The sequence below is a fragment of the Zingiber officinale genome, chromosome 6A, assembly GCF_018446385.1.
Source record: "Zingiber officinale cultivar Zhangliang chromosome 6A, Zo_v1.1, whole genome shotgun sequence".
Lineage (NCBI taxonomy): Eukaryota > Viridiplantae > Streptophyta > Magnoliopsida > Zingiberales > Zingiberaceae > Zingiber > Zingiber officinale.
This window is the reverse complement of record NC_055997.1, coordinates 118,148,349-118,220,437: the sequence shown is the minus strand read 5'-3', so window position 1 is coordinate 118,220,437 and position 72,089 is coordinate 118,148,349. Positions and strand designations below refer to the sequence as shown.

At 41.8% G+C, this 72,089-nt stretch overlaps 1 protein-coding gene and 1 long non-coding RNA gene across 2 annotated transcripts; both read left to right on the top strand.

The window, feature by feature from the left end:
• The first annotated feature begins 34,961 nt into the window (after window positions 1–34,961).
• On the top strand, window positions 34,962–36,810 carry LOC121997692. The gene is made up of 2 exons (XR_006116341.1): window positions 34,962–36,358; window positions 36,460–36,810. It is a non-coding gene; the product is annotated as an uncharacterized LOC121997692 (long non-coding RNA).
• Window positions 36,811–50,810: 14,000 nt separating this feature from the next.
• LOC121997691 (deoxymugineic acid synthase 1-B-like) lies at window positions 50,811–53,303 on the top strand. The gene is made up of 4 exons (XM_042552246.1): window positions 50,811–51,218; window positions 52,325–52,568; window positions 52,655–52,834; window positions 52,941–53,303. Exons 1-4 carry the CDS (start codon window positions 50,902–50,904, stop codon window positions 53,163–53,165), a joined length of 966 nt encoding a protein of 321 aa, XP_042408180.1. The 5' UTR covers window positions 50,811–50,901; the 3' UTR covers window positions 53,166–53,303.
• Window positions 53,304–72,089: the final 18,786 nt, after the last annotated feature.

Here is a 72,089-nt window from a genome sequence, read left to right as displayed (position 1 = left end):
TGCTTTGACAAGTTCAAAGAATACAAGGCTGATGTGGAGAAACGATTAGGTAAAAGTATCAAGACACTACGATCTGATCGCGGTGGCGAATACCTCTTAGGAGAGTTTAGGAATTACTTATCAGAGGCTGGGATTCAATCCCAATTGTCTGCACCTGGAACACCCCAACAGAATGGTGTAGCAGAACGAAGGAATAAGACTCTTATGGAGATGGTTAGATCGATGATGAGTTATTCAGAATTACCAAATTCGTTTTGGGGATATGCTCTGGAAACAGCAGTGTATGTTCTGAACTTAGTACCTTCTAAATCAGTTTCTTCTACTCCAATAGAATTGTGGAATGGGCGAAACCCAGCCTAAGACATATTCGGATTTGGGGTAGTCCAGCACATGTGCTGAAACCAGATCTTGATAAGTTAGAATCTCGTACAGAAGTTCGCGTGTTTGTAGGATATCCCAAGGAACGAAAGGTGGTTTATTTTATAGTCCTAAGACCAGAAAGGTCATTGTTAGCACCAATGCCCGCTTTTAGAAGAAGACTATATAATGGATCACAAGCCCGAGTAAAGTTGTTTTAGAAGAACTTAGAGAGGACATGTCTACTTCAGTCAACAGGACAAGATGAAGTACCACAAGAGACCGCAACACATGTCACACATGATACACAACCACAGACGATACCTCGTCGTAGTGGGAGGGTTGTGAGGCACTGAAGATTCATGTTTTGGGAGAGTCTTGGACTTGATCCGGTAAACATGAACCCGATCCCGTTCATATGACTAAGCACTCCAAGATATAGATGCAGATCTTGGCAAAAGGCGATGAATTCAAATAGAGTCTATGTACTCTAATAAGGTCCGGAGCTTGTAGAACCACCGATGGTGTAAAAGCCGTTGGATGTAAGTGGATCTACAAAAGGAAAAGAGGGATGACGGAAGGTAGAAACCTTCAAAGCTAGGCTTGTTGCGAAAGGGTACACTCAGAAAGAGGGAATCGATTATGAGGAAACATTTTCACCAGTAGCCATGCTTAAGTCTATCCGGATACTCTTATCCATTGCTGCTCATATGGATTATGAGATTTGGCAAATGGATGTCAAGACAGCTTTCCTTAATGGAAGTCTTGAAGAGAACATCCATATGAAGCAACCAGAAGGGTTCATTGAAAAGGGCAAAGAGCATCTAGTGTGTAAGCTCAATCGGTCCATTTATGGACTGAAGCAAGTTTCAAGATCTTGGAACATCCAGTTTAATGAAGTAATCCAGTCGTATGGATTTATTCAGTGTCCGGATGAGTCTTGTGTATACAAAAAGTGTAACGAAAACGTGGTGGTATTTCTTGTACTATACGTAGATAATATTTTGTTAATTGGCAACAATGTCAAGGTATTATCAGACGTAAGGGTATGGTTGTCCAAACAATTTGATATGAAGGACTTAGGAGAGTGTGCACACATTCTTGGGATCAAAGTGATAAGGGATCGCAAGAAAAGAATGTTGTGTCTGTCCCAAGCTTCATATATAGATACAATCCTTGCTCGTTTTAGTGTGCAGGATTCCAAGAAAGGTTTCTTACCTTTTAGGCATGGAATAGCTCTATCTAAAGAGATGTCTCCGAAGACATCAAAGGAGATAGAAGACATGAAAGCAGTTCCTTATGCTTCGGCTGTAGGAAGCCTTATGTATGCAATGCTATGTACGAGACCTGATATTTGTTTTGCCGTGGGCATGGTCAGCAGATATCAGAGTAACCCTGGACAAGGACATTGGACTGCAGTAAAGCATATATTAAAGTACCTGAGAAGGACTAGAGATTATATGCTAATTTACCAAGTAGACGATTTGATCCCTATGGGTTACACGGATTCAGATTTCCAATCAGATAGGGATAATAGTAAGTCTACATCAGGCTATGTGTTTACTTTAGGAGGTGGAGCCATTTCATGGAGGAGTGTTAAGCAGAAATGCGTATCAGACTCAACCATGGAAGTTGAGTATGTAGCAGCCTCTGAGGCAGCTAAAGAAGCAGTATGGCTCAGGAACTTTCTAATGGACTTAGATGTGATTCCTGGTTTGCCCAAAATTATCACAATTTATTGTGATAATAGCGGTGCAGTTGCAAACTCGAAGGAACCACGAGCTCATAAGGCAAGTAAACAGATAGAGCGCAAGTACCACCTGATACGAGATATCATGAAGCGAGGAGAAGTTGTCATCGCCAAGATTGCATCAACGGATAACCTGGCAGATCCTTTCACTAAGGCCCTTCCGGCGAAAGCTTTTGATCGGCATGTGGAGGGAATGGGAATCAGATGTATGGTAGAAGATATGGCAGCTTAGTCATTAGTATAAGTGGGAGATTGTTGGAGTGTATACTGAAAGCCTAAGCTTTTGTAAACATTTGTCTTGAATAAAGAATCACATTTGGTCAAATTATCTACATTTATTTGTAGTTGTTCAATTAATTTATATTGTAGATAACATAGCATGTGGTGTCATATGCAGAAGATAATGTTATCAGTACCTTATAAATTATAAACAGTAGCTCACGACCAAAATGGAAAGGAACAAACCATTAGAAGGTCGTAGTGTAATTAGGTATCAGTTTATCTTGACTGTATAATTACACTAGTACACTTAGAGTGTATTGAGTAGGATCATTTGAGGTCGTTTCTTTTATACTGATTTTATAAAGAAACAAAGACCTCGGTTATTATGGAAGTGTGTGCTCTTAATCCTAATATAATAACAAGCACATATATTTGATATTTATTTCTTTAATTTATCAATGGGTGAGATTTAGTTCGATGAATCAATAAGTCCGATAAGTTGGGAAATGGTATCACTTATAGTGTGTGTTGTTGATTATAGAAGGAAACTGTGTCCTAGAGATACTAGGTTAAGAATGTCCCCAAGAGGAGCTCATAAGGATTGTCATGTTAAACCCTGCAGGTGGATTTAGTCCGACATGACGATAAGGTTGAGTGGTACTACTCTTGGACTAAGATATTAATTAAATGAGTTGTCAGTAACTCACTTAATTAGTGGACATTCGATATCTTAAACACAGGGAGACTAACACACTCATAATAAGAAGGAGCCCAAAAATGTAATTTGGGATTGGTGCGGTAGTTCAATAATAGTTCTCTAGTGGAATGAATTATTATTGATAAAATTAAGTTGTGTGTTCGGGGCGAACACAGGATGCTTAATTTTATCGGGAGACCAAAACCAATTCCTCCTCTCGGTCCCTATCGTAGCCTCTTATTTATAGAGTTCTATACCCACCTATACCCACCTTATATACCCACCCAATAGGGGCCGGCCAAGCTAGCTTGGGAACAAGCTAGGGCGGGCCGGCCTAGGTATAAGATTGGGTGGCCGGCCCTAGCTTGAACCCAAGCTAGTAGGGCCGGCCAAATTAAATTAAAAAAGAAATTTAATTTTAATTTTTATTATGTGGAAGATATAATTTATTAAAGAGAATTAAAATTAAAATATCTCTCTTGTAAAAGATCTACAAAAGATTAAAGAAAGATATTAGATCTCTTTCCTTATTTGTAGATTGGAGAGATGTTTTATTTTCTCTTTAAAAATTATTCACATGTTGATAAAATTAAAATTATAGAAATTTCCTTTTATCAACCATGAAGAGATTTTAAAGAGAAATTTTTTTTTTTTAAATTTCCGGAAACAAATTAGGAAGTTTTAATTGTTGATTAAAACTTGTTCAATTTGTTCTCCAATGATGTGGCCGGCCATTGAAGATTGATTTGGAAAATTTATTTTATTTTTCTAAATTAAATCATGTCAAGGAAATTGAGGAAATTTTATTGTAATTAAATTTCCTAATTTGCCTAGGCCAAGGAATATAAAAGAAGGGGTGAGGGTGCCTTCATGAGACACAACCTCTATTATTTTCTCTCCCTCTTTTGTTCCTTGGTGTGGCCGGCCATCCTCTCCCTCTCTTCCTCTTGTGGTGGTCGAACCTCTCTCCCTTCCTTGGAGCTCTTGTGGTGGCCGGATACTACTTGGAGAAGAAGAAGAAGAAGGAGAGAAAGCTAGCATCTCTTGGAGCTTGGTTAGTATTTTGATTTTCTTCCTTGGTGAAGCTTCCTCTTTGTTGGCCGAACCTAGCTAGGAGGAGAAGAAGGTGATTGGTGGTTTCTCGTCTCGGAAGATAGTTGCCCACACAACGTCCGAGGTTAGAAGAGGAATACGGTAGAAGATCAAGAGGTTTTTCTACAAGGTATAACTAGTAATTTTTATTTCCGCATCATGCTAGTTATTTATGGAAATAATACCAAATACAAGAGGCTTACGTTCTAGTATTTCGAATATGTTTTCGATGTTGTGTTCTTTTGTTTTCTTTCTTTTCCTTGTGATTTGATTGTTCTCTTTGGTTAACCTAAAGTTATTTTAGGAAATTAAATATTAGCTTTCTATTAAAGGTTTTGTCTAGTCGGTGGTGGTTGCTCCCATATCCAAGAAGGTCATGTGCCTCGCCACGTCAGTACTGGGAACCTTTTATGGAAATTAATATTTAATGGAATTAATAACTTAAGGAGACTTGGGTCGAACGTGTTAAGTTCCGCAGGAGATCCAAGTCAAAACCTAAAAGAACAAATAGATTAAGTTTTGGATCAAACGTGTTAAGTTCCGCAGGCGATCCAAAATTTAATTTAAAAGAACACATGGTAGCTAGGAAAAGGTTCAGACCTTTGTACAAAATTTTTGTACAGTGGAACCTATAGGTTTTCCGAGTAGCAACCAACAGCACATAGTATCATTTTATTTGTAATTCAGTTCAGCTCAATTTCATTTTGCTTGTTTTTATGTCAGTTTTTACTTTGAATGTAGTTTTTCTTTAGTTATTTTGATTGTCGCTTAGACTATCTTTCTAGTTGATTTTGTGGCATATTGAGAACATCAATCTTCAACTTACTACTGGCTTGTCCAATAGTAAAATTGTTAGCACGTTTATATCTAGATTCATGTTATTATTTGAGATAGTGCTAGTATGTTTGGTGAACTTCTTTTCTTTATCTCTAGTAGCACAAAGTGAACATTGTATTGTAATGAGATAAATTTGAGTGTTGGCCTGATTTTAAGGATCTTATTTTCACTTTACTTAATCTTGAATAGCATCCAATTTATTTAGTACTTAGGTTTCTGTGGTGATTTCTTAGACTATATTTTGGATGATGCTCGTATCATGTAAGTTTGTTTGGAAAAATCTAAATATCTCTATAGTTGTTAGTGATATATTTAAAGCACCAAAAAGGAAAAGAGAGAGAGAAAAAAAAATCAAGTGTTGCATAATGCAATCACTTTGAGAAAAAAAAATAGGAGAATAGGAGATATAAAAAATAGTTTCGCAAGTGGAAACTAATAAGTTACCCCTTTGAGACCTAGTTAGGTTACTGGGTAAATAAATGCTATGTTTCTCTTAATGTCGAGCACGCCTTTAAGACTTTGGGTAGACTAAGAAATATGAATCAAGCATATGGAAGGTAAGTGTCTATCGTTGAGAACATGAGGAATTCATTTAGATGATGACTTGACTATGATTAGGGATTAAAACTTGAAAAGCTTAAGTCACTTATTACACTTTATGCATGTTTTAATGCACATTCACTTGCTTTCTTTGTGTATGTTCTATGCATTTTTACTCCTCTTTGTCATATTTTTAGTATAATTACTCCTTTGTCAGAGATCTACTATTATAGTTTTATTTGGTTTTCTGTTGACAGGATGTATTTTTGGAGCAAAAACGGTATTAAAATGTGCTTCAGAGAGAGAAAAAAAAGGCCAGAGCTTTGGCCATGTGGTTTCACACGGTCGTGGCCCTTCATCCATGGCCAAGCAGCACACGGTCATGCCAAAGAACACAACCATGCCATCCATCTAGAGAAGAGTAAACCTCTGGCCGTTTGGTTTCACACGGCCATGCCTGCTCACTAGAACTCAATCAAGCTAGGGTCGTGACAAAAGTCACTACCATGCTAAGCAACCAGAACTAGATCAAGCCCTAGTCGTGCTATAAGGCATGACCATGCCATTTCCAACCGAGCGAAATCAAGCCATGGTCGTGCCAAAAGGCACGACAATGTCACTCAGGCAGTGCGGCTTTAAGGTCATATCGTGCCAAAGGGCACGACCATGACACGGGTCGAGTTCTTCCTCTTCTTCAAGGGAGAAAGGTTCTCCCCTTTGAGAGATCCATCTTAGTTCAGATCTACACCCTCCATACTCCGATTGAAGATCCGGAGCCATTTTCATCATCTTCTTCTACTCCAGAAGAGTGGGATTGGATCTGAAGATCACTCAACGTCTTGGATAAGCTTCTTCTCCCTTCTTCTCTTTAGATCGGGTTTTGAGCTTATGATTTCATTGTCTTTCGATTCATTCTTTCATGTTATGGAGTAGATCATATTTGTTCTAGGATTAAGCGAGTAATTATGATGTGTGATTGATGTATACTCTTGGATTTGCCAATTTCCTTTTCATATGACATTGTTTATACCTTGTATTCATTCGATCTTATGTGTGTGATGTGTTTGTGATTAAATCTTATGTATGGTTGAATGGTTATATGATTTTGTTCACCCGGTAGAGGAGATGCCCTAGATCGTATGACCGAGGACATTAGTGACAAGGGTAACTCTTTAACAGGACATTTAGAGCATCGCCTTGAAGGGGGAGTAATTCCCTATAAGGAAGTGTATAATTAGACTTATTGGGTTATTTCTATGTTCATATTATCAAGTGGGTTGTGTATTTTTGTGGATGTATGACCGGGGGATTCTAGTGACAAGGATATCCCTTGAACTGAACTTCATATAAACCACTTCCATTAAATAGCATTGGATGTTAATAAAGATGACCCTCTAACATGACCACCGCCGGGAAGTGTCCGTAATGAATTAAATTTCTTATATGTGAATGGGGATAGAGAATGGGTGATTGGTAATCCTTAGTACATTGATTAGTATCACAATGAAATCGAACTCCTAGAACGTTTCCTTCAATCAAAATCCTCAACTCTCTCTTAATATCTCTTTCTCTTTATTCCTCTGTCTCTTAATTTTACTTCTCTTTACTTTAGTGCATAGATTTTTAATCATCGATTGTTTAGTTAATTTGCTGCGATAAATCTCTAGTGCTTATATCCCGTCTTTATAAGTTTAATATCTTTTATTATTTAATGGCAACGGTATGTTGTACATATCAATGAGGGAGTTAGAATTATCATTGGGGATTTAACTTCCCCTATGAGCTATCAAATTTTTGTGAGATTTAAAAAAAAAAAAAAAATCTTCCATCTGCTTTTGGTTATACACTTTTAAAATCTTTTTATTCCTCATAAATGACTTCAATGATAGTAGAGTTGCTACAATTGGTAAACAAATATTACCACTGGGTTTGACGGCAATTGGGTTACAGTAAGTCTGGCCCAGAGCTGGGTCGTGATCATGCCGACCAGTTAACTAGGGCTCGACTAGGTGTAGCTAGATACCAGCCCATTGAGCCTGTCGTGCATCGGTTGCACAGGTGTTGCATGAACCAAGCCTTGCCGGGCTAGGCCAACTTGATGTTAGTGAAACATGACTCTTTATGTTCATAAAGAGAAATGAATAGGAAACAAACTATACTCAAATCTTTGTATTTATAGGTACCACAAACTGGTTTTTTAATCTAAAGGGAATTTAGAAAATAGAGAACTCATGACTTCTAGTTAATAATTAGATATACACATGAAAGTTATCTAGCAAGAGAAGGAATGAAATTAAAAAAAAAAAAAACCAATTCTTGGTGACCAAAAAAATTTCGAGTTTTTTATATGGTTAGATACTATTATTACCCTGAGAAAAATTCCAAGAAGATTATAACCTACTTAAGTCAAATTTCATGTTCTGTAGGAAAAAAATTTGACCCTTATTTCTAAGGATGATCAGAGAGTGAGTTTAAATCGAGTTTGATTAATCCTAAAATTTGTTCTATCAGAAAATTATGGACCTGAATCTGGATATGTCCCGTCTAATTTTTCAAGTCATCCCGCTCGACTCCATTCAAAATCAGATGGATTCATAGTAGATTGGACCCGTCAGCCCGCTAAACTTAAAGAAAATATAAGTCGACAATAAATTATTATTATTATTATATATTTTATATTATATAATATAAATATATATAGGCGGATTCATTGAAACTCGTAATCTGTCCCAAACCTATTTCTAAATCCGGTCAACGAATTTAGACCCGTCTCATAACCTGTTTGATTGGGTTTAAACCCGCTCCGAACGGGGCAGGTTTAATACGTGCCCGAGTTTAAACCCGACTTATTGTCATCCCAACTTACTTCCGTATTATTCCATAGAAATGTGGCAAAAGGTAATTCACTTACCTCCAACGTCCTCATTAATTCGTTCTTAGATTAACACAGAACAGGTAAATCACGGATGACTACTAGCTATTAGTGCAAGTGATCAAGACAGGGAGAAAGGTACAATCGAATGTGCTATATTTTAACCTTAAAATTTTATGTAATAACACCTTATACTTCAATTGTCATATCATCCTGAGAGGAGGACTTATCATTCCTAGAAAGAAATTTCATGAGGCTGTGAATTAGTAAAAGTGGGGTTTTTATTAAAAAATTGAATTCCTAAAAGTTCTCTGTTATATGAACCCTTATAATTGGACTTTATTTCAATTTATTCATCACTTTTCAAATAAGATTTTGTATTATGTCATGCTGTGCAAAGAAGGTTCATTTCCTCCCCATTGTTAAATTTTACTACAAGTCTTCAGTTGGAGTATCTTGACCTCTATCTCAGTCACTTCCCCATTTATGCCAACCAAAAAGTTTTCCTGCACCTACTTCATCAGTTTCAAAGGATGAACTAATGTCCATAGATATAAGCCATGGAGGGTCAGAGGATGGGCTCAGCTCACCAAATCCATTGGAGTCAGCAACATCTCCATCAAAAAGATTGAGAAAATGCTCTCTACTGCAATAATTCCATTCCACTGGTAGTCAACTAGGTTTACATACAAAACCTACAAATTTATATTTTAGACTCACTTTACTATGTTAGATTTAATTAATATTTTAATAAATAATGCATAAGGTGGAGATGAACCCTCTTTGCCAACAAAAGAAGCAGAGGGAGTTTTGCATAGCTAAAGGCATTCGGCTTTGTGTTTACTCATCGTTGGGAGCGAGAGGAACAGTCTGGGTATGAGATTCTGTATCTGATCCCATCCGGAAGCTGAGTCGGACGAAGGCCGGTCGCGGTGGACTGGACGTTGACGGAAAGTCGCGGGCGGTGCAGGCTCCCCACGGGTGGCTGATGCGGCTGCAGAACCCTGCACACACTCAGACGATCTCCCCCTTCCACGTTAGAGACCGAAACTCAGGGAAAAAGTCCCCGGATCAGGCCCTCCGACGCTCAAGTCAGGTCCTTTTTCCCCAGAAAGAACAGAAAGAAGCAGAAAGAAAAAACAGTTGTGGAAAAAAGTGACGAGAGAGTGTGTGCGCGTACCTGCGTACGAGGGATTTCTCCCCTTTTATGCGTCCTCCTGCTAGAACCTGCCCTCCTGTCAGAAAACGTTGGACGCCCGGCTTTGTCCTCTAGTCCTGGACACCTGTCGCGCTGCTATTTGTTGTGAAAGCATCTTTCTGTTTAGGAACCTCCGCCTTCGCACTTGGGTTTTGTCCTGTAGTGAGAGACAGCTGGCAGGCTACTACTGGCTACGAGGGCATCTTTTCGTTTCAGGAACCTTCGCCTTCGCTCGCATTGTTGGTATGTAATGATTACCCCTGACGGACCGTTGAGATTCTCCGCTCCCGTATTACTTAGCTCCTCCGATTCATTGTGCCCCCGCACCAGCCTGCACCTGTGGTTCGCATTTCCAGGCCTCCCACTCGCAGACCTGCAGCCCTAACTGTCTAGACATAGCTACGCTGATCTTCAACCTGCATCCTGCGCTTTGTACTTCCTGGCCCTCAACCGCAGGTCTGTAGCTCGGGCTGACTCCGCTCAGCTCTGCCGACCCATTGGCCTATACTTCCAGTTCTTGGCCTCTGCTTAGCTCTGCCGATACCGACTTGCATCCTGTACTTTGTACTTCCTGGCCCTCAACCGCAGGTCTGTAGCTCGGGCTGCTTCTGATCAGCTCTGCCGCTTCCGACCCATTGGCCTATACTTCCAGTTCTCGGCCTCTGCTTAGCTCTGCCGATACCGACTTGCATCCTGCACTTTGTACTTCCTGGCCCTCAACCGCAGGTCTGTGGTTCGGGCTGCTTCTGATCAGCTCTGCCGCTTCCGACCCATTGGCCTATACTTCCAGTTCTTGGCCTCTGCTTAGCTCTGCCGATACCGACTTGCATCCTGCACTTTGTACTTCCTGGCCCTCAACCGCAGGTCTGTGGTTCGGGCTGCTTCTGATCAGCACTGCCGCTTCCGACCCATTGGCCTATACTTACAGTTCTCGGCCTCTGCTTAGCTCTGCCGATACCGCCTTGCATCCTGCACTTTGTACTTCCTGGCCCTCAACCGCAGGTCTGTGGTTCGGGCTGACTCCGCTCAGCTCTGCCGACCCTGACCGGCCTATGTGCTCTGTGTTTCCGGGCCCTCTAATGCAGGCCTGTGGATCGAGCTGACTCCTCTCAGCTCTGCCGCTCCCAACCCGCTTCTGCCTATGCTTAGCCCTGACTGCCCGGTCAGCCTGCCTTTTTGACCGCCAAGTCGCCATGACTATTGACCGCTACCTCCTCGTGACTTTTGACCGCCACATAGCCTGGACTTTTCTAATCCTTTTCTCTTGGGCCCCTCCATCACTAACTGTATCACAAGCCTCCCCCACAAGTCTAGTCGAAGGAGGACGACAGTCTGACTGACTAGACCTCTGCACATTTCTGTGACTTCGGCCTATCTTTGTGACTTCAGCAGATCTCTGTGTATCTACCTCAGCGTATCTCTATGATCTCAGCATATCTCTGCGCACCTTGCTTCCTGCGTCACGCATCAGCTTTTGTGTCATGTTGCTTAGGATATCATGCCTCCTTTACTGTGTCGCCAGCCGCTTGGGGCGCTGCGCCCACTTAGTTGCTTGGATTCAGCTGCCATTCCTCTTTATAAGGAGCCTTAAGGTTGCTTCTCCGTGCTATCGCTTCTTTTTTACGCTGTCTTTCCTGCGTTCCGCCAACTGCTTCTCCACACGATGCATTCTCCTCCTTCTTCTCAGGAAGTTGACCAACCACCCTCCCGAGTGATGGTAAACGAACTCACCACGCTACTTGTCTCAAAAGAGCGTGAGCTAAATCGCGTGTCTCAGGATCGAGATCGCCAGGTAGCTGCTCTGCGTTCCATGGAAGACCAGTACCGCCTTGCGAAGTACTGCGTGGATGTGGAGAGGACGAGGAAGGAGCAGTGCCAGGCTAGCCTGCAGCGTCAACTCGGTATCCAGGAACAGTTGCGTCAAGAGCATGAACAAGCACTCTCCCTCCTCCGCGCAGGCCTTGAGGATAAGCAACGTACTATCACTCAGCAGCAAGCGGTCATCAGATCTTTGCGCGCGGAGCTGGCTCAAGCTGTGAACGCTCCCGAATCCCCCGACAGGTCTTCCCGCAGAAGTGTTCATTCCCCCGGGCCAATTCTTTCCACGAGTAAAAGCTAGCCTGGGGAATAGTTGTCTCAGTGGCTCCTTTGCCAAACGGCGCTTCTGCTTGTGGCCTAGGCTGTATCCCTCCCTTGCTGAACGGCATTGCTACGCTCGTCGATCTGTCCCCTTTTGGCCCAGTTTCTCCTGCTCAATTTTCATCTAGCAAACACATTTTTAGAAATTGGCCCTTGGGTAAGAGCCTAGAGTCGCTTCATGATTTCTTTTCATGCATGTATTTCGGATAATAAAGTCAATGTAGTGCTTGAAAACTGCAACTGAGATGAACGTGTAAAACCTGATTTTGTAGTTAATTTGGCGCTGTAGGAGTAGGGTAGATGGCCTTTCACACCCCTTGCCCTGCGTATTTGCTGCATATTTGCAATTTGCATAAAATAAATCCAAATATAGCTGACCTGATTATGGAAAACGCTCTGCTCAAGGTGAGGCACATCTCTCGGAAAGGTAGTTAGGCATATGCACCGAGTTCGCTTATGATTTTCGCAGAGGGGCTGATTTTTGATTCCCGCATGGGGCCGACCTGAAAGGTCGTTGGTCGTGAGGACAGAGCTCACTTTTGATTCTCGCATGGGAGCCGACCTAAGAAGGTCGTTGGGCGTGAGGGCAGAGCTCACTTATAACTCGCACTGGGGCGAGAGTCTGGGACTACCGACCTAAAAGGTCGTTGGGCGTGAGCGCGGGGCTCACTTTTAATTCTCGCATGGGAGCCGACCTAAGAAGGTCGTTGGGCGTGAGGACAGAGCTCACTTATAACTCGCCCTGGGCGAGAGTTTGGGACTACCGACCTAAAAGGTCGTTGGGCGTGAGCGCGGGGCTCACTTTTAATTCTCGCATGGGAGCCGACCTAAAAAGGTCGTTGGGCGTGAGGACAGAGCTCACTTATAACTCGCACTGGGGCGAGAGTCTGGGACTACCGACCTAAAAGGTCGTTGGGCGTGAGCACAGGGCTCACTTTTAATTCTCGCATGGGAGCCGACCTAAAAAGGTCGTTGGGCGTGAGGACAGAGCTCACTTATAACTCACACTGGGACTACCGACCTAAAAGGTCGTTGGGCGTGAGCGCGGGACTCACTTTTAATTCTCGCATGGAAGCCGACCTAAGAAGGTCGTTGGGCGTGAGGACAGAGCTCACTTATAACTCGCACTGGGGCGAGAGTCTGGGACTACCGACCTAAAAGATCGTTGGGCGTGAGCGCGGGGCTCACTTTTAATTCTCGCATGGGAGCCGACCTAAGAAGGTCGTTGGGCGTGAGGACAGAGCTCACTTATAACTCGCACTGGGGAGAGAGTCTGGGACTACCGACCTAAAAGGTCGTTGGGCGTGAGCGCGAGGCTCACTTTTAATTCTCGCATGGGAGCCGACCTAAGAAGGTCGTTGGGCGTGTGGACAGAGCTCACTTATAACTCGCACTGGGGCGAGAGTCTGGGACTACCGACCTAAAAGGCCGTTGGGCGTGAGCGCTGGGCTCACTTTTAATTCTCGCATGAGAGCCGACCTAATAAGGTTGTTGGGCGTGAGGACAGAGCTCACTTATAACTCGCACTGGGCGAGAATCTGGGACTACCGACCTAAAAGGTCGTTGGGCGTGAGCGCGGGGCTCACTTTTAATTCTCGCATGGGAGCCGACCTAAGAAGGTCGTTGGGCGTGAGGACAGAGCTCACTTATAACTCGTGACCGGGAGTCTGGGACTACCGACCTAAAGGTCGTTGGGCGTGAGCTGGGGCTCACTTTTAATTCTCGCATGAGAGCCGACCTAAGAAGGTCGTTGGGCGTGAGGACGGAGCTCACTTATAACTCGCACTGGCGAGAGATTGACCTACAAAGGTCGTTGGGCGTGAGCTGAGGCTCACTTTTAATTCTCGCATGGGAGCCGACCTAAGAAGGTCGTTGGGCGTGAGGACAGAGCTCACTTATAACTCAGACCGGAGTCTGGGACTACCGACCTAAAAGGTCGTTGGGCGTGAGCGCGGGGCTCACTTTTAATTCTCGCATGGGAGCCGACCTAAGAAGGTCGTTGGGCGTGAGGACAGAGCTCACTTATAACTCGCACTGGGGCGAGAGTCTGGGACTACCGACCTAAAAGGTCGTTGGGCGTGAGCGCGGGGCTCACTTTTAATTCTCGCATGGGAGCCGACCTAAGAAGGTCGTTGGGCGTGAGGATAGAGCTCACTTATAACTCGCACTGGGGCGAGAGTCTGGGACTACCGACCTAAAAGGTCGTTGGGCGTGAGCGCGGGGCTCACTTTTAATTCTCGCATGGGAGCCGACCTAAGAAGGTCGTTGGGCGTGAGGACAGAGCTCACTTATAACTCGCACTGGGGCGAGAGTCTGGGACTACCGACCTAAAAGGTCGTTGGCCGTGAGCCCGGGGCTCACTTTTAATTCTCGCATGGGAGCCGACCTTAGAAGGTCGTTTGGCGTGAGGACAGAGCTCACTTAAAACTCGCACTGGGGCGAGAGTCTGGGACTACCGACCTAAAAGGTCGTTGGGCGTGAGCGCGGGGCTCCGTTGACTCCTGCTTGAGGGCAAAAAGACAGTGGTCGGTTTTTTGATACTTACGACTGCAGGCGAAACGGCGCAGGAATGCCGTTTTGAAGTCCCTGAAGCGGCTGATGGATTCTGGGGGCAATCCATCGAACCACTTTTGCGCCGATCCAGACAAAGTGTGCAGGAAGACTCGGCATTTGACGGCATCGCTATATTGATACAATATAGCCGCGTTCTTGAACTTTCTCAAGTGCTCTTCTGGGTCCTTGCTCCCATCATATTCTCCAATGTTTGGGGCTCGGTAACCTCGCGGCAGGCTTTCTTTCAAGATCTGGGCAGAGAAAGGTACCTTATCGTCAGGATCTTCGGGCAGATCTTCAGCCATGATCACGGCCTTCATCTTTCCTGAATCCCGAGGCGGGTGTAGAGAGCTTTCCGCCACTGAGGCTGGCGGCTCCTCCTTCTTTGGACTACGCCCGCGAGGTCCGGCCCGATGATAATCGCGGCGAGGCTCTCGGAATGAAGCACGCGGAAGTTCTTCCGGCTGCTTCCTCTTTGAGCTCCTGTCGGAAGCGGGAGCTAGTTCTTTGGATACCTCGAGGGCTGGGCGAGGTCTTGAAACTGTGCCTTGTCTTTCGGAGGCGGCCTGCTTCCTAACCTCCATGAAAAGCTCGTACTCCCCCGCAGTCATAGTTACATTGATCCAACGGCTAGAGCTTCGACCGGAGTCCTCCATCTTCACGCTCCGGAACAGGTTGTTGTGTTCCCACAGACGGCGCCAAATTTGATCCCGTCCGGAAGCTGAGTCGGACGAAGGCCGGTCGCGGTGGACTGGTCGTTGACGGAAAGTCGCGGGCGGTGCAGGCTCCCCACGGGTGGCTGATGCGGCTGCAGGACGCTGCACACACTCAGACGATCTCCCCCTTCCACGTTAGAGACCGAAACCCAGGGAAAATGTCCCCGGATCAGGCCCTCCGACGCTCAACTCAGATCCTTTTTCCCCAGAAAGAACAGAGAGAAGCAGAAAGAAAAAACAGTTGTGGAAAAAAGTGACGAGAGAGTGTGTGCGCGTACCTGCGTACGAGGGATTTCTCCCCTTTTATGCGTCCTCCTGCTAGAACCTGCCCTTCTGTCAAAAAACGTTAGACGTCCGACTTTGTCCTCTAGTCCTGGACACCTGTCGCGCTGCTATTTGTTGTGAAAGCATCTTTCTATTAGGAACCTCCGCCTTCGCACTTGGGTTTTGTCCTGTAATGAGGGACAGCTGGCAGGCTACTACTGGCTATGAGGGCATCTTTTCGTTTCAGGAACCTTCGCCTTCGCCCGCATCGTTGGTATGTAATGATTACCCCTGACGGACCGTTGAGATTCTCCGCTCCCGTATTACTTAGCTCCTCCGATTCATTGTGCCCCCGCACCAGCCTGCACCTGTGGTTCGCATTTCCAGGCCTCCCACTCGCAGACCTGCAGCCCTAACTGTCTAGACATAGCTACGCTGATCTTCAACCTGCATCCTGCGCTTTGTACTTCCTGGCCCTCAACCGCAGGTCTGTAGCTCGGGCTGCTTCTGATCAGCTCTGCCGCTTCCGACCCATTGGCCTATACTTCCAGTTCTTGGCCTCTGCTTAGCTCTGCCGATACCGACTTGCATCCTGTACTTTGTACTTCCTGGCCGTAGCTCGGGTTGCTTCGATCAGCTCTGCCGCTTGACCCATTGGCCTATACTTCCGGTTCTTGGCCTCGCTGGCCTGAGATCGAGCTGACATCCTGCGCTTTGTACTTCACGGCCCTCAACCGCAGTCTGTGGTTGGCCGCTCGATCAGCTCTGCCGCCTCATTGACCTATACTTCGGTTCTTGGCCTCGCTTAGCTCTGCCGTCTGACTTGCATCCCGCACTTTGTACTTCCCGCCCTCAATCGCAGTCCGTGGTTCAGCCGCCGATCAGCTCTGCCCACCCATTGGCCTATACTTCGGTTCTCGGCCTGCTTAGCTCTGCCGATACCAACTTGCATCCCACTTTGTACTTCCCGCCCTCAACCGCAGTCTGTGGTTCGGTGACTCACTCAGCTCTGCCGGCCACCGACCGCCTATGTGCTCTGTGTTTCCGGGCCCTCTACTGCAGGCCTGTGGATCGAGCTGACTCCTCTCAGCTCTGCCGCTCCCAACCCGCTTCTGCCTATGCTGAGCCCTGACTGCCCTGTCAGCCTGCCTTTTTGACCGCCAAGTCGCCATGACTATTGACCGCCACCTCCTCGTGACTTTTGACCGCCACATAGCCTGGACTTTTCTAATCCTTTCCTCTTGGGCCCCTCCATCACTAACCGTATCACAAGCCTCCCCCACAAGTCTAGTCGAAGGAGGACGACAGTGACTAGACCTCTGCACATTTCTGTGACTTCGGCCTATCTTTGTGACTTCAGCAGATCTCTGTGTATCTACCTCAGCGTATCTCTATGATCTCAGCATATCTCTGCGCACCTTGCTTCCTGCGTCACGCATCATCTTTTGTGTCACGTTGCTTGGGATATCATGCCTCCTTTACTGCGTCGCCAGCCGCTTGGGGCGCCGCGCCCACTTAGTTGCTTGGATTCAGCTGCCATTCCTCTTTATAAGGAGCCTTAAGGTTGCTTCTCCGTGCTATCGCTGCTAGTTTATGCGGTCTTTCCTGAATTATGCCAACCGCTTCTCCACACGATGCATTCTCCTCCTTCTTCTCAGGAAGTTGACCAACCACCCTCCCGAGTGATGGTAAACGAATTCACCACGCTACTTGTCTCAAAAGAGCGTGAGCTGAATCGCGTGTCTCAGGATCGAGATCGCCAGGTAGCTGCTCTGCGTTCCATGGAAGACCAGTACCGCCTTGCGAAGTACTGCGTGGATGTGGAGAGGACGAGGAAGGAGCAGTGCCAGGCTAGCCTGTAATGTCAACTCGGTATCCAGGAACAGTTGCGTCAAGAGCATGAACAAGCGCTCTCCCTCCTCCGCGCAGGCCTTGAGGATAAGCAACATACTATCACTCAGCAGCAAGCGGTCATCAGATCTTTGCGCGCGGAGCTGGCTCAAGCTGTGAACGCTCCCGAATCCCCCGACAGGTCTTCCCGCGGAAGTGTTCATTCCCCCGGGCCAATTCTTTCCACGAGTAAAAGCTGGCCTGGGGAATAGTTGTCTCAGTGGCTCCTTTGCCAAACGGCGCTTCTGCTTGTGGCCTAGGCTGTATCCCTCCCTTGCTGAACGGCGTTGCTACGCTCGTCGATCCGTCCCCTTTTGGCCCAGTTTCTCCTGCTCAATTTTCATCTAGCAAACACATTTTTAGAAATTGGCCCTTGGGTAAGAGCCTAGAGTCGCTTCATGATTTCTTTTCATGCATGTATTTCGGATAATAAAGTCAATGTAGTGCTTGAAAACTGCAACTGAGATGAACGTGTAAAACCTGATTTTGTAGTTAATATTGGCGCTGTAGGAGTAGGGTAGATGGCCTTTCACACCCCTTGCCCTGCGTATTTGCTGCATATTTGCAATTTGCATAAAATAAATCCAAATATAGCTGACCTGATTATGGAAAACGCTCTGCTCAAGGTGAGGCACATCTCTCGGAAAGGTAGTTAGGCATATGCACCGAGTTCGCTTATGATTTTCGCAGAGGGGCTGATTTTTGATTCCCGCATGGGACCGACCTGAAAGGTCGTTGGTCGTGAGGCCAGAGCTCACTTTTGATTCTCGCATGGGAGCCGACCTAAGAAGGTCGTTGGGCGTGAGGACAGAACTTACTTATAACTCACACTGGGGCGAGAGTCTGGGACTACCGACCTAAAAGGTCGTTGGGCGTCAGCGCGGGGCTCACTTTTAATTCTCGCATGGGAGCCGACCTAAGAAGGTCGTTGGGCGTGAGGACATAGCTCACTTATAACTCGCACTGGGGCGAGAGTTTGGGACTACCGACCTAAAAGGTCGTTGGGCGTGAGCGCGGGACTCACTTTTAATTCTCGCATGGGAGCCGACCTAAGAAGGTCGTTGGGCATGAGGACAGAGCTCACTTATAACTCGCACTGGGGCGAGAGTCTGGGACTACCGACCTAAAAGGTCGTTGGGCGTGAGCGCGGGGCTCACTTTTAATTCTCGCATGGGAGCCGACCTAAGAAGGTCGTTGGGCGTGAGGACAGAGCTCACTTATAACTCGCACTGGGGCGAGAGTCTGGGACTACCGACCTAAAAGTCGTTGGGCGTGAGCGCGGAGCTCACTTTTAATTATCGCATGGGAGCCGACCTAAGAAGGTCGTTGGGCGTGAGGACAGAGCTCACTTATAACTCGCACTGGGGCGAGAGTCTGGGACTACCGACCTAAAAGGTCGTTGGGAGTGAGCGCGGGGCTCACTTTTAATTCTCGCATGGGAGCCGACCTAAGAAGGTCGTTGGGCGTGAGGACAGAGCTCACTTATAACTCGCACTGGGGAGAGAGTCTGGGACTACCGACCTAAAAGGTCGTTGGGCGTGAGCGCGGGGCTCACTTTTAATTCTCGCATGGGAGCCGACCTAAGAAGGTCGTTGGGTGTGAGGACAGAGCTCACTTATAACTCGCACTGGGGCGAGAGTCTGGGACTACCGACCTAAAAGGTCGTTGGGCGTGAGCGCGGGGCTCCGTTGACTCCTGCTTGAGGGCAACAAGACAGTGGTCAGTTTTTTGATACTTACGACTGCTGGCGAAACGGCGCAGGAAGGCCGTTTTGATGTCCCTGAAGCGGCTGATGGATTCTGGGGGCAATCCATCGAACCACTTTTGCGCCGATCCAGACAGAGTATGCAGGAAGACTCGGCATTTGATGGCATCGCTATATTGATACAATATAGCCGTGTTCTTGAACTTTCTCAAGTGCTCTTCTGGGTCCTTGCTCCCATCATATTCTCCAATGTTTGGGGCTCGGTAACCTCACGGCAGGCTTTCTTTCAAGATCTGGCCAGAGAAAGGTACCTTATCGTCAGGATCTTCGGGCAGATCTTCAGCCATGATCACGGCCTTCCCCTTTCCTGAATCCCGAGGCGGGTGTAGAGAGCTTTCCGCCACTGAGGCTGGCGGCTCCTCTTTCTTTGGACTACGCCCGCGAGGTCCGGCCCGATGATAATCGCGGCGAGGCTCTCGGAATGAAGCACGCGGAAGTTCTTCCGGCTGCTTCCTCTTTGAGCTCCTGTCGGAAGCGGGAGCTAGTTCTTTGGATACCTCGAGGGCTGGGCGAGGTCGTGAAACTGTGCCTTGTCTTTCGGAGGCGGCCTGCTTCCTAACCTCCTTAAAAAGCTCGTACTCCCCAGCAGTCATAGTTACGTTGATCCTCCGGCTAGAGCTTCGACCGGAGTCCTCCATCTTCACGCTCCGGAACAGGTTGTTGTGTTCCCACAGACGGCGCCAAATTTGATCCCGTCCGGAAGCTGAGTCGGACGAAGGCCGGTCGTGGTGGACTGGACGTTGACAGAAAGTCACGGGCGGTGCAGGCTCCCCACGGGTGGCTGATGCGGCTGCAGGACCCTGCACACACTCAGACGATCTCCCCCTTCCACGTTAGAGACCGAAACCCAGGGAAAAAGTCCCCGGATCAGGCCCTCCGACGCTCAAGTCAGGTCCTTTTTCCCCAGAAAGAACAGAGAGAAGCAGAAAGAAAAAACAGTTGTGGAAAAAAGTGACGAGAGAGTGTGTGCGCGTACCTGCGTACGAGGGATTTCTCCCCTTTTATCCGTCCTCCTGCTAGAACCTGCCCTCCTGTCAGAAAACGTTGGACGCCCGGCTTTGTCCTCTAGTCCTGGACACCTGTCGCGCTGCTATTTGTTGTGAAAGCATCTTTCTGTTTAGGAACCTCCGCCTTCGCACTTGGGTTTTGTCCTGTAGTGAGAGACAGCTGGCAGGCTACTACTGGCTACGAGGGCATCTTTTCGTTTCAGGAACCTTCGCCTTCGCTCGCATTGTTGGTATGTAATGATTACCCCTGACGGACCGTTGAGATTCTCCGCTCCCGTATTACTTAGCTCCTCCGATTCATTGTGCCCCCGCACCAGCCTGCACCTGTGGTTCGCATTTCCAGGCCTCCCACTCGCAGACCTGCAGCCCTAACTGTCTAGACATAGCTACGCTGATCTTCAACCTGCATCCTGCGCTTTGTACTTCCTGGCCCTCAACCGCAGGTCTGTAGCTCGGGCTGCTTCTGATCAGCTCTGCCGCTTCCGACCCATTGGCCTATACTTCCAGTTCTTGGCCTCTGCTTAGCTCTGCCGATACCGACTTGCATCCTGCACTTTGTACTTCCTGGCCCTCAACCGCAGGTCTGTGGTTCGGGCTGACTCCCCGCTTCCAACCCAATGGCCTATACTTCCAGTTCTTGGCCTCTGTTTAGCTCTGCTGATACCGACTTGCATCCCGCACTTTGTACTTCCTGGCCCTCAACCGCAGGTCTGTGGTTCGGGCTGCTTCTGATCAGCTCTGCCGCTTCCGACCCATTGGCCTATACTTCCAGTTCTTGGCCTCTGCTTAGCTCTGCCGATACCGACTTGCATCCTGCACTTTGTACTTCCTGGCCCTCAACCGCAGGTCTGTGGTTCGGGCTGCTTCTGATCAGCTCTGCCGCTTCCGACCCATTGGCCTATACTTCCAGTTCTCGGCCTCTGCTTAGCTCTGCCGATACCGCCTTGCATCCTGCACTTTGTACTTCCTGGCCCTCAACCGCAGGTCTGTGGTTCGGGCTGACTCCGCTCAGCTCTGCCGACCCTGACCGGCCTATGTGCTCTGTGTTTCCGGACCCTCTACTGCAGGCCTGTGGATCGAGCTGACTCCTCTCAGCTCTGCCGCTCCCAACCCGCTTCTGCCTATGCTGAGCCCTGACTGCCCTGCCAGCCTGCCTTTTTGACCGCCAAGTCGCCATGACTATTGACCGCCACCTCCTCGTGACTTTTGACCGCCACATAGCCTGGACTTTTCTAATCCTTTCCTCTTGGGCCCCTCCATCACTAACCGTATCAGTAGCAAATAGTCAAAACTAAAGAGAAGACTCTTCCTCAGCTAAATGACACTAATGCTCATGACAGCTCCAATCATAGGTGACTGAAAAATTTATGAGCATTGCAACAACTTATCAACTATATTTTAAAGATTGATACCACTCATCTTAAAACTTGCGGTGTAACTCATATTTGTATGATAGATTTGTTTGAGGTGGGTTTATGAACAAGGAGATTGTGGGATAGTAAGAAAATTCAATGAGAAAAGATTGATGAAGAATTTGGACAAACTGGACTGGGAGTTGAATGAAGAAGAGAGGGAGAGCATCAATAAGATTCCTCAGCGCAGAGGAAATCAAGTTTTGTTCTTCATCTTAGAGAATGAGCCATATAAATTTCTTGAAGAGTTTTGGGATGATGAAATATGATGAAGGTTTAGCTAAATGATTTGAATTTGTTTTTGATATATGTAAGTTTACTGTATAATATTTGATGCGATGGTAAAAGGTGTCTATCAAGTATAAGTCAAAGGTGAGATCAGCAACCGACGTGGATGTTGGTGCAACCTTAGGTCAAGGTTGACCTGGTTGACCCGACTCGAGGTGACTTGACTCGAGTTGTATTTTGATGTTTGACTTGGGAAGATTGTCGATGCAACCTTAGGTCAAGGTTGACCTAGTTGAGTTGCATGTCGATGTTTGACGAGAAGAGAGTTGTATTCTTGATGTTTGACAAGAATAGGTGTTTGGGAGATTGTAGGTGCAACCTTAGGTCAAGGTTGACCTGGTTGACCTGATTCACGAAAAGTCCAAGTATGGAGACTTGGCACTGGAAAAGTCCAAGTACGGAGACTTGGCACGGGGAAAAGTCCAAGCAGGTAGCTTGGCACGCGGAAAGTCCAAGTATGGAGACTTGGCACGGGGAAAGTCCTAACTGGGATGTTAGGCAGTGTGGAAAGTCCTGGTGAGTGAAGCCAGGCAGTGAGAAAGTCCTAACTGGGATGTTAGGCAGTTGGAAAGTCCTGGTGAGTGAAGCCAGGCAGTGGGAAAGTCCTAACGGGGATGTTAGGCAGTTGGAAAGGCCTGGTGAGTGAAGCCAGGCAGTGGGAAAGTCCTAACTGGGATGTTAGGCAGTGTGGAAAGTCCTGGTGAGTGAAGCCAGGCAGTGGGAAAGTCCTAACTGGGATGTTAGGCAGTTGGAAAGTCCTGGTGAGTGAAGCCAGGCAGTGAGAAAGTCCTAACTGGGATGTTAGGCAGTGTGAAAACCCTAGTGAGTGAAGCTAGGTGAAAGTCCTGGTGAGTGAAGCCGGGCAAGGGAAAATCCAGATGGATCAAGGATGATCGGACATCTGGTGTTGAGAAGGTCAAGTAGGTCAAGGGAGTGACCGGATACTTGACACGAAGAGAAAAGTCCAAGTGGGTCAAAGGGATTGACCGGACACTTGGTGAGGAGTCTTAGCAGGTCAAGGGAGTGACCGGATGCTAAGCATGATGTACCAACAGGTCAAGGTTGACCGGATGTTGGTTTGGGAGACTTGGGACTTGGTTTGGGCAAAAACCAAGCTCTGGATCGGTCTGCAGACCGATCAATGATACGTTGTGTATCGATCGGCCCGTGACCAATCGGATAACAAATGAAGGCTTTGGCTTCCGATCGGTGGGGACCGATCGATGGAGCCCGATCGGTCCGGGGCGATCAGGGGCATGTGGGATCGGTCCGGGACCAATCAGATTCCACACGAGAGTTGGGCAACTCTCTGAAGCCTTCGATCGGTCCAGGGACCGATCGGCCTGATCGGTCCCCACGACCGATCGTAGCATCGATCACCGATCGGCTGACGATCCCCAGCCGTTGCGTAGCAACGCTAGTTTCTTGCCTTCTTCGCGGTATAAAGGGGTCCGAGGCTGCGCCGCATTACTTCTTCTTTTCTTCTAGAACTTCGTTCTTCTGCTGCTGAAGCTTCGCTCAACCGAGCTTTGATTGAGCTCGCCTCCGAAGCTTCCAGTCGTCGACCAGCTGCTGCGTTTGGGTTGTGAAGTTGCTGCTTCACCTCCAGTCGACAAGAAAGCAAGCAATTGGTAGAGTGCTATTGTATTCATATTGTATTGCTTTTCTTACTGTTCTTGTACTCTTTGTTTGCTGTTGCAAACGTTTGTGGTGAGGTTTCTCCACCCACAAGGAGTATATTGTATTAGCCGGTTCTCCGGGGGCTCATCCACCGACGGATTGACTGGACTCGTCCACCTTACGGACACGCCGAGGAGTAGGAGCCCTAATCTCCGAACCTCGTTACATCCTTGTGTTAAGGTTTGGTTTTCTTCTCTTTCGTTTCTTTGTATTTTCCGCTGCGCTAACACGTTTTGTAGAAAGAAACGACGATTTGGGGTCGGCTATTCACACCCCCCTCTCTAGCCTCCGTACGAAGGATCCTAACAAGTGGTATCAGAGCGAGGCCGCTCTTCGACGGATTCACACCCGTGGGAGCACAAGCTAGAGATGGATCAATTCGGAGAAGACATCACCATTCCACCCTTCTACAACGACAACTTCGCATATTGGAAGGTAAGGATGATGTATTTTCTTAGGACTAATATGTGGAGCTGGTTTTGTGTACAAGAAGGGTTTACTCCTCCAATGGATAAAGAAGGAGAGCCTCTAGAGAAGAACAAGTGGACGAAGGAACAAGTCCACCAATCCACGATCAACAATGAGGTAACTAAAACAATTGAATTTTCATTACCTACTAATGTTTTGTGTAAGATAGGTAAATACAACAATGCCAAGGAGTTGTGGGATAACTTGGCCAAGTACCATGAGGAGAGCTCCACTTCAAGCCATGAAGAGGAGCCTAGTGAGCCAAGTAGCTCACATCATGGAGGGAGCGAATTGGGAGTTGAGGGCTACTCAACATCCAAGGAAGAAGAGGAGGAGAGTTCCTCTTGTTCAAGTTCGGAGCAAGAAGAAGAAGTTTCCACCTCCGGAAGGGTTGAAGAAGAAAGCTCATCTCCATCCACAACCCTAGGTAACTCAAACACTGTGATTTCAAGCAAATTACACATAATGTGTTTTGAGTGTAGGAAACATGGACATTACAAGAGCAAATGTCCAAAGAAGGTTAGGAAGACTCCACCGGCACCAAAGGTCAAGGAAGCCGGAGTCCCAACACGCAAAGGCAAGAAGCACGTGGTGTGCTTTCAATGCAAGCAACGGGGACACTATAGGAGCCAATGTCCGAAGGGGAGGAAACCTCACAAGGACAAGGGATGCACATCGATAGGGGGAGCTAAGGCAAACCCTAAGGTATCTTTTAAGGCTCATTCGTGCAATTCTAGTAGGATACATGCTAGTAATTTTATTGCATTAGTCAATAATGATAAGCATGTTAACACTAGAAATCAATACATGTGCTTAGGTGCTAAACATGTCAACCTAGATAGGGATACTACTAGGAATGCTAACCCTAGGATTAACACTTCTAAGGTTAAGGAAAACCTAGGTAGAAACCCCAAATCAACTAGACACATGCCTAGGAATGCCTCAAAAAATAATGACAAATTAAAACTTGAGGTATTAGAGAAGGAGAATCAAGTCTTGAGGTCAAGACTTGATACTTTGGAAAAGGCTCTTAAGAACTTGGAGAAGTCATCTCTAGGGTTTAAGGGTCAAAACCAATGTCCAAGGACAAGAAAGGTTTGGGTCACAAACCTAAGTCCCAAGTGGTCAAGCCCACTTATCATAATGTTCCATTCGATTATGGAACAAAATCTAGGGCTAGGAAGACCATCACCAAGGTCACAAGGGGAGTCACCCCTAGAGTTGATCTTGATGAGTCCCAAATGACCAAGGCTTTAAAGCCTAAGAGGGTCATTAGGAGGGTTGCTAGGGAAGTTATCCCTAGTGAATATTTAGTGAACCCAATGAGCTCTAATAGGTATTGGGTTCCTAGGAGCATCTTCTCTACCTCATAAATGGGTTAGAGAGTGTCAACTCCGATTAGAAGGGTAGTTAACCCAACTTTGAGGAAATTGACACTCAAGGAGCATTTTCAAGGTTTTGAGAACTTTTAAAAATGAAATGGAATTATCATTTACTCCTTTGAAGAGTTAAATGTGCCTAAAGATTGGAAATTTCATTTTTAATATCAATTGGCACAATTTGGGAAAATCTAGAGAACTCTCGAGGAAAAATGAAACATGCCAAGTTTTGAGGATAAATTTGATCTTTAAGTGGCATGAATTAATCTAGAGTTCAAGAAGTGTCAAAATTAGGATTTTGACATTTGGGGGCAATCTAGGATTAAATTTGAAGTTAGCCAAGTGGTTAAGGATACTTAGATAGGTAATCTAGGTATATTTATTTATGCTAAATCTTGCCATGATTGTTTGCCCCCACATGTCATGACATCATGTTTAGTTTCATTATCATTTGAAATGTCATGATAATGCTTAGGCTAGTTTTTATGTCATGTTTATTTAAGTTTCAAACTTTATGCCATGACATCATGACATTGGCACATGTTTTCATTTATGATACCATTTTATGCCATGTCATCATCTCTTGCATTAATAATCAATTGAATTGATTTAAGGATGAAAAACACATCTTGATATTGAGATCAAATTTGTGTTTTGAAAATGCATGAGACCTTAGTCTAAGATACCTAAACCCATATCTCACATCAAAATTGCCATGGATGTGTTTGATACACTTTAGATGTGTGTGAGATATTAGGATCATGAATTAGGATCAAGGTGCATAGTTCTTGTACCTAGATGAGCCTAATTCAAGAAATGGAGGATCATAGGGAAAGCTTGTGTACAAGTCATGTACATTTAGCCCTAAGATTATGGTCCTAAATTAAAAGGATTTAAATCATTTTGAAATTGATTTGGAAAACCTTGATGAAGCCATCTTAGTGATTGCATTCATCATTGAACATTGTGATACAAAGTTGAGTTAAACTTGAACTATTTCAAAGTTTTTGAACTTTGTATCAAGATTGAAAAATAGAAATTATTTTCATAGAAAATTATTTTTCCATGATAGTATATGTTATGAGGAATGTATCCTCAAAATTTTATAATTTTTGAAATCTTCTGGAATTTTTAAAGGGTTTCTGAATTTCGGAAGAGGAAAATCAGAAATCTGTGTTTAGAGCCTTGATCGGTCTGCGGACCGATCCAGGGAAGCATGGATCGGTCTGCAGACCGATCCAATGAGATCCAGTGCGATCAGTGAGGTGTGGATCGGTCACTGGACCGGTCCAGATGGACTCTGATCGGTCTGGGGACCGATCGGGGCGTGCCAACTTGCCTGATTTCAGTCTGTTGTCTGAAAGTTCAGCTAGAAGTTGGGTTCTGTGGATTTCTAAAGGTTTGGAACTCACAAAGACATTGTTGGTGCAATGGTCAAGGGGGAGTTGACCTTTAGGGGGAGTTTTACCTAATTGTCAAGGGGGAGTTGACTTTTAGGGGAAGTTTTTACTCCTTAAGACTTTTGAGGATTAGTGATATGGGATTATCACTAAGTTGATTGTTGAGTTTAGTATCAAGGGGGAAATTAAGAGTTTCAATGAAAGGTATGGGACTTTCATTAGGAAGAAACTCTTGACCTTGATACTCTCCTTTTTCTTTTTTATGTGTGTCAAAAAGGGGAGAGTGTTCATTGGAGAATTATTGGAGAACCCAAGTTAGGTTATCGGGTTAACCTAAGCTAGGGGAAGAATGTCAAGGAATGTTCGAGGAAGAACATTGGAATTCTTTTTGATGTGTGTCAAAAAGGGGGAGAATTATTGGAGAACCCAAGTTAGGTTATCGGGTTAACCTAAGGGGAGAATGTCCAGAGAATGTTCAAGGAAAGAACATTGGACATTGGAAGATGGTTGGAAAACCTAAGTTAGGTTATCGGGTTAACCTAACTTGATTATGGGTTTTGTCAAACATCAAAAAGGGGGAGATTGTTGGTGCAACCTTAGGTCAAGGTTGACCTGGTTGACCCGACTCGAGGTGACTTGACTCGAGTTGTATTTTGATGTTTGACTTGGGAAGATTGTCGGTGCAACCTTAGGTCAAGGTTGACCTAGTTGAGTTGCATGTCGATGTTTGACGAGAAGAGAGTTGTATTCTTGATGTTTGACAAGAATAGGTGTTTGGGAGATTGTAGGTGCAACCTTAGGTCAAGGTTGACCTGGTTGACCTGATTCGCGAAAAGTCCAAGTATGGAGACTTGGCACTGGAAAAGTCCAAGTACGGAGACTTGGCACGGGGAAAAGTCCAAGAAGGTAGCTAACGCAGAAAGTCCAAGTATGGAGACTTGCACGGGAAAAGTCCTGGGATGTTAGGCGGTGTGGAAAGTCCCGTGAGTGAAGCCGGGCAGTGGAAAGTCCTAAGGATATTAGGCGGTTGGAAAGTCCCGTGAGTGAAGCGAGGGTGAGAAAGTCCTAACTGGATGTTAGGCGCTTGGAAAGTCCGGTGAGTGAAGCCGAGCAATGGAAGTCCTAATGATTGGCGGTTGGAAAGTCCAGTGAGTGAAGCCAGCGGTGAGAAAGTCCTAAGCGGGATGTTGGGCGGTGTGGAAAGTCTGGTGAGTGAAGCCAGGGTGGGAAAGTCCTAACTGGGATGTTAGGCGGTTGGAAAGTCCCGGTGAGTGAAGCGAGGAGAAAGTCCTAACTGGGATGTTAGGCAGTGTAAAACCCTAGTGAGTGAAGCTAGGTGAAAGTCCCGGTGAGTGAAGCCGGGCAGGAAAATCCAAATGGATCAAGGATGATCGGACATCCGGTGTTGAGAAGGTCAAGTAGGTCAAGGAGTGACCGGATACTTGACACGAAGAGAAAAGTCCAAGTGGGTCAAAGGGATTGACCGGACACTTGGTGAGGAGTCTTAGCAGGTCAAGGGTGGCCGGATGCTAGCATGATGTACCAACAGTCAAGGTTGACGGATGTTGGTTTGGGAGACTTGGGACTTGGTTTGGGCAAAACCAAGCTCGGATCGGTCTGCACCGATCGATCGTTGTGTATCCGATCGGCAGTGACCAATCGATAACAAGCGAAGGCTTTGGCTTCTGATCGGCCTGGGGACCGATCGATGGAGCCCGACGGTCCCGGGCGATCGATCGGGCAGTGGGATCGGTCCGGACCAATCAGATTCCACGTAGAGTTGGGCAACTCTGCAGGAGCCTTCGATCGATGCCGGGACCCGATCAGGCCTGATCGGTCCCCACGACCGATCGATCAGCCAGACCGATCAGGGTGATGCCGATCGCCGCCCCACGGCTAGATTTCATCAGTTTTCTTCGTCTTCTTCGCAGGTATAAAGGGGTCGAGGGCGCTGCACTTACTTCTTCTTTTCTTCTAGAACTTCTGTTCGTCAACTGAGCTTTGATTGAGCTCGCCTCCGAAGCTTCGCGTGAGCTTCCAGTCGTCGACCAGCTGCTGCGTTTGGGTTGTGAAGTTGCTGCTTCACCTCCAGTCGACAAGAAAGCAAGCAATTGGTAGAATGCTATTGTATTCATATTGTATTGCTTTTCTTACTGTTCTTTTACTCTTTGTTTGCTGTTGCAAACGTTTGTGGCGAGGTTTCTCCACCCACAAGGAGTATATTGTATTAGCCGGTTCTCCGGGGCTCATCCACCGACGGATTGACTGGACTCGTCCACCTTACGGACACGCCGAGGAGTAGGAGCCCTAATCTCCGAACCTCGTTACATCCTTGTGTTAAGGTTTGGTTTTCTTCTCTTTCGTTTCTTTTTATTTTCCGCTGCGCTAACACGTTTTGTAGAAAGAAACGACGATTTGGGGTCGGCTATTCACACCCCCCTCTCTAGCCTCCGTACGAAGGATCCTAACAGTGGAGGCTAAAGTTAGGGTGATCAACACCAGAAAACCAACATGCTCACCAAAAATGGGCGGAGCAGAAGTCAACTTCAACTGTCAATCGGGCTTGAAGGGTATGATCGACCTGGAAGCATATCTGAGTAGATCGCTCAGTCGGTCGGCCAAGAAACAACCTACTGAATAGAGGAACTACGAAGGAGAACAGTAGCTAATATCGATCAGGTGGGGAGTCTCGACCGAGCGACTATCCTGCTCGACCAAAACAGTGGGACTCCTCCCATATCTCATAATATTCCTTTGGAAGGTATTGCCGTTGACAACAAGGCATAATCAACAGATAAATTGTACGACGGAAGCTTCTACTGTCATGTCAAGGATTTGCATGTCCTGTTAACGTATGATGTTAGAAATACTTTTCTAACATGTCTTTTCATAGGATGGTTGAAAAAATGTATCCACGCCTTAAGGAGCGTGCACGTCGTTTACTGTAGCACTATATAAAGAGGGTCCATACACTGGCGGAGGTATGTGATATCTATTATTCATGCTCTTGCTCTCACTGCTACTACGTGTCTCCGCCATCTTTCTACCATTCCGGTGACTGACTTGAGTGTCGGAGGGCCAACGCTGAGGATCCCTTCCCTGACCCGGCATTGGCTTTTCTTGTGCTGTAGATCGGAGTGAAGTCTTCGTGAGGTCAACCGAGGAGTCACATCTCCAGGGCCTTCTTCATTGTTTTCGGACAGGCGACCTACCCCCAAAGTGGCCTACTCCTAAAGTAACGACTAGGTGGAAGTCACCAACAGGGAGATCCTCAGGCTTGACCATGCCGAGGGACAGCTGGGTTGACGAGCTCCCGAGAATATTGTGGGTTTACCATACCACACCGAGAGTGGCGGACGACATAACCTCGTTACATCTAGTGTATAGGGGTGAAGCCATGGTTCTGGTAGAAGTTGGAGTAGAGTCTGACCGGGTGCAGCTCTATGACGATGGAAATATCGATTAGAGGCTTATGGAACTCGACTTGGTGGACGAAGTACGAGATAAGGTTGTCGTCCAACTCATGGCTTACCGGCAGCACATGAAGCAAAGCTATAACCTGAGAGTGATCCCGAGGTCATTCCAAATCGACGATCTTGTATGGAAGAAAGTGAAGTCGGTCAGCGACGTCACCAAGCTAGAAGCCCCATGGGAAGGATTGTAGTTCACTCAGAAGTTTCGTTCGGGAGCTTATTATTTATAAGATGAGAATGGGAGAAATCTCAAGCGGCCCTGGAGTGCAAACCATCTCTAGCCTTACAGGGTCGAGTGAAAGGTGTGTGACTAAATTTAGATACACATGTAAAAATGCCTATTCTATAAGTGTAGGGGAATGATGAATGAAAAACCCAAGTGTCCCAAACTCTTGCACCGATCAGCCAAGTTAAAAGTTGAGCGGCGACTATAAACCCATGAGCATTGAATATCAACAGTCGAGTGGCGGCTATAAAGCCGAGAGTTTATGCCAATTAAAGTCGAGCGACGACTATAAACCCGAGAGTCGACGAATTAACAGCCAAGTAACGGTTATAAAACCGAGAGTTTACGATAGCTAAAGTCGAGCGGCGGCTATAAATCTCAGAGTCGACGAGTCAACAGTCGAGCGATGACTATAAACCCGAGAGTCGATGATAGCTAAAGTCGAGCGACGACTATAAACCTGAGAGTCGACGAATCAACAACTGAGCGGCGGCTATAAACTCGAGAGTCCACGACAGCTAAAGTCGAGCGGTGACTATAAATCTGAGAGTCGACGAATCAATAGCTTAGTGGTGGCTATAAACTCGAGAGTCAATGAATCAATAGCCTAGCGGTGGCTATAAACCCGAGAGTCTACGACAACTAAAGTCAAGCGACGACTATAAACCCGAGAGCCAACGAATCAACAATCGAGCGGCGGCTATAAACCCGAGAGCCTACAACAGCTAAAGTCGAGCAGCAATTATAGACCCGAGAGTTAACAAATCAATAGTAAAACGGTGGCTATAAACATGAGAGTCTATGCCAACTAAAGTCGAGCAACGACTATAAACTCGGGGTCGATGAATTATGAAGCCGAGCGATGGCTATAAACCCGAGAGTGTACGCCAACTAAAGTCGAGTGACGACTATAAACCTGAGAGTTGACGAGTTATGAAGTCGAGCAGCGACTATAAACTCGAGAAGAAAGTTATTAGAGAGTCGAGCAACGACTATAAACCTTGGTTCAACTTAGAAGAACGGAAGCACAAAATTCACACTTAAAAGGTTTGCTCAAGTATTACAATATTTTAAGACAGAAACCAAACAACCTTAGGGAGTCGAGTGACGACGTATGGAAGGACACTTGGAATATTTAACAATATGCCCTAAGACAAGCTAGGAAACCGTCGAACGAGCACGCATTCATTGATACTTAGAAATTTTTACAAATTGCCAAGGGTAAGCACGAGAGGCAACCAAAAAAACTAAGAAGAAGATTAGTCGAGGTAGTCAAGCACATCGTCCAACAGTGACTTGGTAAGCTTCTCCTTGTTTATAATCTTGTTGGTCAGTATTGGGGAAAGATAGCCTCCATTTTCAACTATTACAGAGTCTCATCGATGCCATACTTGAAGAGGCAAAGAGCCCGATGCCCGATCTGTGAGCATGTCATTGAAAGGGTCAGAACAAAGATAGTTGTGCTTGAAAATTTCAAACCGTCCGAGCTCTTCCTCTTGGTACGCCTTAAAGGGCGCTCGGGATGCCTCTAATTCAGGTTTCAACAAAGCCAACTCGGCATCTTTTGTGTCAAGCTAGAGCTTCGTAACCGCTTGCTCTGCAGATCGGCTATCCCGTTCAGTCGTGAGAGCAACCTTCGCCTCCTTGAGATTTTAGGCCAAAACTCGAGCCTCCTTATTTTTGATGTCTAAGTCCTCAATGGCTCGGAAATTTTTGGCATTGGCGGAGTTGATCTTAGATTCAAAAACTATTGGTCTGCTTGGTGAGCCGCTCAATTTGTGAGGCCTGCTCAGTGCTCTTATTCCACTCTGTATTGAGTGTCCGCTTTGAGTCCATTAGCCGCTCAGAGCACCTTTCCAAGTCAACCTTCAACTGAGCCACCTTCGCTGTCAACTGCTCAAGGTGAGCCCGGGAGGTTTATGAGGGGTTGCTCAAAGCGCGCAGTTGTTGCACTTCATGCTCCAAGAAGGCCAACCTTTGGCACATGGCCAAGCTTTTGACCCAGAACTGCAATAAAAATAGGTTAAAGAATGTCGGTCGGGAAATACGCAAGCAAACTGACAATAAGCCAGACTTTCCAGCTCGACAATGCGTTGGGCGTTAATTGCCACATCGACGAGCATGCTTTTGCCGATCAATGTTGCCCTCAACATGATTTGAACTACAAGGAAGAAAGAGACATTAGTTAATTAAATTCAAAAATGGGGAGAAGAAAGAGCATACCTAGGGTAAAGGGCAGCAGCATTCAGTTCGGGCTCAAGTCAAACACATATAAGACACTCTCCAATAGCAACTGGTGTATGTGGTACTTCTGACCAGCTAGACTAGAGGTTTCTTGGAGGTAGTCCGATCAGCTTCGATATCTTCCGAGCGATGGAGGCTTCGTCACTTCCATCTACCAGCCGATCGAAAAGTCGGGTTCAAAGGGAAAATGAACAAAGAAGTAATGTTCTCTCCAATGCTTATTGGAGGACGACATTTTATCAAAGAAGACAACACCTACTCATTCTTGAAAAAGAAATGTCCCCGATTCGGACAACTTGAGATAATAAAAATAATGGAACATCCAACATACTAAAGGGATGTCGTGCAGGTGAAATAGCATGACCACCCCGCACATCAACCTAAAGGAATTGGACACTAGTTGGTGCAGGGGAAATATGAAAATATCTACATACGTCTGAGAAGAAGGAGTGAACAGGAAAATGGAGGTTGGTGTAAAATTGGTCCTTGAAAATGGGCAAGAAACAACCTACTGAACCGAGGTACTATGGAGGAGAACAACAGCTAAGATCGACCGAGCCGAGCGGGGAGTCCCGGCCAAGAGATTATCCCACTCGGCCAAAACAATGGGACCCTTCCCATATCTTGTAATATCCCTCTAGGAGGTAATGCCGTTGATAATAGGACATGGTCAACAAGTAAATCGTACTACAGAAACTTTTACTGTAATGTCAAGGATTTGCATGCCCTGTTAAGGTATGATGTCAGAGACACTTTTCTGACATGTCTTTTCATAAGATAGTTGGAAAAACGTACTCACGCCTTGAGGAGTGTGCACGTCGCCTACTATAACACTATATAAAGGGGAGGGAGTTCATGCACCGACAGAGGTATGTGATATTTATTATTCGTGCTCTTACTTTTCACTGCTACTATGTGTCTCCGTCATCTTTCTACTATTCTGGTGACTGATTTGAACATCCGAGGAACAATACCGGGGATATCTTTTTTGACCTAATATTGATAGTTTTTATATTATAGATCGGAACGGAATCTTCATAAGATTGAACCGAAGAATCATGTCCTCAGCTAATCTTTTTCACTATTTTAAGATACGATGAATATCAATACCTACACAACTCCACTGATAGCCCCCTTCACTCACTGAGTAAAGAAGGTAAAGAAGATTTAAAATAAAATAATGATATGTAGATCATAAGCTTTTTTTTTTTGTTGTACGAATTCTACTGTTCCTCCATTATAGCAAACAAAGAGCGGTAAATGCTACAGTTATTTTATTAGGTACTGCGTTCTGTTTAACCGTCTATAATGGTTTTGCTGTTCTTTCCCATGCTCCTCCTCCTACTCCTCGGTGTCATCATGGATTAGATACACCAGCAGCTTGCTCAGGAGGTTTCCAACGCGGCGCTCGGCTGTACATGAACTCCATCTTCCCCGCCATCCCGTGGTTCGCGTGCTGAAGCATCAGCCAGAGGACGGTGATGGGGACGACGGGTTTGGGGCTGTCTGAGAGTCCGTGCACCGCTGCCACCGCCTCCCGCTTCTCCTCCACCAGCTCAGCGGCAACGTTCGCCAACAGCCTAACGGCTAGGCGGACGCTGAGATGCTGTAGGAAGAAGGTGAGCCTTAAATCGTGGCAAGTGAAGCGGCGGTCAAGGGGACGAAGGCGCGATCGTAGACGGCAAGGATGAGGAGCACGGTGAACGGAGAGAAGATGGTCAAGTTGTCCGTCGTGCGAGGATAGTTGTGGGCAAGAGTCTCTGGAGACCGTCCGGGAGAAATCGCAACTAGTGATCGAATCGCGCCGTGATTCACAAAAAATGGACCAAGGGATCCGATCTCGGATGTAAATAGGCTGCATCCGGACAATGGCTTGTAACTCCTAACGCAGTGGACCGTCGGCAGACTCCGTGGCAACGCCTCGCCGGAGTCCAGCATGTTGCCGTCTCCCAAAATGACAGATCGATCGAAGAATCTTCATGGAAAAAAAATCCAATTAGATTGACCTTTCAACCATCAAAATCAAATTGATCCCTCATGTTCGTGGTTAATTGTAGCTGAAATGTTCATGTCTTCCTGGATATGATTCACGAGCTCTGATAACTAAATGCAGAGCTGCCCGGGTGAACTATATGAGGTCAAATTCTCTGATCCAAAATTTTCTGAATCAAAAGAAATCATATTTATTTATTGGGTGGATGCACTGGACCTCACCTGTTAAACAGGTAGGATCCAATCCATCCAACCAATAAATGAGTAAGGGATCAGGATTAGTTCAGGGATCCAGGACTACAAGAACCCATGAATAAAATTAAAGAATTTATTTATGAAAATATATAAGGTCACACAAGCCTTAATTAAAGGATTGAATTATTAAATATTCTATGAGTTTTAGGAATTTTTCAAAATTTTAATTATTATACGACATGTTTCAAAGGATAGAACTATTAAATTCGGAGGAAATATATGATTCCCCAACTAGGTTACGAGTTGATAAACCTTAATTATCCCAAGTTGTTAAATACCCCAAGTATAAAAGCCTATGCACTGTTCCCGATCCCTCGCCTTACTCCCGCCACGCGATCGCCGCTTCCCTCTCCTCGCTCATCTCCGGTGCTTCGGCGGAGTTTCCCACCGTGCTTGGAGCTCCGGCCAAGCGTCGTCCCGCGAAGTTGATTTCCATGGAGGACCTCACGACCAGACAGGGATCCTCGCCGGCGCAGTAACATAGGGCAGGGACTTCTGACGGTGGCACAAGGCAAGGAAAGGCAAGTTCATCATCTATGATGATATGGGATCGGTGAGGTAAGGGATGGGTAGCTAGGTAGGTTGATAAATTGCCAACAAAGTCTGATTGATGGTTTATGTTATGGATTGATTTCTTTTCCGCGATGTTCTTTATTCGGCTTGAGGTTTCCGTGATACTCATGATACGACTTGAGATTTCTGAGATGTTCTTGCTTTGTCTTATGGTTCCGTGAGGTTTTGGCTTCGATTTATGATCTCCTTAATGTTAAATGCCCGATTGATGGTATGAGTCGCAAGTTCAATCTCTATGCTAAATGTGAGATCTGTGAGGTATGGAATAGAAAACTGGGAGACGTTAAAGCCTTATCGACGAGTTCCGTTTGGTTGTAAGGATCGTGGTACATTCTAGCCCGTGATGCTTGTGTCTTAACCGAGGTTTCAATGTTCCTTTAGATTCAGAGAATGCTCTTTTTGAGTTTCTGCTTTGAACTAGTGATTGTCGTGAGGTTTTATCGGATTGGTGGTTTTAATCGGAGTTTTCGCGTGGTTTTGGTGGTTGAGTTGGAAACAGCGATGCTTGATTCATGTGCTGTGATGTTGATTCGATGCGGATTTGGGATTTCAGTGTGTTTATGCTTTTCACCGTGAGATGCTGCGATGATTTCTTGGATGGTTGTCTTCCCTGTGGATGGACTCGATTTGAGGTTTCATCGAAATTCTTGCTTTGTTCGCATGGTTTCTAGATTTTTTGCCAGTGCTTTCAGTTACTGACAGAGTTCGTTTACCAGTGGATTGTTCTGTTGGTGATTCTTGTGGTGTTAGCTTGGCTAGGAATGGGCTCGGATACGATTTCTTTCATGATGTTGATGTTGTGAGCATGTTGTATGTTACCTGTTTGTTTAGATGTCTGGCCGAGAAATTTATTGGAGGAATGAATGGTATATTGAGTTTTCCTTGGAGCCCTGGATTTGGTTTGATTTCTGCGAGGTCTTCGAGTTAATTTTAAGGATGATTTGCTTCCTACTTGGGTTTCCGATTGGTTTCAGTCAAGATGTCTCTGTTTTTCCGAACTGTTATGGAATGTCGGGTTAATTGCGGAAGCTGTGCTGATCTTCTTGGTGTGGCTGGTACTTCAAATTAGGTGGGAAGTTGTAGCTTTGATTTTCCTCGTTGGAGTTGTGATGGTGTTGATTGGGTCGAATTTGACGAGCTCTATTTTTCTGCGATTGGTTTGGTTTTCAGGTGGAACAAGGTAAGCAAGTTTTGAGTTCTCTGTTGTGATGGTTCATAAGCTTGGGACAGATTCAATTTTTTCTTGAAGCAGTGTCGTGGTTCTGTTTTTGTTGGGGGAATTCCATGTGATGTTCTGTTTTGTGAAAGTTTGTGGATTCAGCGTGGTTTTCTTTTATGTTGGATAGTTTATCTGATTTAGATTTGGAAGATTTCAAGATTTTCACAATGAAGTGACGTTCTTTTGTGAAGCAATGGGATTTAAGCTCTTATGTGTACATGTTCTTGAGATAGCCATGGACTGTTACAGAACTGAACTGATGACTGTGATTGAATTGGATTGTTTAGTTCACAACTTATGAATAATGCAATTTCTGATTGATGCTTTGAGTCGTTGATTTAATAATTCTTTCTTAGATTATATATATATATATATATATATATATATATATATTTTGATATTGTGCTATATGCTAAGAGTAAACTATGCTTTCTTTATATAGCTAATTGGATGACTATGAACATATGTGATGATAGTACGGGATGAGTGCCCCGGGATGAGCTCCGGGGAGGACCCTTCCAAACTTGACTGATAATTTATTTATGTTAACTTCGACTATATGACTGCATGTTCTCTAGGAGGTACCTCTAGGATAGGAATGTTTGACTGACTCTACTAGTGGTTACCGGATATATGACATATTCACCATATTAACTATGTAGAATCTTTCACATATTGCATTTCTCTTTACTATACTGTATTTGTGTTACATTTTATGTATACTAGTTGTTATTCCTATTACTTTAAAAGTTAATTTCATAAGTTGTTTTTTCGATACACCATTTATCACTAAAATTAGTCGGACAACATCTAAATTATATATATATAAAAGTATATAGTGATAAAAATATGAGCAAATAATATATCAATTAACATTGTTCCTACTTTCATATAAGATATTTTTAAATTCTATTTTAGAGTTTTATTAATAATCATAAATTTTCTTAAAATGTTAGGATTTATTAATTAATGTTATTAAGGACATTTTGATAATTTAAATGAATACACTAGTTTGATGATTTAGTAAGTTAATGTTTGACCTTGAGCAATTTGATTTGAATCCAAATCTAAACCAATTTTACATTTGAAAATTTACTAAATTGTGTAGTCTAGTTTTTGTAATACTCAAAGTGTGTAACTCAACTTTTATATTTATCAAAACGCAATAGTTACTATCTATTATATCCCTATTATGTCGATTTATGGACGTTAGTCAAGTCAGCTACCTGACTAATAAACTTTCCATCTGGTTTAGCGGTCAACTAATCATAACACATCAATTGTTTATTATATACATTTAATGCTCCAATTTTACTCTAATTCATATGAAGGTATGATAACACCAGGATAGATTGCAATGGGCTTGGTTTTAAGTATTTCTGGGAGGTTTAAAATCATGAGTTTTGACCCTAATTTGTTGAGAATTTTAGTGTCAAAAATTTCAAAATAGGAACTTTTTGGTAATGTTGGTGATTAATTATGACAAACCTAGGTCCTAAAATGAGTTTGAGATAAAATATTTTAAAATTGTGTCAATTTCAGAAATAGAAATTCGCAACTTTTTATTTAGAATGTAAAATTCATGTCCGAGGGCATGCTTATATCAAAGAGACTCTCCAAAGTGTAATGGTATTGACTTGAAGTGCTTATGAGGCGTCTAAAGTCATAAATGAATTCAAGAGTAGGAGTCCTAAGAATCCTTGATGATGTTGATGAATAAGTATGACAAACATAAGTCCTTTAAAGCTCGTGATAAAATATTTTAAAATGGTATCAATTTCAAAGACACACAATTCTCTATTTAGACAGTAAATCTATTTCTATTGACATAGTTATACTAAAAAATGGTTATGAGGTGTTTAAGGTCATCCTCCAACTTATGCTAAAATTTATTGAAGATCCTATATTGTTTAAAATTTTAAAATTTTGATATGATTCGAAGAATGTTTTAAGAATCTCATAATGATGTTTATGTGTAAGTATGACAGTGTCTTTTAATTAGTTTTATTAATAATTTTTTAAATGTCAGATTTTATTAATGTTATTAAGGCCATTTTGATGTTTTAATGAATAGAGCAGTTTGGATTGAATTAGGAGCTAAATCGGTCGCACATTTGCTATCAAATCGATAAAGTCGATGGTCAAATCCAAGTATAGATCCTCTAGTCCGTAAATTGCGGATCAAAGGATAGTCCATTTTATGGATTTGTCCATTTTGATGGATCATATCACATAAATAGATAGGGTTTGATCCTGTCCGAAATCTGAGTCAGACGAAGGTTGGTTGAGGTTTCGTCGGTGTTGATGGAGAGGCAACTCGAGGACACCTAGCGTATATGCACCAAAAATCAGACCCCTACATGGAACTGAAGGATGGCGGTGATCTACCCAGCAGTACCTAGGCTCTACACACAATCAGACAAGCCCACAAAACGTTAGAGACCAGAAGCCAAGGAAAAAGTCATCCGCGCAAGCCCTCCGATGCTCAAGTTAGGTACTTTTTCTCCAGAAATACAGTGTACGAAGGAAAAAAACTGTAGAAAACAAGTGTGAATGTGTGAGAGAGTGTACCTGCTAAAAGGAGAGGACCTCCCTTTTTATATGACCGTGCGTATCTCTGGAGCCTGATCGATGTCAGAGAATGACGGGTGTCAGGACCTGTCGGATGATAGAGGACGCATGACACCCTCCCATAGACTGGAAGAAGGTTCCATTTACAGATGACCACAGACCATTAGAATATTCCCTGACATACAGCAGTTATTCTCTGACAAGCGGCTACGATTCTGTGACTTTATTGTCGCCTAGTGCCTTCTGTCTCACCCGAGTTTGACTAGAGGCAACTCGAGATGATCTTTCAAGTATAACACCAAGGTCGAGTCTTGATGAGAAGGACAAGCTGTGGCGAGAACCCCATCTTCCCGTTTGGATTGCTAAAGAGTCGGCCGGGAGTTGGCCTACTGAGAGCAACAGGCCTAGATATGTAGACCGAGCTGAGAAAACCCGACCAGTCAGAGCAGGTCAGGCATTACCTCGGCTGCACATCATGTCTCAGATCTGGGATCCTGATCTGTAAACACCCGACCGGGAATCATGCGATTGATGACGTCAGACGATCTCACTTCTTCTTTCCCTAATTGCTGACTTCCCACGTCCTCCTAACTGCTGACTACTGCATCCCCTTGACTTTTGACTTCACTATAAACTTCTCCTTCACGAATCACAATCGAAGGTGGAGAAACCCTTGCACAATTTTCTCTTCCCCTTTACAAGAATGGAGAGTAGAGTTAGGAGGAAGACAGTGAATATTTGTAGACTTGAAGATCACTTGATGAGCACTTTTTCCAGTTTTTGAACAGTTAGTTCTCTCCAAGCTCTAACAGATTGCTTTTATAGTTTTCCCGACATCAGTCGACTGGTATACATATCAGTCGACTGATGGCTTCAACGGCACTAAAGATTTGATGAGATTTTGAGCCGCCACTTCACAACGGTTATCTACCAGTCGACTGGTACTAACACTAGTCGACTGGTACTTGCCTCCAATCAGCCTGTCGACATTTTGTTCGTTTTGTGCCTTGGTATCAGTCGACTGGTGTGGGTACCAGTCGATTGGTATCTTATACCTTTGAGATTTATAGTAGTTTGTATAGTTCCAGTTTTACATTATTTACATACTTGAAATACTTCCTTAGCTTAGACTTCATGCCTCCAAGCACCTTCCCTCAGCCTTGCGCCCTTAGGATGCTTCCGTCTCCATGACTCCTCATCCTTGCGCTTGCCTTCAAGGGCTATCATTGGCTTTGTCATGCAAAGTCTCTATTTTGCCAATAGATCGTACCTCCGGAACTTTCCTTGCCAAGTTTTCATACTTTGTCTTCTCTTCATATCTGCTTACTCAATACTTATGTTAGATCACAATCAATGCCTAACTTAAACTCATTTAATCAAACATCAACAATGAGTAATGTCTTGAGCAAGATTGCTCCAACAATCTCCCCCTTTTTGATGTTTGGCAAAATTTGTTTAAGTTAGGTCTTCAAATGTACCATAACTATAAGGCATGATAATATCCATGAAGCATATAACATGAAACATATAACATGAAACATATAACATGAAGCATATATAATATCCAACTTAAACCATCCAAGTCTCCTCCTTTTTGACAGACAACAAAAAGATTTAGAACAACTCCCCCTGAATCCAGAATATCCTCGAAGAGCAAGAGATAGAGATGGACACATGACAAATAATAAGATAAGACACAGCCGGACATAGAGGAACTCACAAAACAGCAATAGAGAAATAGAGAAGTATCAACACATAATAAACGCTAGACAGATAATGTCATAACAGCATACACCCATCATAGTCTGACAACCAAGTGTTCGAGATAAACAAACGATATCGCTATCGAAACCAAAACATATCTCGACACTAACAAAAGAAGCAGCATCCTAGTGATCATCACTGGAAGGAGGAGGGGGAGGAGCCTGGTATGTCAGATCCCAGCGCTGCAGCATCGCATACACCTCTGTCTGACGCTGCTGAGACGCAATCCAATCCTGCCGGAACCCACGAAACTCCTGAAACCCCTGGTGTACTGTCTCCTCCAGCTGAGTCAATCGAGCCTCGACAGTCATAGGAGTTGGATCCGGTGCTAGTGCAGGAGCAGGAACGTCCGCCTCCTCCTCATCGTCAGAATCATCCGCCACCTGAGCACGCCATACCATCTCCCCCTGGCGTCTCTCAATACCTGCAAGAGATAGCTGGCGGGCCCCTATCTGATCATAGTCCTTAGATAAATGATGTTGTTGACCCCTCATGACATCGATACCCCGAGAGGCAAAGAAAGAAGTCAGGATGTGGCAGTAAGGCATGTACAACTTCTCATGGATAGGACTAGTGAAGTGCAGGATGGACTCAAAGACGTGAAGAGCGATGTTGATGTCGAGCCGGTGCTCCAAAGCATACAGTATGACCAGATGGGGCAGCCGAATCTTGGCTTGCCCCCGAGTGACTATGGGTAAGATACACGCAATAGCAATCTTATAAAGAATGTTACTGCGGGCAGACATACGTGTGGCATCGAAGATTTCCGCAAAGGAGCTCGGGGGGCATTGAAGTAATACTGATGTATTGCTTCAATAGACAACTGAGAGAGTGAATCGGTGAATGGCTCAACAACTGTAGGAAAACACGTAAAGGAGCTATTAGAAGCCCTACACTCTAAGAAAGATTGGAGAATCCTGGGAGTGAACTCAATGTTGACACCACCTACCCGAGACATCCATGCAGAACCTCCGCTAGTACTAGGATGCAGATTGTTGTAGAATTCCTTACACAAATCCAGATTGACCATATGCATGCAATGCACTAACTTATCCAATCCAAAGTACAGAATGGTGTCCATGATATCTGGCACAATCGTAGTAAAATATGTCTGATTCAGATACCGACAGGGTATCATAGCGAAATCAGTAGTCGTAAACCGTTGTCGTGCGGCTTCGGAGCGAAATCGATCCGCCGAGGGAACGGGAGCATATTGCCGGGAGGTCCCCTCACCAGCCCTACGTTTTTGCCTAACCCTAAGTGTAGTAATGCAATGCATATGAATCAAATGAAACCCTAAGTGAAGCGAAAAGAAAAACAAGACAGAACACAGCAAGAAAACACATAGAACAACACACCATTAGGGTTTAGATCACATCTGAACTTGAAGAAAAGTGTGGGAGAAGAATTACCGTTGTTCCATAGCAACTGAGATGGAATGAAAAGGAATAGGATTTGACAGCCAAAAATCGAAACCCTAGTGCTGTGAGCGTCACCGTCGCTGAGAAGAAAAATGGGAACTGAGAACTTGACAAGAAGAGAGATACAAGGTAGATCAGAGAAGGAGAGAACCTCTAGGTAGTCGGGGATGACTGGAAATGGTGAGAAGAAGACTCGGGGACGCAGGCGACACCAGACGGCTGAGGAACCTAGGGTTTTTGACGGGCCATCTGGCGCCCGTGAGAATATAACATCCTGACACCAGTCGACTGATGTGTATATCAGTCGACTGGTACCGAAAATGAAAACACACAGAATGGTTCTGTTCAAAAAAATCACTGTTACCAGTCGACTGGTATCTGCACCAGTCGACTGAGACCAATGTTTACCCAATTCTGACCCGAAGTTCAGAAACTCACAGATAATTTTACAGACCTCAAAAAAATCTCAAATTTTGTGGAGATGTCTATTTGAATCATGTCTACTTGGGAAAAATATACCTAAAAATATGTCTATCACAGATCCCAAGATTGACACAAACTTCAAAATTAGTTAGATTATGTAGTATATCCTTGAGTGAAAGTTCCAATTAGGACTTTCCTATGGTTGTTGTACCTATGTTAGAGCAAGGTTCCCTTCCTGTATGTGTTTATATGGTATTTTGCATACAATAGAGTATGATACTTGTATCTTGTAAGGAAATATCCAATCATGTGCAAGGGGCTATGTACACATTAATTTTGCACAAGTCTTCCCAATGATTGGTCCAATTAAGGATCAATGTGACTAGATGTCATAATGGCTCAACATCATGCATCATAACTAACATGATGAACCAAATGCATCTTCCTAATATCTCACATGATGTCTAAATACAAGCAAGACATCCTAGGTCTTTGTGAGATACATTAAGGTATGTATTTAGCTTTTAGATTAATGTGATCATGAAAAGCTAAATCTATTATTCTACAAGGCACAAACCAAGCTCTCTTCTAATAGAGATAAACTCCGCTTCGGGTAATGGTTTGGTAAAAATATCGGCAAGATTAGATTTGGATTCAACATAAAGTAGTTCAATGTCTCCTCTTGCCACATGATCTCTAATGAAGTGGTGTTTTACCTTAATGTGCTTTGTTCTAGAGTGATGTACCGGATTTTTGGTTAAGTTAATGGTGCTCACATATCACATAAAACCTTGACCTTGGAATAATGTAGCTCATAATCCTCTAAGGTATGTATCATCCAAAGTAATTGGGCTACACAACCATCCATTGCCACATACTCGGCCTCAGTTGTGGACAATGTCACACAAGGTTGTTTTCGACTACTCCAACTTACAAGAGAAGGTCCAAGAAATTGACATCCACCACTAGTACTCTTCATATCCAATTTGCAACCCGTATAATCGGAATCGGTATACCTAATTAAGTCAAAATTTCTAGTTCTAGAGTACCAAAGCCCTACATTAAGAGTGCTCTTGATGTATCTCAAAATTCTTTTTACCGCTACTAAATGTGACTCTTTCGCACATGATTGGTATCTTGCACACATTCCTACCGCGAATAATATATCCGGTCTACTAGCGGTTAGATATAGCAAACTGCCAATCATGCTCCTATATTGCTTTGGATCCACTAACTTTCCTTCTTGATCACTATCTATCTTGGTGTTAGTCCCCATAGGGGTAGTTGCTCCTTTAGCATTTTCCAACCCAAATTTCTTGATAAGTTCTTTAACAAATTTGGATTGGTACACATAGGTTCCCTCATTAGTTTGTTTTACTTGTAATCCCAAAAAGAAACTCAATTCTCCAACTAGAATCATTTCAAACTCGCTTTCCATGTGTTTAATAAAATCATGAAGAAGGTCATTATTTGTTGAGCCAAAGATGATGTCATCAACATAGACTTGGGCAATGAAAATGTCTCCACCTTTAGACTTTAAAAACAATGTTGGATCAATTGTTCCTCTTCTAAAGCCCTTGGAGATTAGAAAGGATGAAAGTCTTTCATACCAAGCCCGGGGTGCTTGTTTTAACCCATATCATGCTTTCTTAAGCTTATAAACATGGTTTGGGCTATCTATACTCTCAAATCCGGGTGGTTGCTCTACATACACTTCTTCCTTAATGAACCCATTTAAGAAAGCCGATTTTACATCCATTTGATGAAGTTTAAAACCCATGTAAGCGGCATATCCTAATAATATTCGGATGGACTCTAATCAGGCTACCGGAGCATATGTTTCATCATAATCAAGTCCTTCTACTTGATTGAAACCCCTAGCTACCAACCTAGCCTTATTTCTAGTGACTCTCCCTTGATCATCCAACTTGTTTCTAAAAACTCATTTCGTTGTGACGATTGTACTATCATTAGGTCTTGGAACCAACTCCCACACATCACTCCTTTCAAATTGATTCAATTCGTCTTGCATTGCTAAAATCCAATCCGTATCAAGTAAAGCATCATCAATTGTTTTTGGTTCAAGTTGTGATATTAGAGCAACTTGACTAGTATGATCCCTAAAGTAGGATCTAGTTCTTACCCCTTGTGCCACATCTCCAACTACTTGATTGATAGGATGATCTTGATGGTGCCTTAAGGTCCTTGAGATACTTGAATCATCATCTTTGGAAAGGTCATTGTTTACATTGTTTCTTTCATCATCCGAACCATCTCTTCCTCCCCCTTGATCAATACCCCCTAAATGTAGATTTTGTAATCCTTGAGTAACGTCTTGATTTGGTTCACTTATATCCTTATCAATAGGGGATTTCCTAGGGTAAGTACTAGTGGATTCATCAAACTCAACATTGGATGATTCCTCAATCATTTGAGTCCTTTTGTTGTATACTCTGTATCCTCGACTAGTAGATGAGTATCCAACTAAAATTCCCTCATTGGACTTGGCCTTAAATTTTCCTAAGTCATCTTTAGTATTAAGAATATAAACCTTACAACCAAAGACTTTAAAATAGTGAATTGTAGGGATTTTTTCATTCCATAATTCAAAAGGTGTTTTACCTAAAAACTTATGGATCAAGACACGATTTTGAATATAACATGCGGTATTAACCGCTTCGGCCCACAAGTAGCTAGGTAAAGAGTATGCATTAAGCATGGTCCTAGCCGCCTCTTGTAAGGCCATATTTTTTCTCTCCACTACACCATTTTGTTGTGGTGTTCTTGGATAAGAAAATTCGTGCTTATAGCCATTTTCCAAGCAAAATTTAGAAAAGTTCAAGTTCTCAAACTCTCCACCATGATCACTTCGAATTCTATCAATCTTGAGATTCTTTTCGTTTTCTACCCTCTTGGTAAACCCGATAATTGTTTCTAAAGTTTCTCTCTTTTGTTTCAAGAAATAAACCCAAGTATATCTAGAGTAATCATCTACTATCACCAAACAATATTTGTTACCTACCAAAGAGGGTGTTCTATGACAATCAAAAAGATCCAAATGCAATAACTCTCATGGCAATGAAGTGCTAGTTAAAGTTTTACCTTTGTGTGATGACCTTGATTGCTTACCCTCTTGACATACATCACACAATTTGTCCTTGATGTACTTGATCTTTGGTAGTCCCTTTACTAGCTCCATCTTGGCTACCTTGGCTATGTTTCTCATGTTGATATGTCCAAGTCTTCTATGTCATAACCATCCTTCCTCTTCTTTTGATATTAAACACTTAATAGGAGGATTAGAAGCATATGAAAGATCAATATAATAAAGATTTGCTTTTCTAAATCCGTTTAGCACAACATTCTCAAAAATTTTGTGCTTAACTAAACATTTATCGGGATGAAACTCAACATTATATCCGACATTACATAATTGACTAACACTAAGCAAATTAAACCCCATACTTTTAACCAATAGGACTTTATGAATAGTAATTTTAGATGATACCTCAATTGTACCTTTACCTATAATCTTGAGCTTTCCACTATTCCCAAATGATACCGTTCCCTTCTTTATATAATTTAATGTGGAGAACTTGCTCACATCACCGGTCATATGTCTTGAGCAACCGCTATCCACAATCCACATACTTGCATCCTTCTTCTCTACCTAAGAAACATAAAACACACAACTATTTGGTACCCATGCACTAGATTCGGAAATATCATTCAAATATTTCTTAGGCACCCAAGCTTGTTTTACCTTCCCTTTAAGATTTTTCGTAACTTTGTTCCTAAGTGCATCATTCCTAGTACCATTAATTAGAGACATATAAGCAACTTCCTTTTCCTTAGGTCTATATCCTATTCCGGCTTTGTTGTAAACGGCTCTTTGATCTCTAATGATCATATCATTCTTCAATTTGTGAATTTTTCTAAACATGCTCTTAATTCAATCACATCATTCTTCAATTTCTCATTTTCTTCCTTGAGCATATTTGACTCACTAGACATGCATGCATCAACTTTAATGGTCCTAAGCTTTCCCTTCAAGGTTTTTACCTTAGATTGTGATGTGACAAAAGCATTTTTGAGATGAGCAATAGTTTTATAGAGAAATTCTATTTTGGGAGATTCTTTTACCTCATCATCATCACTTGATGATGATTCCTCACTTGATGACTCTCCATTTGATGAATCCTCTTCACTTGACACTTCTTCTTGACTTGACTCTTCTTTGTCATCTTCAAAAGCCATAAATGTCATATGTCGAGTAACATGGCATAGCTCATCTTCATCCGATGAGTCAATGCTTGGTGTATCCCATATAGCTTGAGCCACCATGGCTTCCTTCTTCTTTTTCTCCTTTTTCTTCTTTTCCTTTTCTTCTTTCTTCTTTAGTTCCGGATAATTTGGCTTAATGTGTCCTTTCTTGTTACATCCATAACAAGTCACATTAGTATTGAAACTTGAACTTTGACTATTTTTACCTTTGGAGGGTTGAAACATTTTCTTCACATCCTTTCTTGTGAATTTTCTTGATCTTCCCATCATCTTTTTGATATAGTGAGCCACTTCACTCGCCGACATTTCATCATCACTATCCGATGACTCTTGTTCGGATTCGGATGATGAGGATTCTATCTTCTTTTCTTTCTTCTTTTTCTTTTTCTTCTTTTCTACAATAAGAGTCATACCTTTCTCTTTTGAAACCATATTAGCTTGTTCATGAAGTTCAAATTCATAAAATAATTCATCAAGCTTAACTAAGGAAAGATCTCTAGAAACCTTATACGCATCAACCATTGATGCCCATAAGGTAGTTCTAGGAAAGGATTGTAAAACATACCTTACTAAATCTCGATTGTCAATTTTCTCACCTATTACATGAAGACCATTCACTATCTCCTTGAATCTACCATGCATTTGACTCACGGTCTCATTTGTCTTCATAGTGAAAGTTTGAAGTTGCCCCAACAAGAGATCTCTTTTGGCTCTCCTTGATTCGCTTGATCCTTCATTCAACTCAATGAGTTTTTCCCAAAGCTCTTTGGCGGAGTTGAATGATCCTACTTTGCTTAGTTGCTCCTTTGAGAGTCCACATTGTAGGGTTGTTGTAGCCTTCGCATTTGCTTGAGCCTTCTTTGCCATCTCTTTTGTCCAATCCTTGGTTGAAAGAGGAGCTCCCGACCCATCCTTTGGCATCTCGAATCCATCTACAACACTAAACCAATTTTCAATATCATTCATTAAATAATACTCCATCCTACCTTTCCAATATGCAAAGTCGTTCCCATCGAAGAAGGGTGGCCTTGCGGTGCTATATCCCTCTTGAAATGCCATTTTGATGCTTCGGTTGACGGTGAGGTCTTCCGATGCGAACCTTGCTCTGATACCAATTGATAGGACCTTTACTATTGGCTAGAGGGGGGGAGGGGAGGTGAATAGTCTTTCTTCAATTTTTCCTACAATCTTGTTAGCGGAAGCAAATAGAAATAAAGAAAATGCACGAAAACGAGAGAACAATGCTAACTCCTTAGTTTACTTGGTCTCCACCTCCTTGAGGTGACTAATCCAAGGCACACACCCACACAATCAAGCTTCATTATAAACTTCTCCTTCACGAATCACAATCGAAGGTGGAGAAACCCTTGCACAATTTTCTCTTCCTCTTTACAAGAATGGAGAGTAGAGTTAGGAGGAAGACAGTGAATATTTGTAGACTTGAAGATCACTTGATGAGCACTTTTTCCAGTTTTTGAACAGTTAGTTCTCTCCAAGCTCTAACAGATTGCTTTTATAGTTTTCCCGACATCAGTCGACTGGTATACATATCAGTCGACTGAATACTTCCTTAGCTTAAACTTCATGCCTCCAAGCACCTTCCCTCAGCCTTGCGCCCTTAGGATGCTTCCGTCTCCATGACTCCTCATCCTTGCGCTTGCCTTCAAGGGCTACCATTGGCTTTGTCATGCTAAGTCTTTATTTTGCCAATAGATCGTACCTCCGGAACTTTCCTTGCCAAGTTTTCATACTTGGTCTTCTCTTCATATCTGCTTACTCAATACTTATGTTAGATCACAATCAATGCCTAACTTAAACTCATTTAATCAAACATCAACAATGAGTAATGTCTTGAGTAAGATTGCTCCAACACTTATATCAAGGAGACTCTCAAAAGTGTAATGGTATTACCTTGAAGTGCTTATGAGGCGTCAAGTCATAAATGAATTTTAACCAAAATTTAGAATTTTAAAATTTTAAAATAGTGAGAAGCAAAGGAGTAGAAGTGATAAGAATCCTTTGATGATATTGATAAATAAGTATAACAAACATAAGTCCTTTAATAAGTTCGCGACGTCCACAGGACGTAGTGATACGGTGGGCGCATGATATTTTTGGTATAATGGTCAGAGGTCGATTTTCAGGAACTGACGACTTGGGATTTATTCCACCATGTGCCTATGACTTATGTACCTGTATGAATCTCCCTCCACATCCGTGGGGTCGGTATTAGGGAGGTCGCTAAGGTAGCGGATCTTTTTTTTTTTTTTTTAATAAGTTCATGATAAAATATTTTAAAACCGTATCAAAGGATTCGCAATTCTCTATTTAGACAGTAAAATTCATTTATGTTGACATAGTTATACTTAAAAAATGATTATGAGGTGTTTAAGATCATCCTCCAACTTATGCTAAAATTTATTGAAGATCCTGTAATGTTTAAAATTTTAAAATTTTGATATGACCCGAAGAAAGTTTTAAGAATCTCCTAATGATGTTTATGAGTAAGTATGACAGTGTCTTCTAATTAGTTTTATTAATATTTTTTTTTAAATGTCGGATTTTACTAATGTTATTAAGGCTATTTTGATGTTTTAATGAATAGAACGGTTTAGATTGGATTAGGAGCTAAATTGATTGTACATTTGATATCAAACCGGTAAAGTAGACAGTCAAATCTAAGCACGGATCCTTTAGTCTGTAAATTATCGATCAGAGGATAGTCCATTTTATGGATTGGTCTATTTTGATAGATCATATCACATAAATAGATAGGATTTGATCTTGTCTGAAATCTGAGTCAGACGAAGGCCGATTGAAGTGTCGTCGGTGTTGACGAAGAGACAACTCGAGGACACCTACGTATGTGCACCGGAAAACAGACCCCCACATGGAACTGAAGGATGACGATAATCTACCCGACAGCACCTAAGCTCTGCGCACAATCAGACAAGCCCACGAAACGTTAGAGACCAGAAGTCAGGGAAAAAATTCTCGACGTAAGTCCTCCGACGTTCAAGTCAGGTACTTTTTCCTCATAAGAACAGTGTACAATGGAAAAAGAACTGTATAAGACAAGACCATTTTAATGTTTTAATGAATAGAGCGGTTTAGATTGAATTAGGAGTTAAATTGGCCGTACATTTATCGTCGAACCGATAAAGTCGACAATTAAATCTGAGTACGAATTCTTTGATCTATAATTTGCAGACTAAATAATAGTCTATTTTATAGATTAATCCATTTTGATGAATCTCATCATGTAAATAAATAAAATTCATCATAATCTATCAATCATGATTAATACATCACAGAAGTGATATACTGCGGACAAAGCCGTGCAGACCGCTGCGGACATGCCTTCCTGATCGGTCTCTGGACCGATCAGGGAACCTCCTGATCGGTCTGTAGACCGATCAGAAAATGATCGGTTCCCTGATCGGTCTCTGGACCGATCAGGAGGTTCCCTGGTCGGTCTCTCTGGACCGATCAGGAGGTTCCCTGATCAGACTGGTGACCAATCAGGAAGGCATGTCCGCAACAGTCTGCACGACTTTGTCCGCAGCATATCACTTCTGTAATACATCATCCTTATTTCATAATTTATGGACATCTAATCAAATCCAGGATTTTGTTTACGGCTATAGATTTGGTCAAATTTGGATCCAGGTGCTTACATCAGCAACGAGTAAAAAACGGATTTTTTTTAGTTTTCAAGGGATGCATATAGTTTTATATTATTATTATTATTATTATTATTATTATTATTTAAATAATGCATATTAAAAAATAGATATATAGCCGACCCCGGTCAAGCTCGCTGCCTATAAAAAATCTCCCTCTGTTCGATTCCATTTATAATTCGCTCCTCTTCCTCGCCAAACCCTACTCTGATCTCACTTTCATTTCCACAAGCAAAGAAGAGCATCGATGGCAATCGCGATCCATGAGGTGCCCCTGAGCTCCGGCTCCAAGACCATGCCCCGCATCGCCATGGGCACCGCAGCCTTCCCTTTGCCGCCCTTCGACACCACTCGGGACGCCATACTCCACGCCATCAAGATCGGCTACCGCCACTTCGACACCGCCTCGCTCTACTCTTCGGAGGGGCCGCTAGGCGAGGCCGTAGCGGAAGCGCTCCGATTGGGGCTCATCGTATCCCGGGACGAACTCTTCATCACCTCCAAGCTCTGGATTCGGGACGCCCAGAGCCATCTCGTGCTTCCTGCCTTGCGAAAGTCACTTAGGTAATCGGTTTATTTTTTGAATTAGTTGGTGCTAAAATCTATTCCGGCCGCTTCTCGAATCGAGTTTTTTCCATTATTTTCTGTTTGAGATAGTTTAGGAGGAACCGCTGAAATAATCTGAATTTGTTTGGATAGTAGAACCGAGTCTATGGACCCAAAGCTCAATTCTCGTGTTTGCGGAGATAAATGTAGGAAACATTTTCTCCATGTTATTTTACCAAATTATCCTACCAATTGTTTTTCTGGAGTGGTTATGGTGATTTCAGAGTTAGATATATACAATCAAACTTTTTTGAGATTTTTATTTTATTTTATTTATTTATTTATTCTTGACTGTTAAAACTTTTAAAATCTTTCCGTTCAACAGAATAGAATTCAATGCTACTGTAGGCTTTTAAAAACGAATAGAAAGAGGACTCAGGACCGTTGGGCTTGACTGCAATTGGGCTGCAGTAAGTCTGGCCCAGAGCTGGGTCATGATCATGCCGACCAGTTAACTCTGGCCCGAGTCCGGGTCTAGTTAGATCCCAGCCTATTGAACTGTCCTGCAGCAGCTGCGCATGAACCAAGCCTTGTCGGGCTAGGCCAACTTAATCTGGATTGAAACATGATTCTTTATGTTTCATAAAGAGAAAGGAATGTGAAATAAACCACACTAGAATCTTTGTATTTATAGGTATAAAACTGACTTTTAATTTAATGGGAATTTAGAAAATAGAGAACTCATGACTTTTAGTTAATAATTAAACAATCAATTCTTGGTGACCAAATAAATATCAAGTTTTTTTTTTTTTTTTTGATGGTTAGATACTATTCTTGTGATATAATTACCTTGAGAAAAAATCAGCAAGAATATGACGCACTCAAAAAGTCAAATTTCATGTTCTGCAGGAGAAAAAAAATCTCACCTTTAGTTCAATATGCCAAAGTAAGAAATCACATGAGATTGTGAATTAGTAAAAGTCGTTTTTTGTATGAATTCCTAAAAGGTTCTCTGTTATATGATTCGACTTTTATTTCAATTTGTTCATTACTTTTCAAATAAGATTTTGCATTATGTCATGCTACCCAAAGAAGGTTCACTCCCATTGTTTAAATGTTACTAGGAGCCTTCAGTTAGAGTACCTTGACCTCTATCTCATTCACTTCCCCATTTGTGCCAAACCTGAAGACACTCCCACGTCAATTTCAAAGGATGAACTAATGCCCATAGATATAAGCTCAGTATGGGCAGCCATGGAAGAGTGCCAAAGGATGGGGCTCACCAAATACATCGGAGTCAGTAACTTCTCCATCAAAAAGATTGAGAAACTGCTTTCTACTGCAACAATTCCACCAGTGGCCAATCAGGTTTACATATAAAACCTACAAATTTATGCTTTAGATTCACGTTACTATGACAGATTCAATTAATTTTTTACTAAAAAATGCATAAGGTGGAGGTGAATCCTCTTTTCCAACAAAAGAAGTTGAGAGAGTTTTGCATAGCTAAAGGCATTCAACTCTGTGCTTACTCACCGTTGGGAGCCAGAGGAACAGAATGGGGTCAAGATTGGGTTATGGAGTGTGAGATTCTGCAACAAATAGCCAAAGCTAAAGGAAAGACTCTTCCTCAGGTAAATAAGACTAATGTCCATGACAGCTGCAATAACTCATCAAATCTTTAAAAATTGAAGTCACTGATCTTAAAACTTGCAGTATGACTCAATGTTTGTATGACAGATATGCTTGAGGTGGGTTTATGAGCAAGGAGATTGTGTGATAGTGAAAAGCTTCAACAAGAAAAGATTAACGGAGAATTTGGACATACTGGATTGGGAGTTAAATGAAGAAGAGAGGGCGAGCATAAGTAGTATTCCTCAGCGCAGAGGAAATCAAGCTTTGTATTTCATCTCAGAGAATGGACCCTACAAATCTCTGGAAGAGTTTTGGGATGATGAAATATGAAGAGGGTTTAGCTAAATGATTTGAATTTGTTTTTGATGTAGGTAAGTGTACTGTATGATTTCAATACCTCCTCTGATAGCATGGGATCTTGTATCTGATTCACTCACATGCCCTAATAAAAATCATTCACCTGTTCAATTCTCCGTTTTACTAACTCAGGTTGAGTATTCGATTAAAATGGAATAGAACCGAATTATTTAAAATTAAATAAACTGATTTTTTTTAATTTGATATTGTTCGGAATATGAGTCAGACGAAGGTCGGTTGATATGACGTCGGTGTTGACGAAAAGGTGACTTGAACACACCTAGTGTATGTGCAGCGGAAAGGAGGACCTTCACGTGGAGCTCAAGGACAGTGGTGATGGGACCTACGGTACTTAGGCTCTACACACACATAGACGAGCACACGAAATATTAGAGATCAGAAATCAGGGAAAAAGTCCCCGGCGCAAGCCCTCCGATGCTCAAATCAGTTACTTTTTTCCTAGAAGAACAGTGTATGAAGAAAAAAAAGGGTAGAAAACGAGTACGAATGTATGTGTCTCTGCTTAAGAGAGAGGACCTCCCTTTTTATATGACAATGCGTACCTTTGGAGCCTAACCGATATCAAAGAATGTAGGGTGTCAGAGCCTGTCGGGTGATGGAGGACACGTGGTGCCCTCTCATTGGTTGAAAAAAGGTTTAATTCGTAGACGATAGTAGACCATTGGAATATTTCCTGACATATGACAGTTATTCCTGTTGGTTGCTATGCGGAATATCATACCGGTTCCCCTGTACAAAAATTTTGTACAAGTCTTGAGCATTTACTAACAACCTATTGTGTTCTTTAAAATTAAATTAGGAATCGCAAATGGAACTTAACATTATAGATTCCAAATTTAACTTATCTGTTCTTGGTGGTTTAGACTTAGATTGCAAACGATACTTAACATTATTGATCCAAATCCACCCATGTTACAAATTCAATTAAATATTAATTTTTAAAATTGGCTTCCAGGACTGCATTGCGAGGTACTAGGCCTTCTTGGGTATGAGATCATCCACCACCGCCTACTCAAAGCCTTTTAAAGAAATTTAATATTTAATTTCCTTCTAGTAACCTTAGGTTTAACCAAAAAGAACAATCGAATCACAAATTCGAAAAAACAAAAGAAACACAAAATCGAAAACATAAATTCGATTACCTAGATTTATTAGCCTCTTGTGTTTGGTATTTCAAGATCTAAATAAAAGATGAACTAGTTATGATGCGGAAATTAATAATTAGTTATACCTTTTATAGCTTATAGACCTCACGATCTTCTGTCATATTCCTCTTATCTCGGGCGTCGTGTGTGCGACGATCTACTAAGATGAGAATCCACCCAAGCTACCTTCATCTCCAAGCAAGATTCGGCCGCCTCAATAACTCCAAGAAAGGATGAGGTTCGGCCACCACCACCAAGCTCCAAAGGATGCTAGAAATAAAGCCTCCTTTCTCTCATTCTCCAAGCAAAATCCGGCCACCACAAGAGCTCCAAGAGATGATGTGGTTCGACCACAAGAAGAAGAAAGGAGAAGAGGAATAGGGTCGGCTACACCAAGGAAGAAAAGAGAGAGGAATAATAGAGGATATGTTATGAGGTGAGACACCTCTACCCGCTCTTTTATATTCCTTGGTCTTGGCAAATAAGGAAAGTTTTATTAATAAAAACTTCCTTATATTCCTTGCCATTGTTTAAGAAGGAAAATTTAATTAAAATCTCCTTATTAAACCTCTAATGGCCAGCCACCTTAATCCCTCCAAATAAGAAAAGTTTTAAACACAAAATTAAAACTTCCTAATTTGTTTTCGGAAATTTTTAAATAAAAATTTCTCTTTTGAAAATTCCCTTCATGGTTGGTCATAAAAGGAAACTTTTATAAATTAAAATATCTCTATTAAAACATGTGGATGATTTCCAAAAAGGAAAATTTTCTTTAAAATTAAAATCTTCCTCTCAATCTACAAATAAGGAAAGATATTAAATCTTTTCTTAATCTTTTGTAGAAACTATAATAGAAAAGATTTAATTTTAAAACTCTCTTTTAAATCATGAAGATGGTTAAAAAAAAGGAAAGTTTTATCAAAAATTAAAATCTTCCTTTTAACTACAAATAAAGAAAGATATCAAACATTTCTCTTAATCTTTTGTAGAAAGCTATAAAAGGAAAGATTTAAATTTTAAACTCTCTTTTAAAACCATGGCTTCCACATAAGAAAATTTTTAAAAAATAAAATTCCTTTTATTTTATTTTAGCCGGCCACCTAAGCTTGGATTCAAGCTAGGGTCGGCCACTCAATGGAACCAACTCACCTTGGTTTAGTCGGCCCTAGCTTGGGCTCCAAGCTAGGCTTGGTCGGCCACCTTAAGGTGGGTAAGAAGGTGGGTATGAGTGGGTAAAATACTTTATAAATAAGAGGTTACGACAGGGATTGAGAGGAGGAATTGGTTTTGGTCTCCTGATGATCTTGAGCTTCCTGTGTTCGCCCCGAACACACAACTCGAGTTCATCAATAATAACTCATGTCACTAAAGAGTTATTGTTGAACTACCGCACCAATCTCATATTACTATATAGGCTCCTACTTATCATGAGTGTGTTAGTCTCCCTGTGTTTAAGATATAGAATGCCCACTAATTAAATGAGTTACTGACAACTCACTTAATTAATATCTAGCTCCAAGAGTAGTACCACTCAACCTTATCGTCATGTCGGACTAAGTCCACCTGCAGGGTTTACATGACCATCCTTATGAGCTCCTCTTGGGGACATTATCAGCCTAGATTACTATGACACAGTTCCTTCTATAATCAACAACACACACTATAAATAATATCATTTCCCAACTTATCGGGCCTCTTGATTTATCGAACTAAATCTCACCCATTGATAAGCCAAAGAAATAAATACTAGATATATGTGTTTGTTATTATATCAGAATTAAGAGCACACACTTTCATAATAACAAAGGTCTTGTTCTTTTATGTAGTCAGTATAAAAAGAACTTACCTTAAATGGTCATGCTCAATACACTCAGAGTATACTAGTATAATTTTATAGTTAAGATAAACTAATACCAACTTACATTATGACTATTCCAATGGCTTGTTCCTTTCCATCTTAGTTGTGAGCTACTGTTTATAATTTATAAGAAATTGATAACATGATCTTCTGTGTGTGACACCACACACCATGTTATCTACAATATAAATTAATTGAACAATTACACTTAGCATATAAATGTAGGCATTTGACCAATGTGATTCTTATTTCTTAATAAATATTTATACAAAAAGCTAGTCTTTTAGTATACACTCTAACAATTCCCTGACAGGAGGTTACGATTCTCTGACATTGTTATCGCCTAGTGTTTTTCTGTCCCGCCCGGGTTTAGCTCGGGATGACCGTTCAAGTGTGACACCTGTCTCGAGTCTTGATGAGGAAGATGAGTTACGGCGAGGGTCCTATCTTTTACGCTAAAGGGCCGACTGGGAGTTGTCTTACTAAAAGTACCTGACCTGGCTATGTGGCCCGAACTGAGGAAACTCAACCAGTCGGGGCAGGTCAGGTATTACTCTAGGTTGCATCTTATGTCTCATATTTAGGACTCTGATTTGTCTGTACCCGACCGAGAATTATGTGGTTGATGGCATCAGGCAATCTAACTCCTTCTCTCACCTCCTAACTGCTGACTGTCACATCCCTTTTTGACTTCTGACCGCCACATCCCTTTTTGACTTCTGACCGCCACATCCCCTTGACTTTGGACTGTCCTTGACTGCCACGCCCCTTTAACTTCTGACTGCATGGCTTTATCGGACCCCACTTTCATGCACTATATCACAAGTCTCCCCTCCAAGTCTAGTCGAAGGAGGCTCAAGTTTGACTAACTAGACCCCAACTTGAGTTTCATTTACTTCTCCATTATGACTATAAATGCTACTTCTTTTCCCAGATCCTTGGTATTGTAACCTGTTTAATTGCTCAATCAACTTCAAGGGAAAGGCCACTTTAATCTCTACAGAAGTTGACTTCCCCCCTTTTCTTCTTTAAAAGGGGCTTACCTCCACCCACAGAGACATACTTTCCTTTAATTGTCGTCCCCTAATCATGGAGTTGAACTTGTTAGAATGTATACTAAAAGCCTAGCTTTTGGTATAAAGCATTTATCTAGAAATAAGAATCACATTGGTCAAATGTCTACATTTGTAATAAATGTAGTTGCTCAATTAATTTATATTGTAGATAACATGGTGTGTGGTGTCACACACAGAAGATCATGTTATCAGTACCTTATAAATTATAAACAGTAGCTCACGACCATGATGGAAAGGAACAAACGATTGGAAGGTCGTAGTGTAATTAGGTGTTAGTTTATCTTAACTATATAATTACACTAGTACACTAAGAGTGTATTGAGTATGACCATTAGAGGTCGTTTCTTTTATACTGACTTTATAAAGGAACAAAGACCTCAGTTATTATGGAAGTGTGTGCTCTTAATCCTAATATAATAACAAGCACATATATTTGATATTTATTTCTTTAATTTATCAATGGGTGAGATTTAGTTCGATGAATCAATAAGCCCGATAAGTTGGGAAATGATATCACTTATAGTGTGTGTTGTTGATTATAGAAGGAAACTGTGTCCTAGTAATTTAGGTTGAGAATGTCCCCAAGAGGAGCTCATAAGGATTGTCATGTTAAACCCTGCAGGTGGACTTAGTCCGACATGACAATGAAGTTGAGTGGTACTACTCTTGGAGCTAGATATTAATTAAGTGAGTTGTCAGTAACTTACTTAATTAGTGGACATTTGTTATCTTAAACACAGGGAGACTAACACACTCATGATAAGAAGGAGCCCAAAATGTAATTTGGGATTGGTGCGGTAGTTCAATAATAGTTCTCTAGTGGAATGAATTATTATTGATAAAATTAAGTTGTGTGTTTGGGGCGAGCACGGGATGCTTAATTTTATCGGGAGACCAAAACCAATTCCTCCTCTTGGTCCCTATCGTAGCCTCTAGTATATAGAGATTTATACCCACCGCATACCCACTTTCTTACCCATCCAATGGGGCCGGCCAAGCTAGCTTGGAACCCAAGCTAGGGCCGGCCAAAGCTTGGGTCCCAAGCTTAGGTGGCCGGCCACTAGAATATTAAAAAGGATTTTTATTAAAATTATTTCTTATGTGGATATCATGATTTTAAAAGAGAGTTTAAAAATTAAAAATTTCCTTTTATAGCTTTCTACAAAAGATTAAGAGAAGAGATTAATCTCTTTCCTTATTTGTAGATTAAAAGGATGGTTTTAATTTTTAGTAAAAACTTTCCTTATTTGTAAATCATCCACATGTTTAAAAGAGAGTTTAAAAATTTGAAATCTTTCCTTATTTGTTGATTAAAAGGTGGATTTTAAATTTTAAGAAAACTTTCCTTTTTAAACATGTTCATGATTTAAAAGAGAGTTTAAAAATTAAATATTCTCTTTTATAAGTTTCTACAAAAGATTAAGAAAAGATTTGATATCTTTCCTTATTTGTAGATTGAAAGAGATTTTAATTTTTAGAGATAACTTTCTTTTTATCCACATGTTTAAAAGAAAGATTTTAATTTATAAAATTTCCTTTTTATTAACCACCATGAAGGGAAAAATTATTTGAGAAATTTTTTTAAATTTTCGGAAGCAAATTAGGAAGTTTTAATTTTTGTGTGAATTAAAATTTCCTTGATTAAGGGATTAAAGGTGGCCGGCCATTATCATGATGAAAAGAAAATTATTTTTAATTAAATAAATTTTCCTTTTCAATGGCAAAAGAATTAAGGAAGTTTTTATTAAATTTTCCTTATTTTTCAAGACCAAGGATTATAAAAGAGGGGGTAGAGGAGGCTTCATAGTAGACAACTTCTATTATTTCTCTTCCTCTTTTCCTTGGTGTTGTGGCCGGCCAACCTCTTTTCTTCTCTTCCTCTTTGTGGTGGCCGAATCATCCCTATTGCTTGGAGATCTTGTGGAGGCCGGATACTACTTGGAGAAGAAGAAGAAGAAGGAGAGAAAGCTTGCATCCCTTGGAGCTTGGTTGGTGATTTGTTCTTCATCCTTGGTAAAGCCTCCTTGTTGTGGCCGAACCTAGCTAGGAGGAGAAGAAGGTGGTTGGTGGTTTCTCATCTCGGAAGATCGTTGCCCACACAACGCCCGAGGTTAGAAGAGGAATATGGTAGAAGATCAAGAGGTCTTTCTAGAAGGTATAACTAGTAATTTTTCCTTTCCGCATCATACTAGTTATTTATGAAAATAATACCAAATACAATAGGCTTACGATTCTAGTATTTCGAATATGTTTTTCGATGTTGTGTTCTTTTGTTTTATTTTTCCTTGTGATTTGATTGTTCTTTTTGGTTAACCTAAAGTTATTTTAGAAAATTAAATATTAGCTTTCCATAAAAGGTTTTGTCTAGTCGGTGGTGGTTGCTCCCATATCCAAGAAGACCGTGTGCCTCGCCACGTCAGTACTGGGAACCAATTATGGAAATTAATATTTAATGGAATTAATAACTTAAGGTGATTTGGGTCGAACGTGTTAAGTTCCGCAGGAGACCCAAGTCAAAACCTAAAAGAACGAATAGATTAAGTTTTGGATCAAACGTGTTAAGTTCCGCAGGCGATCCAAAATTTAATTTAAAAGAACACATGGTAGCTAGGAAAAGGTTCAGACCTTTGTACAAAATTTTTGTACAGTGGAACCTCTAGGTTTTCCGAGTAACAACCAACAGAACTCCAAGTTTGATGACCTGCAACACCTTCACCAGCAACTAGCTCATATGACCCAACTACTTACCCAAAAGGATACGGCCTTAGCCGAGATGACGCGAGAGAGAGATCTTCAGTCTTTCCTTCGTAAGAAAATTGAAGAACTCTAGCTAGTTGCTAAATCGCGGGCCCGTGCTGAGGTAGCGTTGAAACAGAAAGCCCATTTAGACCTGGAGAGCCAAACTCAATTTATGATCTATTTGAAAGATAAACACGCCTCTTCCATGTCCCTTTTGCCGGAAGAAGCAAAGATTAAAGATGAAACAATTGCTCAACATCGGTGCGTCCTTTAGTTAACTCAAGCTGAGCTAGAACAGGCCCGAATCCATCTTGAGAAAGCAGATCAAGTAGAACGCTTTTGCCCGAGGTGCCGCCTCACGACTGGCACTGGAAGAGAATTCTGAGCACTTAGATGACCTCTATGTCTTTACAGATTTAAGAATGAGATTTTGAGGGGCGCTCCCCTATAATTTATCAATAAAGGTATATATGATCGGGGTTCAGTCTTTATTCCCGTCTCTTTACTCCTTTCCCACTGGAACTCTCTTTCTTCATGCAGACATCCTTAACAAAAAGGTGCTTTTGAATATTCACGAATTATGTGATGATAGCGACGCCAATTGCCCCTAGAAAAACTACTTCTCTGAGTCATGGCAAAGGCTCTCCCCGTCTATCACCCCTGATGTGGTGAGCTTAAAATACTGACCGAGAGGTAGTAGTGAAGGTCTTGCTTGCTTATAACCTGCGCGGGGACGAGAGTATTGAACCCCGACTGAGGGGTCGTTGGTCGTGAGAGCATGCTCACTTATAACTCGCGTTGGGGCGAGAGTCTAGAATCCTGACCGAGATGTCGTTGGTTGTGAGAGCATGCTCACTTATAACTCGCACTAGGCGACAGTCAACATCCCGACCGAGAGGTTGTTAGTGCACGAGAGCATGCTTGATTATAACTCGCGCTGGGGTGAGAGTCTGGAAGGTTGATCAAGAGGTCGTTGGTCATGAGAGCATGCTCAATTATAACTCACGCTGGGGTGAGAGTCTGGGACACTGATTGAGAGGTCGTTAGGCGTGAAAGCATGCTCACTTATAACTGCGTTGGGAGGAGAGTCTGGAATCCCGACTGAGAGATTGTTGATCGTAAGAGCATGTTCACTTATAGCTCGCGCTGGGGAGAGAGTTTGGAATTCCAACAGGAAGTTAACAAAGAGAAAATCTAAGTGGGTCAAAGGTTGACCGAACACTTGGTGGGGAGGTTCCAATAGGTCATGGTTGACCGGATGTTGGGCAAAGGAACCCTAAACTTGGATCAAGCAAGTTAGGGTTGGGTATTGATTAGGACAATTGATTGTAAACTAATCGATTAGGAGATTCTCACAAAAACACAAAGAGGACTTGAATCAATTGATTAATCGATTGGGTCAAGCCTAATCGATTGATCAGTTGATTAGGGTTATTTTCTCGATCGAACAAGAGAGGTCTGAATCGATTAGGAAGATTTCCTATCGATTAGGGGCGGCTTGAATCGATTAGGCTAGTCACCTAATCGATTGGGAGCTATGTTTCGTGAAGAAGTGACGAATCAATTGAGGTAATCAATTCAACCTTTCTTAATTGATTAGGCTAATCGATTAAGGCATTTCAGGAGAGAGAAGAAAGGTTGGGAATCAATTAAGGCCTTGCTGAATTGATTGGTATAACTCATCAATCGATTCGGGATTTGAAAAAGAGTCATTCAGCTGGTGAATGGTAGAATACTGACGTGACAATCTATTAGAGAAAAGCTTAATCGATTAGAGGCGTCAAAGGAACCCTAGAAAAGGGTCACGAAAGATTGAAGCATGGTTCTTAGCTACCAGTTCTTAAGCTCTCGGAGACAAGTGTTGCTGTACTTTGCAAACATCAAGAGGCATTTTGCAAGCAAGAAGAAAGCAAGCAAAACAAGATTCAAGTATTGTAAAAAAGTTTTCGATTTCCATTTGTATTTGCTTCTTCTCTTCTTTGTGTATTCTCGTATTTGTGTTTGTAAGAGGCTTCTTCGCCTCGAAAGAGGAGGTGTTCATATTGGAGCTGTGAGTGTGAGGAGCAGATTCTTAGATTAATCATCTTAAGGAGGTGGATACCAAGTAAAATGAGGTGTTAGCATTGCTTCGAGTTTTTCATTGTAATAAATAATCAACGAAGCGATTGGAATTAATTCCCCCCTCTAGCTCTCCACATGTCCTAGCATTATGGAGTCAATCAATTGCATCATTCGACTGATAAATTTGTTTTTTGATTTATCATAGATCTGGACTAGCAGTCGATTAATCATAATACATTGGTCGATAGTCATAAATTTAATATTTCAATTTTAATATCTCAATCCATGTCTAAGGACTAAGGATATGGTTTAACTTAGAATGAAGTAAGGATTGCAATAAATTTAATTTAAAATGTTTCTGAGGTGCTTAAAATTTATCAATAAGTTATGGACAAACACTACAAAAAAACTGTAATTTAGGAACGAATATTTGGGGTGAATAATATTTGTTGTAAATTTGCAACAAATTTTGGAACGAAAAACAAATTCGTCACTACTTAGCAATGAAAATCGCAACAAAATAAATTCGTCAGATATTGGTAACAAATATATATTTGTCGCAGAATTCGTTGTCAATCGAAGTATAAATTATGTTGGAAATTATGTAATTTTGCGACAAATCTCTGGATTTGTTGCTAATTATCAATGAATATATATTCGTCGCCAATTTTGTCACAAATTTGGGACGAAATTCCAAGTTCGTCCCAAAATTTTATTTTTCAGGTTACACTTTTAAAAATTGGAAGATGAGCTTAGAGAGCTCGGAATGACACGAAACAAGTTTCTATAAGTTCGTATCGATCTCGTGATCTTACTAATGGGCTCAAACATAATTTATAACCAATACACTGACGTTTATAAATTTTTGGAACAAGAATAAAATATTTATTAGTCGTTCGGGGTAAAAAATTTATAATCATCAGTATATTTGGTAAAAATTAGGTTTGGCCCCATTAATAAGATCAGGAGAACGATACAAAATCATAGAAATTTGTTTCGTGTCATTCTGAGCTCTTTAGGGCCATCTTCCAATTTTTAAAAGTCTAACCTAAAAAATAAAATTTTGGGATGAACATGGAATTTCGTCCCTAATTTGCGACGAACTTCTGAGTTTGTCCCAGATTAGGGACGAATTTCCAAGTTCGCCGCAAAAATTAATTTTTTCAAAAATAAAAAAAATATGTTTAAAATGAGGAAGATGGACTTAGAGAGCTCGGAATCACATGAAACAAGTTTCTATGAGTTTGTATCGATTTCCTGATCACAATGATAGCCTCAAATAACTAATAAAGTTTTTTAATCGTAATAATAATTAGGTGGAGTCTCTGAACCATAAGACTTGGTGAAAAAGAGTTAGAGTTTGAAAATGATTAGGTGAGTTTGATATCCAAAAATCACTCAACTAAATATATTATGTGAAAAAAATGTTTGAGGCCATCATTATGATCAGGAGATCGATACGAACCCATAGGAACTTGTTTCATGTAATTCCGAACTCTCTAGGTCCATCTTATGCATTTTAAACGCTTTTTTTTGAAAAAAAAATATTTTTTGTGACAAACTTGGAAATTCGTCCCTAATCTGGGACGAACTCAGAAGTTTGTCGCAAATTAGCGACGAAATTCCAAGTTCGTCCCAAAATTTTATTTTTTAGGTTAGACTTTTAAAAATTGGAAGATAGTCTTAGAGAGCTCGGAATGATACGAAACAAGTTTCTATGGATTTGTATCGATCTCCTAATCTTGCAAATGGGCTCAAACATAATTTATAACCAATACACTGACATTTATAAATTTTTGGAACAAGAATCAAATATTTATTAGTCGTTCGGGATAAAAAATTCATAATCGTTAGTATATTTGGTAAAATTTAGGTTTGGCCCCATTAATAAGATCAGGAGAACGATACGAAGTCATAGAAACTTGTTTCGTGTCATTCCGAGCTCTCTAGGGTCATCTTCTAATTTTTAAAAGTCTAACCTAAAAAATAAAATTTTGGGACGAACTTGGAATTTCGTCCCTAATTTGCGACGAACTTCTAAGTTCGTCCCAGATTAGGGACAAATTTTCAAGTTCGTCGCAAAAAATAATTTTTTTCAAAAATAAAAAAAATACGTTTAAAATGCTAATGATGGACCTAGAGAGCTCGGAATCATATAGAACAAGTTCCTATGGGTTCGTATCGATCTCCTGATCACAATGATAGCCTCAAATTACTTATAAAATTTTCTAATCGTAATACTAATTAGTGGAGTCTCTGAACCACAAGACTTGATGAAAAAGAGTTAGACTTTGAAAATGATTAGATGAGTTTGATATCCAAAAATCACTCACCTAAATATAGTGTGAAAAAAATGTTTGAGACCATCATTGTGATCAGGAGATTGATACGAACTCATAGGAACTTGTTTCATGTGATTTCGAGCTCTCTAGGTCCATCTTCCGCATTTTAAACACATTTTTTTATTTTTGAAAAAAAAAAAAATTTTGCGACAAACTTGGAAAGTCGTCCCTAATCTAGAACGAACTCAGAAGTTCATCGCAAATTATGGACGAAATTCCAAATTCATCCCAAAATTTTATTTTTTTAGGTTATACTTTTAAAAATTGGAAGATGGCCTTAGAGAACTCGGAATGACACGAAATAAGTTTCTATGGATTCGTATCAATCTCCTGATCTTATAATGAGCTCAAACATAATTTATAACCAATACACTGATGTTTATAAATATTTGGAACAAGAATCAAATATTTATTAGTCGTTCGGGGTAAAAAATTTATAATCAACAGTATATTTGGTAAAAATTAGGTTTGGCCCCATTAATAAGACCAGGAGAACGATATGAAACCATAGAAACTTATTTCGTGTTATTTCGAGCTCTCTAGGGTCATCTTCCAATTTTTAAAAGTCTAACCTAAAAAATAAAATTTTGGGACAAACTTGGAATTTCATCCCTAATTTGCGACAAACCTCTGAGTTTGTCCCAGATTAGGGACGAATTTCCAAGTTTGTCGCAAAAATTATTTTTTTCAAAAATAAAAAAAAATACATTTAAAATACAGAAGATGGACTTAGAGAGCTCGGAATCACAGGAAACAAGTTTTTATAGGTTCGTATCGATCTCCTGATCTTACTAATGGGCTCAAACATAATTTATAACCAATACACTGACGTTTATAAATTTTTGGAATAAGAATCAAATATTTATTAGTCGTTCAGGGTAAAAATTTTAATCATCAGTATATTTGTTAAAAATTAGGTTTGGCCACATTAATAAGATCAGGAGAACGATATGAAGCCATAGAAACTTGTTTCGTATCATTTCGAGCTCTCTAGGGTCATCTTCTAATTTTTAAAACTCTAACAAAAAAAATAAAATTTTGGGACGAACTTCTAAATTCGTCCCGAATTAGGGACGAAATTCTGAGTTCGTCCCTGATTTTTTTATGTTACACTTTTAAAAATTGGAAGATGTCCCTAGAGAGCTCGGAATGACATGAAATAAGTTTTTATGAGTTCGTATCGTTCTCTTGATCTTATTAATGTGGTCAACCTAATTTTTAACAAATATACTGACGATTCTAATTTTTTTGAACAAGAATAAAAAATTAGGGGTAAAAAATTTATAATCATCATTATATTTGTTAAAAATTAGGTTTGACCCCATTAATAAAATCAGGAGAACGATACGAACTCATAGAAACTTATTTTGTGTCATTCCAAGCTCTCTAGGGTCATCTTCCAATTTTTAAACTTTTAACTTAAAATTTGGGATGAAATTGAAAATTCGTCCTAAATTTGGGACGAATTTATTGACGAAACGAATTTAAGTTTGTCACAAAAATCCCTATTATTCCCGATCATTCTCGATTCCTGCCCTAATTCTTTGTCTCCTCTTCTCTTCTCAGCGTTGGCGGCGACGGCTTGATGGCTTCTCCATCTCTTCCGGGCGCACGATCTCTGCCAGGTAAGTTTCGTTTTCTCTCCCTCTCTTCTCCAGCTTATCGGTTGCAATGACGCTGGCCACTGCCTGGTTGCGGCAGCAAATCTTTCACGGCAAGCTTCTCCATCCCTTCCCAACACGATTTCACAGGTATAGTTCATTTTCTCTCCCTCTCATTGTCAGTACATTAGTCGCAGCATCTTGTTTGATTTCTAATTGGGAAGTCAGCAGCGAATGCAGTAATCCGGCAAAGAAGGGTTGCAAGTGAGGAAAGGATTGGTGAGGATCAAGCTCATGAGGCCGTGAGAGTTGTAGATCTCATGTGCCTTTCTCTTTTTCCACATCTCTAAGGATAGCAAGTGAGGAGGCGGTGAGTGAACTGAAGCAGCGGTGGTGGCTGTTGTTTACTATTTATTCTAATCTTCGATTTGGGTTTGTGTTGAAATGTAGTTCTGGTTTCGAGTCTGCATCTTGATTCTGTTCTTGATCCTGTTTATCTTTTCCTGGATAAATATATAGGTGCTTATTTGTTTTCTGAGTGTTTGTTTTTCTGTGTCTAGATTATATATGGGCTCTTTTGAACCTGAATCTTGTAATTGAACTTAGTATCTGATTTTATATTGTGAAGTATACTCCGTCAGTTGATAGTTCGAGTCCAGTCTTGACGATCATCCACATCTCGAACTGGATCTTTAGGAAAATCTTCATTCTGCTCTTCCAGTAACTGAAGTCTTCTCCGGTGAAGAGCAGGGGGCGGACGGTGTTGTAGCCTTCTTGTTGAGCCATTTAGAGGATATGCACACACGAAAAAGATACAATATGTTCCAAGACTAGGTCTTGGATTCATAATGCGAGAATAAGGTTAATAACGAACTCGAGTGGTGTTGCACCGACTTCGAGCAAAAATCGATTCGAACGGTAAAAGAAATTGGAATTTAGCAATAATACTAATTCCAAATGACTCCGAAAAATTGAAAAACACCATGAAAAATTGCTTGATTGGTGGTTGCACCAAATCAAAGCTACCCTGCTCTGATACCAATTGTTGGATCGAAACCGCGGTAGAGGGGGGGGGGTGAATAGCGCTCGTGGCTTTTTCACATTTTGGATTCGTAAAGCTATCGAGTTAAAGCAGCGAAAATAAAAGATAACAAATGCGAACACAAGTATTTACTTGGTTCGGAGCCTGTGGCGACTCCTACTCCAAGGCCCGTGATCGTTGATCGCTTTCGATGGGCAACAACTATAATATCAAGAAAGATTACAACTGAAGTACAATAAGGATTACAATAAAATAAACTGAAATATAATACCGACAACAAAAGATTGAAGAATCGCAGCTCCGGGTCGTCGGTAACTTGTCGTAGCACTTCTAGGTCATCTTGTTAGCAGTACACAGGAGAAAGTGTTGGACCCCGTGGTAGTTTTGATGTGATCAACCAAGTTGGTTAGGTCCTGCTGTATTTGATCCCTGTATCTGAGTGTGCAGAAGCTTAGGAACACAGGAAGTCGAGCGGAAGACGTAGCTAGCGAGAAGGACGGCACAGGAAGGGAGCCGACGGGCTCGGTGCGTCCGAGGGACGAGAGAGCTACGGAAGAGTACTCCGGTAGGTGTGAAGAGCGTGCGCGGCGTTCGAGGGACGTGAAGCCGTGACGGAAGGCTGTTCGAGGAAAAGATCGGGAATTGGGTTCGGGTGAGCCCTATTCCGGTTGGCCGCAATCACCCAAAAGAACGGAGCGTCGGAAGCTGGAAAAACCAAGCTGGAAAATGTGCTGCCAGCTTGGAGGCGCCTCTAGCCCTGCTGGAGGCGCCTCCATCATGAAGGCGCCTTCAACCCTGTTGAAGGCGCCTTCAACAGGTCAGATTTGATCGTTTGCGTTGCGGATAAAGTTTTATCCGCTGACCGAGCTAGAGGCGCCTTGAACCTTGTTGGAGGCGCCTTGGACCCTTGGGATAGACTTTCCAGGAGCTATAAAAAGGCCCCTGGAGCTAGGAATTCAACAACAACTTTGACAATCAGCTCTGATATCACTTGTTGGTGCAGCGGAGACCGGCAAGAGGGGGGTGAATTGCTGAAAACAAAACTAAAAATACCCCCCTCGGATTTCAACTCAGAATTTAAATCAGCAATAAAAATAACAGCAACTAAATTAATAAAACAGAAAAAGAAATAGGAACAGAAATATCAGAGTCTGATCGCCTCAGAAGGACTAACCGCCAACTGAAGCACTACGATCAAGACGATGGCCGGAGCGAACATCCATCCCCCGAAGTTCGACGGAGACTTCGCCACTTGGAAGCGCAAAATGGAGGTATTTTTTTAAAACAAATTTTGATATTCTTATTACAATGAAATATAGTTTTGCAGCGCTGAAAGACAAAGAAGAAAACACATGGAGCAAGAAGGAGCAAGCCGATTTCGTCGCCAACGGAAAGGCAGAGTTCCACCTGCTCAGTGTGCTGCCGCCGCAGGAGGTAAATCGGATCGGAAGCTACGACTCAGCGAAAGATCTCTGGGAGAAATTCCTGGAGCTTCACGAAGGTACTTCCGAAGCGAAGCTAGCGAAGCGCGACATCCTCCGGAACCAGTTAACGAACCTCCGGATGAACCAAGGCGAGAAGGTAGCGCAACTCCAAGCGAGAATCAAGGAGCTGATAACGCAACTAACGAACCTTGGAGAAGAGGTAACCAACCGGGATTCTATCCGATACGCGCTCAATGCCTTCCCGAGAACTCCAGAGTGGGCCTCCTTAGTAGATGCGTACTACATCTCTAAGGACCTCGAGGTAAGTACGTTAGAACAATTATTTTCGACTTTTGAACTTCACGAATCTCGAGTTTCAGAAACCAACGGAGCAGAGAAGACAAGTCAGAACATTGCCTTAAAGGCAAAGATGAACAATTCTGACTCCGAAGCCTCAGTCGACGAATTCGAAGCGGCACTACTGGTAAGACGCTTCAATAAGTTTTTCAGTTCTAATAAATTTAAATCGCAGAGGCATCATCGAAAGAAGAGGACAGTTCGTTGCTACAACTACAACGAAGAAGGGCACATCAAGGAGGACTACCCAAAATTGAAGAGAAAGGAGAAAGAAAAGGAAAAGCCAAAATACAAGAAACCAGAACCCTCCAAGTACAAGAATCTGAAGGCTACTTGGTCAGATTCGTCAACCTCTGAGTCGGACATCGAAGAATTCTCAGGATTAGCGCTATTGGCGAACCATCAACCGGAAGAAGACTCAAGCTCAGAGATGAGCATCGATGAAGGAGGAGGAACATCAAAAGAAGAAAGCAGCAGTGAAGGGGGAGCGTCACCAGACCAGGTAAGTAAGGTACGCAATCTAACCCCAACCCCAACTCAATCTTTTAAATTTATCAAGTCTCTTTCTAAAGAGTTAGATCAATTAGAAAAAGAGAATGCTGAACTAAAGTTGAACCTAGCAAGAGCATGCCCGTTAGAAATGTATGATCATCTAAAATCAGAAAATGAAAATTTGAAATTAGAAATTGAAAGACTAAAATCTGATGCATGCTTAAATAAATTTCCAAATTCAAAATTAAGAATTTATGGTAAATTAAATTGGTATATAAGGAAGCATCAAGGTCAACTTAGAAAAATACCAAGAAACTATGTACCCCCTAGATTTTTGAATAATCCTGTAGGAAGGAACCTCTATTGGGTTCCAAAATCTGTGCTTAATTAATTTTTTAAAAATTAAAAGCTTACAGTGAGAAAATTAAACATTGAAATTCTTTATGGAAGCTTTGTCTAAGGAAGTGGTTGTTGCTCCAATAACCAAGAAGGCCTAGTGCCTTGCCACGACCTGGAAGCTAAAATATTGAAAGAAAATGTTTAATTAACTTTCTGAAAAAGTATTAAACAAGAATTAAATAATTCTTTGAAAGTTTATCAAAAATTTGTTAAAATAAACAAAAATTCCTTAGAATTTTTTTTAATTCTAACTTATTTTTTTTTGGGTTAGAAATTTTTTTCTGGAAAATTCTAAAAGTTCATTCACTTGACTTAGAAATTTTTTTGGGGAACATTTGAACATTTACTTAGTTTTTTTTACTTTTTTTTGGAAAATCTATTTTAACTTAGGGTTTTCGCCCCTTAGGGTTTTCGCCCCTAAGGTTGCCGCCCCTTAGGGTTTTCCTCCACCTAGGGTTACCACCCCCTAGGACCTAAGGTTGCCGCCCCTTAAGGTTTTCCTTCACCTAGGGTTACCGCCCTCTAGGACCTAAGGTTACCACCCCTTAGGATTTTCACCTGCCTAACCATAGTTAGGATTTTCCTGAAATACTTATTCAAGTACATTAGACAACAATTAATCTTAACTTTGAACCCTTTGCCATTATCAAAACTCGGATTCGATCGTCAGATGCTTCCTGCACCAACACATTTACCATTAGTTTGTTATCTAGAAGTTTTTATTAATGTAATTTATTGTAAACAGACAAAATGCAAAATGAAAGAGGTTGGATGTATAACAAGAATTTGTCTGATCGTCGGGGTTTAACTAATGAGTTTATCACTGGCTTGAGACAATATTTGAATTTTGCATGTAGTCAAGTTGAGTATATGGATGACAATAAGATAAGGTGTCCGTGTAAAAAGTCTCACAATGAAAATTTTTTACCCTCAAATAAAGTTGAAGAACATCTTTGTTCCAAGTCAAATTCCTCCCGGTGACGGTGATGACGGTGATGATGGTGATGATGATAATGGCGGTGGTGGTGATTCTTCGTAAATTTATGGTAAATTTTATGTTTGAATTTTTTTTCATATGATGTTATAGTTCATTCTATATTTTTATTTTACCTAAATACTTTGCATGTTATGTCATGTTTGGTACACATTTTTACATGTACATTATATATCATAATTGTATAAAAAAATATTCAAAACACTATTATGAGTTTGATATTAGTAGATATTACAATTCTCTACAAGAAATATGAAACAAAACATTAACTAGAAACATGAGTTTTGAACAAAGGATATGAATTGTAAACAACTTTAATTTCACCTTGATACTTTGCATTTTATGTCATGGCGATACTTTGTATTTTATGTCATGGTGATACTTTGCATGTTTTGACAAACAATCTTAGTTACAAATTTCATTCATCTATGTAAATGCTAGATACAAATATCATTTATATGTTTGATATATTTTTTAAGTTATAAATGTTACTTATTGTTTGTTTGTAATTTAACGTAGGAAAAGAAGCATGGAAGGCGACCAAAGCTCCTGAGACGTGACACTTTGTATTTTTTTTTTTTTTTTTGCTTTGCATGCCTTGTTATGATAGAACTTTCATGTTTAGATATTATGTTTTGTTGTAATTGTTGTTGTTTGGATTTTGGTTATTTGTATATATGAATATGATGTATTTAGTTTGGGGATAATTTATTTGGATGTTGGATATGGTTGTATTTAGTTTTGTGATGATTTGTTTGGATGTATAGATATGGATGTGTTGGATATTATTTTATTGAAGATGTTGTATGTGTTATTGTAAATAAGATAAAAGAAAAATAAAATAAAAAATATGCTGGAAATTTTTTTGGTGAGGATAAATTTTTTTTTGTCGCAAAATTATCATAATTTAGCAACAAATTAAGATTCGTTGCAAATTTGCGACAAATATGATTTCACCCAAATAAGCGATGAATCAGGATTCGTCCCAAAATTTATCGTAAATTTGGGACAAAAATTATTTTTTTGTCGCAAATCTGGTCGAGATTCATATGGAAAAGGATTAACTTTTGCGACAAAAGAGGTTCGTCGCAAAATTCATTGCAGATTTGGGTCAAAAATTAATTTTTCGTCGCAAAAAGGCACAACTTTTGCATCGAATCTAAATTCGTCCCAAAATTCGTTGCAGATTTGGGTCAAAAATTAAAGGAACAACTTTTGCAACGAATCTACATTCGCCCCAAAACTCGTTGCAAATTTATAAAATAGCCAAGTGAAAAAAGTGAGATTTGTCGGAAATCTAGGACGAATCTGGATTTGTCGCGCGCAAATCTGCGACGAATTCAGAT

What these genes read in the sequence shown, in the direction of transcription:
- LOC121997691 (XM_042552246.1), top strand. Translation starts at nt 50,902, where the DNA reads ATGGCAATCGCGATCCATGAGGTGCCCCTGAGCTCCGGCTCCAAGACC. An exon ending in GCCTTGCGAAAGTCACTTAG is followed by an intron (nt 51,219 to 52,324) that starts GTAATCGGTTTA and finishes AAATGTTACTAG; the next exon opens with GAGCCTTCAGTTAGAGTACC. An exon ending in AAGGAAAGACTCTTCCTCAG is followed by an intron (nt 52,835 to 52,940) that starts GTAAATAAGACT and finishes TTTGTATGACAG; the next exon opens with ATATGCTTGAGGTGGGTTTA.